We start from the raw sequence: 72,089 nt of genomic DNA on the forward strand, positions 1-72,089 counted from the left end.
AAATCCCTCGGCGGATTCCCAGCAAATAACAAAAATGAATTCCTAAAGAGCATCAGATTGCCGAGAACTCCATTGCAATGTTTGAAGATCATCTCTGATATGATCCCTTTTATCTTTATATAATAGCATCACCAGAACGTCGTCCCCCCAGCAAATCTGGACTCAACTGCTTAAGTTTTTAAGGAATTATAATTTATTCAAAATTCCATAACCAATTATTTATCAAATAATTATTTTGAGTCGATAAGCAAGACACACTAAAAGCTGGCATGATTACTACACATTTAAACACTTCCAAGAGTAACCATTGGGGAAAGATTAGTGTTACAGAGAACGCAGATGCATTAATTTCATGAACTATTAAAAAATCCATAAACATCGGGTGGCAGGTAATATTTTTGTAGCAAGTGTGGCAACTGTTCCGTACATGGCCGATAGGTTCGCTCCCTTCTTCCCCATTCCCCTTCGCTGCAAACGGGAGACAGACACGACTTTTGGCCTCCTGCTGAGCTTAGCGCTGGAAAGAGCGCATTACACCACAAAAATCAACACTCTGCTGATGTTAGTTAGCAGGCAGCACCAAAATACCAGTGCTACCTGCGCTCTCTCGGCGGGCGGCCGTTAGCCTTGGCCGGAGCTGTTCCCAGCAGGTTTCCAGCGTACTTGAATTTTTAGCCCCTTATTCATTATCATTGCCCTTGTTTTCTTTGTTCTCCCTCAGGTGGCTTACTTGCTATTTCCTGGGATCTCGCTACTTCCCCATGACCTGACTTAGAAGTTCGTATAAAACTAGAATATTCTTCCTTTCCCTGGTTAATTTTAAATTGGGAATGGTTACAGGTGGTGCTTTGTTACAATGGGAAAGAAGTAAAAAGCAGATATCCCACTTAACATGTAAATAATAAGAATATTTAAAAAGAAATATGAATGCTATTGTAACCAGATTAAATACCAATCTATAAGAAAGCTAGTACACTTTGACTGCATCTATCTTGTAATGCACCACGGTTTCTGCCAACATTTAGGCCGCGATTTTGTCAATGGATGCAGGTTGGGAGCGGGTCAGGTGGTTCCCGGTTTCCAGTCCCGCTCCCAACTGCATCCGGCCTACGGATGTGATTTTATGTTGATTGACCTTGTTAAGCCCGCCCTATGGGCTTGCCAGCCAATTAAGAGGAAGCCGGTCAGATAACAACATTTGATGACGTGTCATCTGCTGGTTTTCTTAAAGGGACCATGCACAATTTTTTTTGACAGCCCATTTCTCAGTGTTTGACAGCACTGAAGTGCTGCAAACACTGACGATCACTGTACAAAGGTGAGCTCTTGCACCCAGGCTCTCCAGTCACTCCCTCCATAGGCTGGAACAGATGGCAGCTGCAGGTCAGGTTACAGGAGCGATCTGTCACTGGTGAGGGAGGTTCTCCCAATGAGGTGGCACTGGACATGGACTTAAAAACTTGTTACCTCAAGAAATGTGTAAATGCATTAAAAATGATTTTCCCAACATTTTCTTACCTCTGAGACTCACCAGTGCACCGTTAGACCCTTCACACCACTTCTGCAGCTGTCATCAATGCAGTAACATTACAGCAGACTCACAACATACCACACTTACCTGGCATGGTGTCCGGATGTCGGGAAGCCCGAGGTAGAAGCAGCAAATTAAAAAATAGCCTGTCAACTACTCTCAACTACCTGTTAACAGGCAGGTAAGTGGCTTTAATCCTCTTCCCGCCGCTAGGTGTCGGGTCCATGCGCAAATCGGGGACCCGACACTTGGAAAAATTGTTTGGAGATGGGTTCATGGCGGGATCAGACCCCACCGTCAATCAAAATGATTTTAACCTTTGACCCGCCTCCTAGCCCGCCCTCTCAGTGCCGATAAAATCATGGCCATATTGTCTCTGGTGACTGTAATTCTCCTGGAATCTAAATCTGACTGTGACTGCCAGTTACCTTTGCTAATTAGGAACTCACAATAATGACATTTCTGAGTGAGGCCTAATAGCTAGAATAACATTTTGTATATCATACAGACCACAGGGGAAGGTTTTTTCTGTGCAATATGTGGTAAATTTTGTAACCCTTCTTGGTTGCACAGGATCTCGCATACAGTGAGTACAGGTCAGAAAATCTGGAACCTTTGGGACGCTAGATTTTCTAACAGGAATCCCAGGACCTCGCTTTCTGAAACAGACTTCTCAAACAGAGAAGATAAGTTTTTATTTTTGTGGGCTTGCATGCATCCTTTGCTACAATTGAATCCAAGCATTAGTTGGTTTTGGCAGGTAGTACCATGTTTTTGCATTTTTTGATTTTTTTCCCTGCCAGCATTTGTCTTTATTACTCTTGGTTTCTGCTAGCTTTGATGTCACACCATACAAGGCACTGAGGATGGGTATTCTTTTGGGTGTTTTGAAGTTGCTGCATTATTGAGATGAGGAAGACGAGTTTGTGAGGGGCTAATAAATTCAATTGCAGTGACTTCTGAGATAGTTCGGCTGCACCTGTCACTACCCCTGAACATATCAGAGGGGTTCTGTCTTCACTATCTTCGTGAGACAGGCTGTCACAGAGCTGTGCCATCTGCTGCACACTGACCTGCGTGCGGCGCCTGGATCATGGGATGGCTCTTTCCACAGAAGTTAAGATTACCACAGCATGAAGCATCATGCCACTGGCTTTATCTACATTGCCCCAGGAGACAGCAGGCAATCTGCAGTGCATGTATCAAGGATATGACAACCGCTATGTTTGCAAGAGGCAACACCTTTATCACTTTTCCTGTGTAAAGTTGACATCACCTGCACAGGATACACAGCTTGCAACAAATGGCAGGGTTCCCTCGAGAACAAAGAATCACACCAGGCATGTATGTGGGCATCGGACCACTTCATATTAATACCGTGGCTTTCCTGAAGACAGAGTTTGCACTGAATTAATGTTCAGGTGGTAACAAACCACAGAAATATGCTGCATCCAGGAAGCAGCCATGATGCCTTCAATGTGCAGCATTCTGCGATGCCTGCATTATTTGAAGGAGAAGGTACACTGGGTGGGTGGCTTGTTCCCACTGAAAAAACCATAGTGCACCCCGGCCTCGACACGTCAACATATGCTTGCTATTCCTCCGCTATCAGCTCCACCTTCAAGAAAGGTGTTCCGTGCACTTTAGGCATATTGAATAAGTATGTGGAACAGCACAATGGTTGTCCTCAATGTTTGAAGTGGTAATCCCAGAGGATGCAGCTGTTTCCACCTTAAGCTTGCACCATGCTTGATGGGTGTAAAAGTGAGAAGCACACTCACCTTCACCTTGCTCCTGATACCACAATACTTCTTCATTTGCGACAAGGTTTGAGGGAGCTGGGTGACTGTATTGACGTATTTGCCAACCTCTCCTTCTGGCACCTGTGCTTTTACTGGAGGTTGACCGTCAGCTCTAAATAGGCCCATTTAGCCTTGGTGAACCTCCTGCAGCAGGACCTCCAATTGTTCAGTATCAAATGGAACCGTGTTTCTTACATATCTCTGCTGTGTCATTGTAAATCAATTACTCCACTTTTCTGCCACCACCGCAATTTCTCATTTTAAGAGAAGCTGCTGCCCTTTAAGAGCTGCTCCTTCACTGGATCGTGGACTCCTCAGTCAAGTATGCAACAGGCCTAGCTGTTCTGGGAAAGCATTTCCTGGGCCTATAGCCTATTCAAAATGGAAACTGGGTTTTAATTTGCAAGACTTGGTGCAGTGTAGCTGCTCATGCTATGGGTGCAGGTGTGTCTGAGCCATGGGCATGTGTCATCCCAATTTTGTCAGTACCACAACATTGGGTGTTTTGAAGTTGCTGCATTATTGAGATGAGGAAGACGAGTTTGTGAGGGGCTAATAAATTCAATTGCAGTGACTTCTGAGATAGTTCGGCTGCACCTGTCACTACCCCTGAACATATCAGAGGGGTTCTGTCTTCACTATCTTCGTGAGACAGGCTGTCACAGAGCTGTGCCATCTGCTGCACACTGACCTGCGTGCGGCGCCTGGGTCATGGGATGAAGCACAAAATTATAAATCAGTTTATAAAGAGCACATTTAGGATTTTATTACACATAGTGCACAGAGGACCACCCTTCACTCCCACCAATCCATGACTGGATTAACTGCAAATATTGATTATAAGAACTAGAATGGCAGATAGGTAGTAGGAGCGGTCCAGCTGGATCAGCCCATCAATATTTGAGGGAATATACTGTTCTCCTGTTCACTTCCATCCTTCTTAATAACCCCTCAATGCAGGTTGCCCTTGGATGATGTCTGGTGAACTCAACATTGCAGGAGCCCTGTATATTACTTGACACAATACTCCAAAAATGGACAACTGATCTTCCAGAAATTAGACATGATGTAGCTAGAAATAGTACATTATGCTCCCTGATTGGGCCATCTTCGAGAACATCTAGATCCATGCTGACCATTGGTACTACATGACATTATCATGCTACACTTAGGAGGAAGCTAACAAAATAGACCATGCCAGCTGTAAAGAAATTTACAGGAGGATTGGAAGAAAACATTGGAGTGAACTGATAAAGCCACTGTGTGCTTGACTTCTCTCAAGAATTGCCCAGTGCCCATCACCTCTGATTGCTCGTGTTGCTGAGATAAAATGGTTGGCTTCCACTTAGCCACAGCTATGTATCTGACATTGGCAACTTAAATTGTGGAGCTCCAACCACAAAAGCTGAAGTTAATGTCAGAGCAGAGGAGTGGGGAGTAGAGACATTGGATAGGATAAAAATAGATAGAAAGGAGGTGCTAAATATGTTGGCATCACTCAGAGTTAACAAGTCACCCTGTCCTTTTGAGATGCATCCTAGGTTGCTGAGGGAAGCTAGGATGGAGATAGCAGAAACTCTGACCACAATCTTTCAAACCTCCTTGGATATTGGAGTGGTGCTGGAGGATTGTAACTGTTACACCCCTGTTCAAAAAAGAGTAGAGGGATAAACCTGGTAAATACAGATCAATCAGTTTAATATCAGTGGTGAGAAACCTACTAGAAACCATTGTCAAGGACAAAATTAATTCTCACTTGGAGAAGCATGGGTTAATAAGGGACAGCCAGCACAGATTTGTTAAAGGCAAATCTAGTCTGACTAATCTGATTGAGTACTTTGATAAATAATGGAGAGGATTGATGAAGGTATTGCAGTAGATGTTGTATATGTGGAGTTTCAAAAGGCATTTTATAACAGACCTTATAACGGACCTGTTCGGAAAATAGAAGCACATGGTATTAAAGGGATGGTGGGAACTTGGGTAAGTAATTGGCTAAGGGATAGGACGCAGAAAGTAGTGATTAATGGATGTTTTTCTGACTGGAGAGAAGTATGCAGTGGGGTCTCCCAGGGGTCAGTATTAAGACCTTCTCTTCTTAGGCAGTCCCTCTGAACCGAGGATGACTTGCTTCCACATTAAAAGAAGTATGCAGTGGGGTCCCCCAGGGGTCAGTATTAAGACCATTGCTTTTCTTGTTATATATAAATGACCTGGACTTGGGTATAGGAGTACAATTTTGAAGTTTGTGGACAGTACAAAACTTGGCAGCATAGTAAATAGTGAGCATGATAGTAGCAGACTTCAGGAGGACATAGACAAACTGGTGAAATGGGCAGACACATGGCAGATGCAATTTAATGCGGATAAATGTGAAGTGCTGCACCTTGGGAGAAACAACATGAAGAGACAGTATAATCTAAATGGGACTATTTTGATGGGGGTGCAGGATCATAGGGACCTGGGGGTACATATTCACAAATATTTGAAAGTGACAGGGCAAGTCGATAAGGCAGTTAAGCAAGTGTACGGGATACTTGGCTTTGTAAATAGGGGCATTGAATCCAAAAACAAGGAAGTCACGCTAAACCTTTACAAATCTCTGCTTGGGCCTCTGCTAGAGAATTGAGTACAGTTCTGGGCACCACACTTTAGGAACGATGTCAAGGCCCTGGAGAGGATGCAGAGGAGGTTTACCAGGGATGAGGGAGTTCAGTTATGTGGAGAGATTGGAGAAGCTGGGATTTTTCTCCTTAGAGCAGAGACAGTTAAGGGGAGACCTAATAGAGGTATTCAAAATCATGAGGGGTTTTGTTAAAGCAAAGAGGTAGAAACTATTTCCTCTGGCAAGTGGGTCAGTAACCAAAGGTCATAGATTTTAAATAATTGGCAAAAGAACTAGAGTAATTTCTTCACAGAGGGTTGTTAAGGCCTGGAGTGCACTACCTGAAAGGGTGGTTACATCAGATTCCATAAAAACTCTTAAAAGGCAATTGGACATGTACTTGATGATGACTATTGGCAGGGTTATGGGGAAAAAGCTGTGGTGTGGAACTAAATTAGACAGCTGTTTCACAGAGCCGTACAGGCAAATGGCATCCTTCTGTGCAGTGAGGTTCTATGATTCTATGATCCGCCCCTAATGGCGAGACACAGCCAGGGATTTTCAGCTTTATTCAGGCAGGTAGGTGGAGGAGGAAAAATTGGGCGGAGATGGACACCATCGGGCCCTCACCTATTTCCGCGCCCATAGTGATCATCCGGTATTAGTAACACCGGGCACCAGTAAGACAAGAATGATGGAATTATGTCACACATCGTATTTTTAAAAATTCGTTCTTCGGATGTGGGCGTTGCTGGCAAGGCCAGCATTTATTGCCCATCCCTAATTGCCCTTGAGAAGGGGGTGGTGAGCTGCCTTCTTGAACCGCTGCAGTCCGTGTGGTGAAGGTACTCCCACAGTGCTGTTAGGAAGGGAGTTCCAGGATTTGACCCAGCGACGATGAAGAAACGGCGATATACTTCGAAGTCAGGATGGTGTGTGACTTGGAGAGGAACTTGAAGGTGGTGGTGTTCACATGCGCCTGCTGCCCTTGTCCTTCTAGGTGGAAGAGGTCGCGGGTTTGGAAGGTGCTGTCGAAGAAGCCTTGGCGAGTTGCTGCAGTGACTCTTGTGGATGGTAAACACTGCAGCCACGGTGCGTCGGTGGTGGAGGGAGTGAATGTTTAAGGTGGAGGATGGAGTGCCAATCAAGCGGGTTGCTTTGTCTTAGATGGTGTTGAGCTTCTTGAGTGTTGTTGGCGCTGCACTCATCCAGGCAAGTGGAGAGTATTCCATCACACTCCTGACTTGTGCCTTGTAGATGGTGGAAAGGCTTTGGGGAGTCAGGAGGTGAGACACTCGCCATAGAATACCCAGCTACTGAACTGGTCTTGTTGTCACAGTATTTATGTGGCTGGTCCAATTAGGTTTCTGGTCAATGGTGACCCCCAGGATGTTGATGATGGGGGATTGGGCGATGGTAATGCCATTGAATGTCAAGGGACGGTGGTTAGACGCTCACTTGTTGGAGATAGTCATTGCCTGGCACTTGTGTGGCGCAAATGTTACCTGCCATTTATCAACCCAAGCCTGAATGTCGTCCTGGTCTTGCTGCATGCGGGCGTGGATCGCTTCATTATCTGAGGAGTTGTGAATGGCACTGAACACTGTGCAGTCATCATCGAACATCCCCACTTCTGACATTATGATGGAGGGAAGGTCATTGATGAAGCAGCTGAAGATGGTTGGGCCTAGGACATTGCCCTGAGGAACTCCTGCAGTGATGTCCTGGGGCTGCGATGAATGACCTCCAGCCATCACAACCATCTTCCTTTGTGCCAGGTGTTATAAATCTCATCATCATGATGAAATTACTCATGAAATAACACTGGACGGCCAGCTGGTGGCGCAGTCCAAGGAGTATAAATGCTCGGGCGTGGGCCCAGCTTGCCCAGGGACATTTTGTAAGACAGGAACTAGTGAAGTACAACTAGACCTCCATGTTCTGAAACAAATTGATTAAAGCCTTGCTTTATAGTCAAACCAAGTGCATAGTGAGTTTTATTACGTCAATTTAATCAACTTGTTATCGACTCCATGCTCTGGGTGATTTTGGGAACAGTCAGCTCCGACTCAAACTGTAGAAGGGAACTCAGACGAAGTAGTCGATCCATCATGGAGAAACTACTCAGACTCGGCCGTCTCGACCTGGACCCGAATTCACTTACAGCTGCTAAGGTATGGAAACACTGGTATCCTACCTTCAGCAACTTCCTTGAGGATTGTGGTGAGAATGTTCCTAATAAGTTACGAATGCTTGCTAATTATGTATCCCCTCATGTGTTTGACTATATCGAAGACTGTGTAGACTATGACGCCGCTATCCAAATACTACAGCAACTATATGTCAAGTCCCCAAACAACATTTTTGCTCGGCATCTACTGGCCACAACTCGACAACAACCCAGGGAATCACTTGACGAATTCCTTCAGAAACTTCGCAGGCTCAGCAAGGATTGTAATCTTAAAGCTGTCACAGCTGAGCAGTACCAGGAGGAGTTAATTCGTGATTCCTTTATTAATGGAATTGCGTCTCCCTTCATACGTCAGCATCTGTTGGGGAATAAAACCCTCAAGTTACAGGCTGCCTATGACCAGGCATGTTCTCTGGACTTAGCAAAGAGGAATGTAGATACCTATCTTTCACCACATGCACGGGCTGCTGCTATCACTTTTAGTGTCTCCTTCGATAGGCCTCGGGCGGAAGCCCTCACGGATGATGACTCCAACCTGGCTGGTGACAACCCTACCCTAGAAGCCTTCACTGATGACGACCCTGCCCTAGCGGCATCTTGGCAATCTGGAAGGAAGTGTTTCTTCTGTGGAGGTGCGTTCCATTATTGAAAATTTTGTCCTCATAACGCAACCTGCAATCATTGCATCAAGAAAGGTCACTTTTCTAAGGTATGCCAGTCAAGAGCCTCTGTTGGTAAGAAAGGCCACTTTTCTAAGGTATACCATTGAGAGCTCCTGTTAGTTTTGCAGATACTATCTATAAAACTGCTTCTCCCCCAAGAGCCACAACTAAGGTTACAGCTGCTATCTATGAAACTGCTCCTCCCCCAAGAACCACTACTAAGGTTACAGCTGTCAAGGGTAAAACTGCTCCTCCTCCCATCACAGCTGTTTTTCCCCAAAGTCTGTTCCATGCAGCCACAAAGGTTTCGGTAAATGGACACATTGTGAGCGCACTAATCGACTCATGCAGCTCTGACAGCTTCATTAGTGAGCAGGCTGTCAGTAAGTTAAAACTGCGCAATTTACCCCTCAGACAGGGAAATTGTAATGGCTCTGACGACACTGACCACCAATTCTTTCGGCTTTTGTCTTGTCGACCTTATTCTCAATGGCCACACTTATTTCTCCACCCAGCTCGGGGTGCTCAAAAACCTATGCAGTGATCTGCTCCTGGGACAGAATTTCCAGAAACAACAAGACTCACTTTCGAGTTTGAAGGGTCAAAGCCGGAGCTTACTATTTCCAAAGTACCATTCTGTGCGCTTTTGGCGGCTTCGCTCGACGAGCCCTCCTTGTTTGCCAATCTTTCCCCCTGATGTAAGCCCATAGTCGCTAAATTTCAGCCAAGATTATCTATCCTTTATCGAGGCAGAAATCTCTCGCCTTCTAGCTGACGGTATTATTGAGCCATGTTCATCTTCCTGGCGGGCTCAAGCCGTCGTCGTTAAAAATCCTATGAAGCAACACAAGAAATGTCTTTGCATCGATTACTCGCAAACTATTAACGAGTATACCGACCTGGATGCCTACCCACTACCACGCATTGATGACATGGTAAATAACCTTGCCAACTACAAGTTATTTTCAACTTTTGATTTAAAGAGCGCATATCATCAAGTACCGTTAAAGGACTCTGACAAAAAGTTAACAGCCTTTGAGGCCAATGGTCGGCTTTCTCAGTTTTGTCGCCTTCCATTTGGGGTCACCAATGGGGTGGCTGTCTTTCAACGGGTAATGCCTAGTCAAACAGGAAAACATAACAGACACTTTTCCATATCTGGATAATATCACCATTGCTGGTCATGACCAGAAGGAGCATGATGCCAACCTCCAGAAATATTTTGACGTTCTCCGTCGTCGCAACTTAACCTTAAATGAGTCCAAATCTGTGAAATCAGTACCATCAGTCAACATCCTTGGCTACTGGGTAGGCAACGGTATCATCAAACCGGATCCGGAGCGACTTCGTCCACTTCAGGAGCTCCCTCCCCCTATGAATCTCGGCTCTCTTCGTCGGGCACTCGGCATGTTCGCCTATTATGCAAAGTGGATACCCCACTTCTCCGACAAGATCCAGCCCTTGCTTCATGCAAAGTCATTTCCATTGGAGGCAACGGCTATTTCAGCTTTCAACCTCCTCAAGCGACAACTGGAAAAAGCCACGCTTCGTTCTATTGATGAAAATCTCCCTTTTGTGGTCAAGTGCGATGCATCGGAGGTGGCGATCTCTGCTACCTTGAATCAAGGTGGTCGACCCGTTGCATTTCTGTCCAGAACTTTGCAGGGTAGCGAGCTCCATTATCCTCCTGTCGAGAAGGAGGCTACGGCCATCAACGACGCTGTACGTAAATTGAGTCATTTTCTCGCTCGTTGCCATTTCACACTTATAACCAATCAGCGCTCCGTGGCCTTTATGCTGGATAACCGGAAACGCACTAAGATCAAGAATAACAAAATACAGCTCTGGAGGATGGAATTGGCCGCCTTTGGATAAACTATACATTATCAACCCGGCAAAGAGAATGTGGCCCCGGATACCCTCACGCGGACATTCTGCTCTTCTATGTCAACTTCGACTTTTGCGGATCTTCATACTGACTTATGCCATCCTGGCGTTACCCGTATGTTGCACTTTGTGCGATCTAAAAATCTCCCCTTTTCTACGGAAGATGTGAAAAGAACATGCTCCTCCTGTAGAATTTGTGCGGAATTATAATCGCAATTCTTCCGTCCATCGGATGGCTCGCTCATACACGCTATGCAGCCTATGCAATGACTCAGCATTGACTTTAAAGAGCCATTACCTTCCTCAACGCGAAACACCTACTTATTTACTATGGTGGATGAATATTCATGCTTTCCCTTTGCTTTCCCCTGTCCCAATATGCTTACTTCCACAGTGATCAAATGCCTTGATCAAGTCTTTTCCCTTTGCGGTACGGCCAATTTCATCCACTCTGATTGGGGTCCCTCCTTCATGTCAAGTGAACTCAAAAGTTATCTTTCCCAACGGGGAATCGCCACAAGCAAAACGACATCATACCATCCCATCGGTAACGGACAGGTTGAGAGATACAACGCTATAATTTGGAACGCTTGCACTGAGGTCACGCAACCTACCAGACCAGTAGTGGGAAACTATGCTCCCTGACGTGTTGCATTCCATCAGGTCTCTTCTTTCTACATCCACCAATGTCACGCCGCGCGAGCAATTCTTCAGGTGCCAGCGTTGCTCCACTCATGGGACGTCCCTACCGTCATGGTTGGCAGCTCCCGGCTCTGCGCTGCTCCGAAGTATCGTCCGATCTTCTAAAAACGATCCCCTCGTCGACGAGATGGTACTCACGGACGTTAATCCCACGTACGCGCACGTGTGGTACCCTGATGGCCGGGAGTCCACCATTTCACTCCGAGATCTGGCTCCCTGTCCAGCCGGTCCCATGGACCCAACTGATAGAGGGACCCACGGTAATGATGCCAACACTCTGCGCTCCTTTGAAGATGACGCCCTACCTGGGACATCAAGCGATCTGCCGGCTACCCCACCGGATCCACGCAGGGAGCCGAGCGCTCCCCGTGGGATGGCCACCCGAAGCCAGGACGCCGGTCAATCTCCGGCAATCAAACAAGATGAAGCCAGCTCTGCGCCTGTGGGGACCCGCACCCGGAGTCACTATCTCCCCAGTCTCCCTCAGGTCGATTAAGGCGACACGGGCCCTGTCGATCTACCGGTACGGATCAAGCGGCCCAGGAACCAAGACATGATACGGGGAGACGTGCCTTCCAGCCATAAACAAAGATCTAAAAGACTGCGGCTATTCGTGGTCCGCCTAATCCGCTAAGAGAAAGTCATTGGACTTCCAAATCTTTTAGGCAGGATGAATGTTATAAATCTCATGATCATGAAGAAACTACTCATGAAATAACATTGGACGGCCAGCTGGTGGCGCCGTCCAAGGAGTATAAATACTCGGGCGTGGTCCCAGCTTGCCCAGGGACATTTTGTAAGACAGGAACTAGTGAAGTACAACTAGACCTCCATGTTTTGAAACAAGTTGATTAAAGCCTTGCTTTATACTCAAACCAAGTGCGTAGTGAGTTTTATAACGTCACCTGGTATGACTCCAGCCAGTGGAGCATTTTACCCCTTATTCCCATTGACTTCAGTTTTACTAGGGCTGCTTGATGGCACACTTGGTCAAATGCTGCCTTGATGTCAAGGGCAATCACTCTCACCTCACCTCTGGAATTCAGCTCTTTTGTCCATGTTTGGACCAAGGCTGTAATGAGGTCTAGATATGAGTGATCCTGGTGGAACCCAAACTTGGCATCAGTGCGCAGGTTATTGGTGAATAAGTGCTGCTTGATAGCACTGTCAAAAACATCTTCCATCACTTTGCTGATGATTGAGAGTAGACTGATGGGGCTGTAATTGGTCAGATTGGATCTGTCCTGCTTTTTGTGGACAGGACATACCTGGGTAGTTTTCCACATTGTCGGATAGATGCCAGTGTTACAGCTGTACTGGAACAGCTTGGCTAGAAGCGCGGCTCGTTCTGGAGCACAAGTTTTCAGTAGGACAGCCGGGATATTTTTGGGGTCCACAGCCTTTGCAGTATCCAGTGTGCTCAGCCGTTTCTTGATATCATGTGCAGTGAATCGAATTGGCTGAAGACTGGCTTCTGTGGTGGTGGGGACCTCAGGCAGAGGCTGATATGGATCATCCACTCGGCATTTCTGGCTGAAGATGGTTGCAAATGCTTCAGCTTTGTCTTTTGCACTCACGTGTTGGGCTCCATCATCATTGAGGATGGGGATATTCATAGAGCCTCCTCCTTCTTATTTGTTTAATGGTCCACCACCATTCACGACTGGATGTGGCAGGACTGCCTGTTATTATCGCCCTAGCAATGCTGAATGCTCAATTATGCCAGCATTCTACTGTCACCAAGCATTGCTAGGGTTCATGCACGGAATTCAAAAATTAAATAGCCCACCTAGGACAATCAATGTGCTCTCCCCACCAGCAGATTTTACTGGTATGCTCGGAGATGCCACAGTCCTTTCTGTTTGGGTGACAGCTGGCCTTTTTAAGCTGCTGTAGATGCCAGAGTCCCGCAGCAGCAATTTTCTGCTTCCTCCACCCATTGCAGGCTCTCCCGGGAAACATTGCCAAAAAAATTATAGAAGGCTGACCCCAGGAAATTTACCGCAGTCAGCAGCAGTGCAGCCGAACCCCACCCATCCTAGGTCCTTTGTCCCAGCAGTTTCTAAGTTCCATGCCACCATAGTGTAGACTATCAGAACAATAGCTTAGGATAAATTGACACAAAAGTGCATTGGGACATGGAAAACATGAGAGAACAACCCTATCCATAATCACCGTAAGTGGAAACCTTATATTAAGCTCATGAAAAAACATTCGAAAGCAGCAATCTGTTGTTTTTTTTTCAGTAAAAGTGGTAATAATTCCACTATAACATCTAAAACCTTATACAGAAATTGTGCATGTTGAGTTATTTGTAGAAGTGCTATACTTCTTTGTGACTTCATAAAGCAACTTAACTGCCTGCGATAATTAGGCAACTTTGGTCACAATTCTAATCATAAGTAATTCTATACGAACATACGAATTAGGAGCAGGAGTAGGCCACTCAGCTCCTCGAGCCTGCTCCGCCATTCAATAAGATCATGGCTGATCTGATTACTCCACATTCCCGCCTACCCCCAATAAACTTTCACCCCCTTGCTTATCAAGAATCTATCTACCTCTGCCTTAAAAAATATTCAAATACTCTGCTTCTACCGCCCTCTTAGGAAGAGAGTTCCAAAGACTCACGATACTCTGTGAGAAAAAATTACTCCTCATCTCTGTCTTAAATGGACAACCCCTTATTTTTAAACAGTGACCCCCAAGTTCTAGATTCTCCCACAAAAGGAAACATCCTCTCCACATCCACTCTGTCCAGACCCCTCAGGATCTTATATGTTTCAATCAAGTCACCTCTTACTCTTCTAAACTCCAGCGGATACAAGCCTAGCCTGTCCAACCTTTCCTCATAAGACAACCCGCCCATTCCAGGTATTAGTCTAGTAAACCTACTCTGAACTGCTTCCAATGCATTTACATCCTTCCTTAAATAAGGAGATCAATACTGTACACAATACTCTGGATGTGGTCTCCCCAATGCCCTGTAGAACCGAAGCATAACCTCCCTACTTTTGTATTCAATTCCCCTTGCAATAAACAATAGCATTCTATTAGCTTTTCTAATTACTTGCTGTACCTGCATACTAACCTTTTGTGATTCATGCACTAGAACACCCAGATCCCTCTGCATCGCAGAGCTCTGCAATCTCTAACCATTTAGGTATTATGCTTTTTTATTCTTCCTGCAAAAATGGACAATTTCACATTTTCCCACATTATACTCCATTTGCCAGATCTTTGCCTACTCACTTAACCTACCTATATCCCTTTGTAGCCTCCTTAAGTCCTCTTCACAATTTACTTTCCTACCTATCTTTGTGTCATCAGCAAATTTAGCAACCATACCTTTTGGTCCCTTCATCCAAGTCATTTATATAAATTGTAAAAAAGTTGAGGCCCCAGCACTGATCACTGTGGCACACTACTCGTTACATCTTGCCAACCAGAAAATGACCCATTTGTGCCTACTCTCTGTTTCCTGTTAGCTAGCCAATCTTCTATCCATGCCAATATGTTACCCCCTACACCATGAGCTTTTATTTTCTGCAATAACCTTTGATGTGGCACCTTATCAAATGCCTTCTGGAAATCTAAGTACAGTACATCCACCAGTTCCCCTTTATCCACAGCACATGTTACTTCCTCAAAGGACTCCAATAAATTAGTTAAACATGATTTCCCTTTCACAAAACCATGTTGACTCTGCCTGATTACCTTGAACTTTTCTAAGTGCCCTGCTATAACGTCTTTAATAATAGCTTCTAACATCTTCCCTATGACAGATGTTAAGCTAACTGGCCTGTAGTTTCCTGCTTTCTGTCTCCCTCCCTTTTTGAATAAAGGAGTTACATTCACTATTTTCTAATCTAATGGAACCTTCCCTGAATCAATGGAATTTTGGAAAATTAAAACCAACGCATCAACTATCTCACTAGCCACTTCTTTTAAGACCCTAGGATGAAGTCCACCAGGACCCGGGGACTTGTCAGCCCGCAGCTCCAACAATTTGCTCAGTACCACTTCCCTGGTGATTGTAATTTTCTTGAGTTCCTCCCTCCCATCCATTTCCTGATTTACAGCTATTTCTGGGATGTTACTTGTATCCTCTATAGTGAAGACCGATGCAAAATACCTGTTTAATTCAGCTGCATCTCCTTATTTTCCATTACTAATTCCCCAGACTCACTTTCTATAGAACCAACGCTCACTTTGTTAACTCTTTTTTCTTTTTTAAATATCTATAGAAACTCTTACTATCTGTTTTTATATTTCTAGCTAGCTTTCTCTCGCACTCTAATTTTTCTCTCCTTATTAATCTTTTAGTCATTCTTTGCTGTTTTTTATATTCTGTCTAATCTTCTGACCTGCCACCCATCTTTGTGCAATTATATGCTTTTTCTTTAAGTTTGATACTATCTTTATAACTTTTTTAGTTAACCACGGATGTTGGGTCCTCCCCTTGGAATTTTTCTTTCTCATTGGAATGTATGTATTCTGTGTATTCTGAAATAACCCCTTAAATGTCTGCCACTGCAACTCTATTGGCCTATCCCTTAAGCTAATTTGCCAGTTCACTTTAGCTTTCTCTCTGCTTTCATGCCCTCATAATTGCCCTTATTTAAGTTTAAAATACTAGCCTTGGACCCACTCTTCTCTCCCTCAAACTGAATGTAAAATTCAATCATATTATGATCGCTGCAACCTAGGGGCGCCTTCACTATGAGGTCATTAATTAATCCTATCTCGTTGCAAAATACCAGGTCTAGTATAGCCTGCTCTCTGGTTGGCTCCAGAGCGTGCTGTTCTAAGAAACTATCCCGAAAAAATTCTATGAACTCCTTGATGTAATAAAACTCACTACGCACTTGGTTTGAGCATAAAGCAAGGCTTTAATCAACTTGTTTCAGAACATGGAGTTCTAGTTGTACTTCACTAGTACCTTGTCTTACAAAATGTCCCTGGCTAGCTGGGGCCGATGCCCGAGTATTTATACTCCTTGGATGGCGCCACCAGCTGGCCATCCAGCATTATTTCACGAGTAGTTTCTTGATGAATAATGAGATTTATAACATTCTTCCTGCCTAAAAGATTTGGAAGTCCGACGACTTCCTCTTAGCAGATCAGGCGGACCACGAATAGCCGCAGCCTTTTAGATTTTTGTTTATGGCTAGAAGGCACGTCTCCCCAGACCGTGTCTTGGTCCCTGGGCTGCTTGATCCGTACCGGTGGATCAACAGGGCCCGTGTTGCTCTGATCGACCCGAGGGAGGCTAGGGAGATTGTGACTCCGGGTGCGTGTCCCCACAAGCGCAGAACTAGCTTCATCCTGTTGGATAGCCAGGGATTGACCGGCGTCCTGGCTTCGGATGGCCATCCCACGGGGAGCGCTCGGCTCCCCGAGTGGATCCGGTGGGGCAGCTAGCAGATCTCTCGATGCCCCAGGTAGGGCGTCATCTTCGGGGGAGCACAGACTGTCGGCATCATCCCCGTGGGTCCCTCTATCGGTTGGGTCCGTGGAACCAGCCAGACAGGGAGCCAGGTCCCGGAGTGAAACGGTGGAATCCCGGCCATCCGGCTACCATACGTACGCGTACGTGGGGTTTACGTCCGTGAGTTCTACCTCGTCGATGAGAGGATCGGTTTTAGATGATCGGACGAATCTTCGGAGTAGCACGGGGCCGGGAGCTGCCAACCATGACGGTAGAGACGTCCCATGGGTGGAGCGACGCTGGAAGCTGAAGAATCGCTCGTGAGGTGTGACATTGGTAGACATAGAAAGGAGAGACCTGATGGAATGCAACACGTCAGGGAGCATAGTTTCCCACTGCTGGTCTGGTAGGTTGCGTGACCTCAGCGCAAGATGAACAGCGTTCCAAATGATAGCGTTGTATCTCTCAACCTGTCCGTTACCGATGGGATGGTACAGTGTTGTTTTACTTGTGGCGATTCCCCGTTGGGAGAGAGAACTTTTGAGTTCGCTTGACATGAAGGAGGGACCCCGATCAGAGTGGCTGAAATTGGCCGTACCGCAAAGGGAAAAGACTTGATCAAGGCATTTGATCACTGTGGAAGTAAGCATATTGGGACAGGGGAAAGCAAAGGGAAAGCATGAATATTCGTCCACCATAGTCAGTAAGTAGGTGTTTCGCGTTGAGGAGGGAAATGGCCCTTTAAAGTCAATGCTGAGTCACTGCATAGCGTGTATGAGCGAGCCATCCGATGGATGGAAGAATTGCGGTTATAATTCCGCACAAATCCTACAGGAGGAGCACGTTCTTTTCACATCTTCCATAGAAAATGGGAGATTTTTAGATCACACAAAGTGCAACATACAGGTAACACCAGGATGGCATAAGTCAGTATGAAGATCCGCCAGAGTCTAAGTTGACATAGAAGAGCAGAATGCCCGCATGAGGGTATCCGGGGCCACATTCTCTTTGCCGGGTCGATAATGTATAGTGTATCCAAAGGCGGCCAATTCCATCCTCCAGAGTTGTATTTTGTTATTCTTGATCTTAGTGCGTTTCCGGTTATCCAGCATAAAGGCCACGGAGCGCTGATCGGTTATAAGTTTGAAATGGCGACGAGCGAGAAAATGACCCTATTTATGTACCGCTTTGATGATAGCCGTAGCCTCCTTCTCGACAGGAGGATAATGGAGCTCGCTACCCTGCAAAGTTCTGGACAGAAATGCAACGGGTCGACCACCTTGATTCAAGGTAGCAGAGATCGCCACATCCGATGCATTGCACTCGACCACGAAAGGAAGATTTTCATCAATGGAACGAAGCGTGGCTTTTTCCAGTTGTTGCTTCAGGAGGTTGAAAGCTGAAACAGCCGTTGCCTCTAATGGAAATGACTTTACGTGAAGCAGGGGCTGGATCTTGTCGGAGAAGTGGGGTATCCATTTCGCATAATAGGCGAACATGCCGAGTGCTCGACGAAGAGAGCCGAGATTCGTAGGGGGAGGGAACTCCTGAAGTGGACGAAGTCGCTCCGGATCCGGTTTGATGACACCGTTGCCCACCCAGTAGCCAAGGATGTTGACTGATGGTACTGATTTCACAGATTTGGACTCATTTAAGGTTAAGTTGCGATGACGGAGAACATCAAAAAATTTCTGGAGGTTGGCATCATGCTCTTTCTGGTCATGACCAGCAATGGTGATATTATCCAGATATGGAAAAGTGTCCGTTATGTTTTCCTGTTTGACTAGGCTATCCATTGCCCGTTGAAAGACGGCCACCCCATTGGTGACCTCAAATGGAAGGCGACAAAACTGGTAAAGCCGACCATTGGCCTCAAAGGCTGTATACTTCGTGTCAGAGTCGTTTAACAGCACTTGATGATATGCGCTCTTTAAATCAAAAGTTGAAAATACTTTGTAGTTGGCAAGGTTATTGACCATGTCTTCGATGCGTGGTGGCAAGGTTATTGACCATGTCATCGATGCGTGGTAGTGGGTAGGCATCCAGGTCAGTATACTGGTTAATAGTTTGCGAGTAATCGATGCAAAGCTCTTTCTTGTGTTGCTTCAGAGGATTTTTAACAACGACGACTTGAGCCCGCCAGGAAGATGAACATGGCTCAATGATACCGTCAACTAGAAGGTGGGATATTTCTGTCTCGATAAAGAATCGACCATCTTGGCTGAAATGTTGTGATTTAGTGACTATGGGCTTACATCAGGGGGAAAGATTGGCAAACAAGGAGGGCTCGTCGAGCGAAGCTGCCGAAAGCGCACAAAACGGTACTTTGGAAATAGTAAGCTCCGACTTTGACCCTCCAAACTCGAAATTGAGTCTTTTGTGTTGTTTCTGGAAATCCTGTCCCAGGAGCACATCACTGCATAGGTTCTTGATTACCCCGAGCCAGGTGGAGAAATAAGTGCGGCCATTGAGAATAAGGTCGACAAGACAAAAGCCGGAAGAATTGGTGGTCAGTGTCGTCAGAGCCATTGCAATTTCCCTGTCCGAGGGGTAAATACGCAGTTTTAACTTACTGACAGCCCGCTCACTAATGAAGCTGTCAGAGCTGCATGAGTCGATTAGTGCACTCAAAATGTGTCCATTTACCGAAACCTTTGTGGCTGCATGGAACAGACTTTGGGGAAAAACAGCTGTGATGGGAGGAGGGGCAGTTTTACCCATGACAGCTGTAACCTTAGTAGTGGTTCTTGGGGGAGGAGCAGTTTTATAGATTGCAGCTGTAACCTTAGTAGTGGCTCTTGGGGGAGGAGCAGTTTTATAGATAGTAGCTGCAAAACTAACAGGAACTCTCGACCGGTATACCTTAGAAAAGTGGCCTTTCTTACCAACAGCGGCTCTTGACTGGCATACCTTAGAAAAGTGACCTTTCTTGCTGCAATGATTGCAGGTCGCGTTACGAGCAGGACAAAATTTCCTATAATTAGAACGCACCTCCACAGAAGAAACACTTCCTTCCAGATGCCAAGATGCTGCTAGGGCAGGGTCATCATCAGTGTAGGTTTCTAGGGTAGGGTTGTCATCAGCCAGGTTGGAGTCATCATCCGTGAGGGCTTCCGCCCGAGGCCTATCAAAAGAGTCAATAAAAGTGATAGCAGCAGCCTGTGCACGTGGTGAAAGATAGGTGTCTGCATTCCTCTTTGCTAAGTCCAGAGAACATACCTGGTCATAGGCGGCCTGTAACTTGAGGGTTTTATTCTCCAACAGATGCTGACGTATGAAGGGAGACGCAATCCCATTAATAAAGGAATCACGAATTAACTCCTCCGGGTACTGCTCAGCTGTAACAGCTTTAAGATTACAATCCTTGCTGACCCTGCGAAGTTTCTGAAGGAATTCGTCAAGTGATTCCCTGGGGTGTTGTCGAGTTGTGGCCAGTAGATGCCGAGCAAAAATTTCATTTGGGGACTTGACATATAGCTGCTGTATTATTTGGATAGCGGCGTCATAGTCTACACAGTCTTCGATATAATCAAACACATGAGGGGATACATAATTAGCAAGTATCTCTAATTTATCAGGAACATTTTCACCACACACCCTGAGGAAGTTGCTGAATGTGCGATACCAGTGTTTCCATACCTGAGCAGCTGTAAGTGAATTCGGGTCCAGGTTGAGACAGGCGGGTCTGAGTATTTTCTCTATGATGGATCGATTACTTGTCTGAGTTCCCTTCTACGGTTCGAGTCGTAGCTGGCTGTTCCCGAAATCACCCAAGGCGTGGAGTCGATATCAAGTTGATTAAATTGTCGTAATAAAACTCACTACTCGCTTGGTTTGAGCATAAAGCAAGGCTTTAATCAACTTGTTTCAGAACATGGAGGTCTAGTTGTATTTCACCCGTTCCTTGTCTTACAAAATGTCCCTGGAAAGCTGGGGCCGATGCCCGAGTATTTATACTCCTTGGACGGCGCCACCAGCTGGCCATCCAGCATTATTTCAGGAGTAGTTTCTTGATGAATGATGAGATTTATAACACTCCTCATCCAGGCTACCTTTGCCCAACTGATTTTTTCAGTCTATATGTAGATTAAAATTCCCCCATGATTATTGCCGTACCTTTCTGACAAGCTCCCATTATTTCTTCCCTTATACTGCATCCTACCATGTGGTTACTGTTAGGGGGCCTGTACACCACTCCCACAAGTGACTTCTTGCCTTTATCATTTCTCATCTCTATCCAAATTGTTTCTACATCATGGTTTCCTGAACTTAGGTCATCCCTCTCTATTGTGCTAACACTGTCATTAATTAACAGAGCCACCCCTCTGTAATGTATGTACCTTTAAGGGGGAGAACTACTTTTTACAGCTCCTGTATCCTGTAGTACCGGCAGTGAACACACCTGTATATAAACCCTGAGTAGTGATCTGTACAATCAGTTGCAGTTTGAACCCTCATTCAGTAAACACCTGTTGATCGTTCGCTGCAGTCTGTTGTCTGATTATTGAAGGACACAACATTAAGATACACGGATATAACATTGGCGACGACGCAGATTCGAACCTACCTGCAACTCTGCATCACCTCCCAGGGATTCACTCCTGGAGAACAGTGGAAGGAGGTCGAGTCCAGAAGCACGGGCGTCGACCACGGGCAACCGCCCAGTCATCCAGTGGAGATTTGAGCATCGCAGGGGAGGCTGTCGAGAGCCAGGCTTGGCTTTCCAGTCACGGTGGTCCAGCGAAACGGGCTGGCAACAGGTACTGCGCAGACCCTTCCCGGACAGCAGCGGCTAGAGCCGACTGAGCGGCACAGAAAAAGGCCGAGCAGCGTCGACGGGGGAGAGAGAGAGGGTAGAGCGCACAGGGCGCAGCCGGTGTTCAGGACCAAGCGGCGTCAACGGGGAGAGAGACGAGAGAGAGCAGAGCGCAGCCGGTGTTCAAGGGCCGAGCAGCATCAATGGGGGAGAGAGGCGCGCAGGAAAACGCAAGGCGCTGCCATTGCCACGAGGACTGCAGAGAGCGGCATTGGCAGTAGCACAGGAGCAGCGCATGAAACCCACAGGACGTCGCCATTTGCCACGAGGACCGCCGAGAGCGGCGTTGGCAGCAGCGTGGGAGACGCCATTTTAAGCCGCAGCGGGGAAGAAAGGAAAGTGCGGGAGACGCCATTTTAAGCCGCAGCGGGGAAGAAAGGAAAGCGCGGGAGACGCCATTTTAAGCCAGTCTAACCACACCCAAAAATGCCGAAGAGTGGCAGTATCACAGCGTTCGACAATGAAGTCGAAGATTGGACGACATATGTCGAACGCATAGAAGTATACTGCAAGGCGAATGAAGTGCCAGATGACAAGAAAGCGCTGGTATTGTTGAATTCAATGGGTGCAAAAACGTATGGCTTATTCGAAACCTAGTAACCCCAGAGAAGCCAGTAGAAAAGGATTTTGAAAACATAGTGTCAATCCTACAGGAACACTTAGGCCTAGAAATTCAGTATAGCCACTTTTGGGGCGGTAAAGTTGGGCGGGCGCTAAAGTTAGCGCCCGCCCAGAGTGGAGGCCACTTCGCCGATATTCAGTAGCTTTGGCCAAGGAGTTTGCTCGAGCGCTAAAACTGGCGTTGCACCCCTATCTTTAGGCGATAAGCCGGCGGTGCAGACTGATACCGCCGAGGCCGGGCGCAGCGCAGGTGCGGTCATGTTTTGATTGACAGCAGACATCCTGGCGCCGGCCAGCTCTTAAAGGGGGAAGGGTCGACTTGGTCTGCTGCCACGCCCTGGATACTGCAGCCCTCCAGCTAGGCCTAAACACTGCTGCTGGAGAGAAATTGCGCCAGCAAGGATGCAGAGGGCCCGTGAGTGAGCGCAGCGCTTCTCTGCCCATGATTTAAAGGTGCTGGTTAGGGCTTTGTAGAGGAGAAGAGATATCTTGTTCCCGGACAGTGGCAAGAAGGCTCCCAAGAGGCTGTACAGGAGAGCCTGGAGGGAAATCGGCCAGAGGGTCACAGCCAACAGCGATGTCCCCAGGACTGGTGACCAATGCCGGAAAAAGTTTAACGACCTCACTCGGTTGGTCAGGGTGAGTACCCTTTCCAGTGTCCTCCTCATCCTTGCATGTGCACCTCACATTATGGGCAAAGGGACCTCAAAGGCCTAATGGCCAGCCCTCCTCCAGCAGCTATGGCACTGGCATGAACATCAATAGCACTTTCTACACTTTACACACTGGCCAAGCTATTCGACCATGGGAGGCAGTGCACACAACAACAGGGCACCACACTGGCCAAGCTATTCCACCATGGGAGGCAGTGCACACAACAACAGGGCACCACACTGTACTTAGAAGCCGTCCTTTCTCTTGCAGGCCAAGCTGGCCGAGAATCTGAAGAGCCGGGCTGTCACCGGGGGAGGCCGTGCCCAGTTCCTGGAGCTCAGTGACCTGGAGGAGCGCGTGGGTCGACTCATGGGTGCCCGGGTGATTGGCCCCGTTGCAATTGGAGATGCCGACCCTGTGCTGGGCCCCAATGGTAAGGACATGACCGTTTGGACCTCTCTCGTTCCCCTTGCGCTTCAGATCTACATCCTTTGCCACTGTCCGACCAATGCGCATAATGCCACCACTCATGCCTCCCTCGCTGACGCCCTGTCCTCACTCTAAAGCTACTTTTGTGCCTTCCTGCTTTCAGCTGGTGAGGAGGAGGTCCCTGAAGCTGCGAGTGTCAGTCCCTCGGAAGAGGAGGACGACGAGGACCAAGAGGAAGGCGGCACATCGGGGGAACCCTCATCCGCGCCAGGGGATGGCAATGGAGGGGACACGTCTTGCCTGGAGGAGAGCCAGGGGGAAGTGTTGCAGGGGGGTGTAACTCCTGTGCCCAGTGGCGTCCAGCCACGCGGGAAGGGTCGGCCAGCACGGCTGCCTTCTCCCCAGAGGGGGGAAGTGTTGCAGGGGAGTGCAGTTGCTGGGCCCAGTGGCGTCCAGCCACGCGGGAAGGGTCGGCCAGCTCGGCGGCCTTCTCCCCAGAGGGAGAGTCCGGCCTCCAGTCCGGAGACGGTCCTCGCCCAGGAGGTGCGCCTCCTTGATCAAATGTCCGCGGACTCAGATCGTCGCCACACCGAGTTCATGGGGGTTGTGGCACGGTTGCCTGAGGCCATTGAGTCCCTGGCTCATAGTGTGGCCGATTTCGGGGCCTCACAGGCCAGGGGTTTTGAGCAACTCGCGGCAGCACAGGCCAGGGGTCTCGAACAATTCGGGGCATCACAGGACGCGAGTCGGGCAGAATTCAGGGCATCACAGGACGCGAGTCGGTCCGAATTCAGGGCAGCACAGGCAGCGAGTGGAGAGTTGACGAGTGGTGCCGTGCAGTCACTGGCTGGTCTGATGCGGGCACAGACCAGGGCAGTACGGGCACTCACTGCTGCCACACTCGCTGTGTCACGCACGCATCGCCAGGGCACCCGCCGCGCTGCTGCAGCACAGCGGTCTGGCCTTCACCAGATTGCTGCGCTTGCTGCAGTGCCAGCCCGGCCGACTGCCAGTGTCCCTGGCGACCAGCGAGCGCCTGGCATCAGCCAGCTTGCCCCCATTGCTGCAGCCGCCACTGCCACTCCCCCAGCAAAGCTGCGACGAGCTGCTGGAGAGACTGATGCTGCCCAGCCACAGCTGCAGCAGTCAGCAGCCGGCCCCTCCAGGGCCGGAGCTCGTCTAGGCCGACCCCCAAGGGCATCTGCCGTCACGCATTGTGCCCCTCAGGAGCCTTCCCCCAGCCTTGCAACACCCACAGGGCCCAGGTTGAGGCGGAGCAGCAGATCGGGCAGGGGCCGGAAAAGCCTGGACAAGGACTCGCCCTCTCGGCACACAAAGTAGAGTGTGTTGCCAAATGTTTTTTTATATGGGGGTGTTTGTGTTCTGTATGGGGGGGGTTTATTTTGGTAAGGCCGAAGATGAAGGCAAATGTTTTTTTATATGGGGGTGTTTGTGTTCTGTATGGGGGGGTTTGTCTTGGTAAGGCCGAGGATGAAGGCCATTTGGATGGACAAGTTTTGTTATTCCTCCCCAGGTTGTGGGAGTGAGATATGTTTTTGACTGTTTTTTGGGGGTCTTGTCTGTTTTTGGGTTTCATGTGGGAAGGGCCCTGAGTTTGTTCAATAAAGCTTTTTATTTATTCAGCTTGTCCATGTGTGATGTTTCAAGTGGTTGTTGCGTTAACCGGCTGAGGGCTTGCGGAGCGGCTGCATTCATGTGCCTTCATTGCCACAAGCCATTCCCTGACAGGGGGCCTAGAAGTGTCGTTCAATAAGCCGCCGACGGACGGCCCTTGGACCTTGTGGCTCCCTCCTGGGCTGGTACTCCTCCTCCTCCTCCTCCTCCTCATGGTCCTCCTGCTCGTCCTCCTGAGGTGGTGGTCCAACCTGAGGTGGCAGTGCCTGAGTCCTGCGGATAGCCAGGTTGTGCAGCATGCAGCAAACGACGACGAACTGGGAGACTCTATCCGGCGAATACTGTAGAGATCCACCGGAATGATCCAGGCAGCGGAACCGTTGCTTGAGGATGCCAATCGTTTGCTCTATGATGTTCCTTGTGGCTTGATGGCTTTCGTTGTATGCCTCCTCAGCAGGGGTCCTGGGCGCGCGGAGCGGGGTCATGAGCCATGTACACAAAGGATAGCCTTTGTCCCCGATAAGCCATCCTCTTGGGGGAGGCTGTGCCTGGAACATGTCAGCCACAGTAGTCTGGCGCAGGATAAATGCATCGTGGCTGCTGCCTGGAAAGCGGGCATTGACAGCTAGGATGCGCTGCCTGTGGTCACACACCAGCTGTACCTTGAGGGAATGGTAGCCCTTCCGGTTGCGGGAATCCTCGGCATTGTCGATAGGTGCCCGCATAGCCACATGCGTGCAGTCAATGGCGCCCTGCACCATGGGGAAGTCGGCGATCCTGGCAAATCTGACTGCACGCTGCTCCTGCCTCTCTAGGGTCATGGGGAAGGAGATGAATTGGTGTCTCCTTGCAAAAAGGGCATCGGTGACCTGCCGGATGCAGCGATGCGCGGCGAATTGGGAGATGTTCGCTATGTCCCCAGCAGCGGCTTGGAAGGAGCCGCTTGCATAAAAGTTCAGAGCCACCGTGACCTTCACTTCCACCGACAGAGATGTCCTGCACATCAGCTGTGGACGCAGATCTCTGTGAAGCAGCTGGCAGATCTCTGCAACCACCTCCCTTCTGAAGCGCAGCCTCTTAACACAATGCGCGGCAGTCATGGTGAGATAGGACACCTGCTGGCGGTATTCCCTGAGTGGGTAAGGCCTACGTTGCCGACGCCTGATGGCCCCTCTGCATCTAGGCCTGGCTGCCCCTCTCACACAGCGTCTGCGAGCCCTCCGCACATAATGCTGGAACTGAGGGTTGGAACCCCACGCAGCCCCCATATTATACTTGCAAACAGTGAAATCACAATGAGTCAAATTTCCAAGCTCTGGCCAGAAGCCAAAAATACCTCTCCTATGTTGGCCCAAATCAGTAAGGTCTCTTCCTTGGTCTCTGTCCAGAAATCCGTAGCACTAAATTCATTGCAGCAAAATGGCTGGCCTTTATAGTTCAGTGTAAGTGCCCTTTAATTAGCGCTCCCCGAGGCCCGCAGGGCCTCTGCTGCGTTCCACTTCACAGTTCTTAACAGCGCCATGCCCACATTGGGCGGGCGCCACTGAAGTTCCGGTTTGGGGCTCACAAACGGTGTTGCACGACGAAATGACGTCATAAGCTGCGCGCGCAGCTGAGCGCACGCAAACACTTTGCGCCGGCGCTAAATGTCAACTGAAGTTGGGCGTAGGCGCAGATCGGTCTGCGCCCGGGCGCTAAGTGCCTAGCGCTCGAAATCTACTCCTCTTATGGCGCTAACAGCTGGCGAACGCAACTGAATTTCTAGGCCATAAACCCCACACCGCTGCTGATAGCAGAAAGAGTTAAGTTTCACAAAAGGAACCAGCATAAAGATGAAAGTAATGCTGAGTATTTAACGGAACTGCGCAAGCTATCGAAACACTGCCAGTTTGGAACGGGACTAGCAGATACTTTAAGGGACAAGTTTGTGTGTTAGCTTCAAAGTGAAGGAACCCAGAAACGGCTTCTATCAGAAAAGGATCTTACGCTGGACAAGGCTTTCAGCATTGCAGTATCACATGAAGCAGCAGCATGGGGCGCTGCAGAGATACAACGGAGACCGCAAGAATATAGCACAAATGAAATGTCATACGGAACAGTGAAGTGCTATCGCTGCGGCAGAACAACACACGACCATGATGATTGCTGGTTCAAGGACAAAGTGTGCAGACAGTGTGGAAAAGTAGGACACATAGCAAGAGTCTGCAGGTCGGGAAAGAAAACCAGCAGCAAGAAATCTCCACAGGAGAAGTACAAGAAGGTACATAAGGTGACGGAGAGTAGTTCAGATGAACAGAAGAGTGATACAGACTCCGGAAGCAAGGAGCTGGGTTGTCTGAAACTACATAATGTGATCAAAATGGAAGATCACCAAACTATCTGGGTCACGCTCAAGATAGCAGGAGTCCAAGTGAAAATGGAATTGGACACAGGATCAGCCCTAACAGTCATAAACCGAAGGGACTACAAGTGGCTATTCTCACATATACCCTTGAGAGATACAAAGATTGTCTTGAAGATGTACACGGGGCAAAAAGTCTACCCCAAAGGGAAAATAAGGGTGAACGTTATATATAACGGCAAGGAAACACCAAAAATGGACCTATATGTATTGCCAGATGGAGGACCACCACTATTAGGACGTGAATGGATCCGGAAGATACAGCTAGATTGGCATTCCATACAAGCACTGACTGTAGATGCCAAAAAGGATGACGACGTCACACCTGGACAACTGTCAAAAATGCTAACTGACGCACAAGAAGTGTTCCAGGAGGGACTCGGAACACTAAAAGGCATAACAGCGACGATCAAAATAGAGGAAAATGCAAGCCCAAAGTTTTTTAAGGCCAGACCGGTACCTTATGTGATCCGCCCAGCTGTCGAAGCAGAGCTGGAAGGTTTGGAACGTTCAGGAGTACTGTCCAAAGTGGACTGGAGCGAGTGGGCTACACCCATCGTTCCTGTAATGAAGAGGTCGTTGAGTAATACGCCTGGGGAACCAAAGAAGGTTCGCATCTGTGGGGACTTTAAGGTGACAGTGAACCCAGTCCCTCACACTGTACAATATCCGCTTCTGTGGATTGAAGATATTTTCGCCTCGCTATCTGGAGGGGAATGCTTCACTAAGATTGATCTGGCCCAGGCGTACCTGCAAATGGAGGTAGAAGAAGCCTCGAAACAGTACCTCACGATCAACACTCATAAAGGTCTCTACCAATATAACCGGCTGGTGTTCGGGGTAGCATCAGCTCCGGCTATTTGGCAAAGGGCAATGGAACAAGTCCTGCAAGGGATTCCAGGGACCCAGTGTTATTTGGACGACATCCTGGTCACGGGCGAAAATGACAGTGATCACCTCACCAACCTGGAGCAGGTGCTCACTAGATTAAAGAATTATGGGCTCCGAGCTAATCGCCACAAATGCGAGTTTTTTCAGAAGCAGATCTCGTATTGTGGCCACGTTATTGATAAAGAGGGGTTACATAAGTCCCCTGAAAAGATTGAGGCAGTAGTCAAGGCTCCAGCACCGGAAAATGTGTCACAACTGAGGTCATTCCTCGGGCTGGTGAACTACTACCATAAGTTCTTGCTGAATTTGTCTACCGTACTACACCCACTGAACACCCTACTGCAAATGGGGGTACCATGGAAGTGGAGTGACGAATGTAAACGAGCTTTCCAGAAGAGCAAAGCATTGATCACATCAAAAGAGGTGTTGGCTCATTTCAACCCAACACTACCAATTCGGTTGGCATGTGATGCATCACCCTATGGCATTGGAGCGGTGCTGTCGCACAAATTCCCGGACGGCTCGGAGAGGCCAGTAGCCTTTGCGTCTCGGTCACTAACCTCAGCCGAGCGTAACTACGCCCAGATTGACAGAGAGGCCCTTAGCCTAGTGTGGGGAGTGAAAAAGTTCAATCACTATCTGCACGGGCAGAAGTTCACCTTGCTGACTGACCACCAACCACTTGTCTCCATCTTTAATCCAAAGAAGGGCGTTCCGGTGATGACTGCGCAACGGCTACAAAGATGGTCCCTTTTTCTAGGGGCGCACCAATAGGAAATTGAGTATAAGGGCACGAAACAGCATGGAAACGCTGATGGGCTATCACGCCTGCCACTGCCTACTGCGGAGGAAGCACCAGCAGTGGATCCTGTCGAAATATTTCACTTGACTATAATTGAATGCTTGCCAGTAACTAACGCTGGTATAGAGAAGGAGACCCAAAATGACCCGACACTGTCTCGGGTATATGATTTGACGGTGAAGGGATGGCCAGCACATGGCGACTCACTGTTGCCAGCATCTCATCCAGAAGAGAACAGCTGTCAGTATGCCAGGGGACCTTGATGTGTGGATCCCGAGTGGTAATTCCACCCAAGTTAAGGGAGAGAGTGCTCAATGAGCTTCACGAAGGTCATCTGGGAGGGGTGAAAATGAAAAGCCTTGCTAGGGCTTATGTGTGGTGGCCGGGGATCGATCAGCAAATCGAGGACCTGATAAAGAGCTGCTCAGGATGCCAGAAGGTCCAAAATGCACCACCACATGCCCCTCTACACCCATGGGAGTGGCCCTCATCTCCATGGCAACGGGTGCATATTGATTTTGCTGGTCCATTCATGGACTCAATGTTTTTAATAGCTGTGGATGCGCACTCGAAATGGCCTGAGGTGATCAAAATGTCCTCCACCACCACCACGGAGAAAACTATTGCAGTCCTATGGACCATTTTTGCCAGGAACGGCTTGCCAGAGCAGATTTGCTCTGATAACGGACCACAGTTTGTGTCCGAAGAGTTTCGAAGATTTATGAAAAGGAATGGGGTAAGGCATTACACATCCGCCCCGTATCATCCAGCCACAAATGGATTGGCTGAGAGGTTCGTACAAACCTTTAAAAAAGCAGTAAAGGCCATGTGCGATGACGACATTCCAACGCAGCATAAGGTGGACAATTTCCTGTTAGCCTACAGAAATGCGACACATGCAGTCACCAACCAGGCCCCGGCCATGATGTTCTTTAACCGAAGGTTGAGATCTCGTCTGGATTTGCTCAGACCAAATGTACGAAGAGATGTTGAGAGTAAGCAATTCCAGCACATCAATGAGAAGCCGACAAGGAGCTTCAATGTAGGGAACCAGTCTTGGCCCGCGACTACCGAACAGAGAAATGGCAACCAGGAACGATATGCACACGGCAGGGGCCACTAATGTACACAGTGGATGTTGGGGAGAACATTGTGAGACGCCATGCTGACCAGATCCTAGAGTCATAGGAACGAGTCAACCCCATGTCTCGGCCATACGTACCTGGTGAGGAACCCGACGTACAGGTCTCATCTACCTCAGAAACAATAGCATTGGAAGCTGATGAATCAACTGACGACAGGGTGTTAGAATCGCCTCCGCACCAAGAGCGAGACACTCGGGAAAGGCGTTATCCAGAAAGAATCAGGAAGCCTCCCCAAAGACTGAATTTATAAATAGACTATTTTCAGTTAATGTTGCATGTTAAAAGTGTTAATTGTAATTAGTTTGATATTTAATTGTTAAATGAGTGTTATGGTACTGTTAATCTAAAAGGGGAGGAATTGTAATGTATGTACCTTTAAGGGGGAGAACTACTTTTTACAGCTCCTGTATCCTGTAGTACCGGCAGTGACCACACCTGTATATAAACCCTGAGTAGTGATCTGTACAGTCAGTTGCAGTTTGAACCCTCATTCAGTAAACACCTGTTGATCGTTCCCTGCAGTCTGTTGTCTGATTATTGAAGGACACAACATTAAGATACACGGATATAACACCCTCCACCTTTTCCCCTAGCTTCCTGTCCTTCCTAAATGTCATGTACCCTTAATATTCAAGTCCCAATCTATGTCATCCTGCAGCCATGTTTCTGTAATGGCTATCAGATCGTACTTATTTATTTATATTTGCGCAGTTCACCTGTTTTGTTTTGAATGCTACGTGCATTCAGATGCAGAGCCTTTAGTTTTGTCCTTTTTATTATTTTTGTAACCTCTAGCCTTATCTGTTGATTTACTCTTAGATTTGTACTCTCTGTCCCTTCCTGTCACAGTCTGTTTATCATTTCCCATATTAATACCTTTCTCTCTTGCCTTGCCTCTACTCTTGATTTACCACATCTTTCCAAATTTGATCCCTTGCCCCCACTATTTAGTTTAAAACCCTCTCTACCGCCCTAGTTATATGACTCACTAGAACACTGGTCCCAGCACAGTTCAGGTGAAGACCATCCCAACGATACAGATTTTATGTATTTTATGTATTTTAACATCTATCCATAGGAAACTGGCAGTCATTTTAAATTTTACATAGGATTACATAGGATGTATGGTACAGAAACAGGCCATTTGGCCCAACCAGTCCATGCCGGTGTTTATGCTCCACTCGAGCCTCCTCCCATCTTTCCTAATCTAACTCTATCAGCATAACCCTCTATTCCCTTCTCCCTCATATGCGTGTCTAGCCTCCCCTGAAATACATCTATACTATTCGCTTCAACCACTCCCTGTGGTAGCGAGTTCCACATTCTCACCACTCTCTGGGTAAAGAAGTTTCTTCTGAATTCCCTATTTGATTTCTTATATTGATGGCCTCTAATTTTGCTCTTCCCCACTCTCTCTGTGTCTACTCTTATCAAAGCCTTACACAATTTTAAAAACCTTTAATAGGTCACCCCTCAGCCTTCTCTTTTCAAGAGAAAAGATACCCAGCCTGTTCATTCTTTCCTGATAGGTATACCCTCACATTTCTGGTATCATCCTTATAAATCTTTTTTGCACCCTCTCCAGTGCCTCTATATCCTTTTCATAATATGGCGACCAGAATTGTACACCAAATTTTAGTTACTGATGTAGCCAGTATTCTGCTCAAAATGCGTAAGTCACTGCAGATGAGATTCATGGCTTCCATATTCAGTTGAATGGACAGGACGTTCTTCCCATACAAATATGTTTTGCTTGCAGAACTCATTAAGCGTAGATGCAGTTGAATTAAGAACAATTTCATACAATGGTTTGCTTTGTTTTTCAAATGAGCCATTAAGTTAAGCCATTGTAGCTAAATGACAAATGAATTTGAGTCTGACACCCTGTTTGGTGGACACTGTTGTAATCCCTGGAATTGTAGACGATATGTTTGTCTCTTTAATTATGTGTATGATTGGCAGCTTTATCTATTTTTGAAAGAGACATTTTTGATTTCCTTTGTTCCTGCCTGAACATCAAAGGGTACCAGGGCTGTATCTCAAGGAGCATGCTATCAATTCACCAGCTCCTCTGAGGACATCAAGGCAAGTTTGGGGATTAAATAAAGAACCCCACATCCAGTTATTGTTTAAGGGACTCTATTGCAGGACCAGTATTAATAAGAATATTAACAAAAGGTCACTCTTGTTTATTATTTTCTGTATTTGAGGAGGAATAGATATGTTCTGTATTATAATCTGCTGCATTGTCTTTGCTGCTGCTTATCTGTTGCTATTAATAAATCTGTCTTGCAGTTTATACCCTAAGCCATGCTCGGATAGAACTTTTATTCTACCTGTTTTTGAAGTCTCAGAGATCACAAGAGGGCTTGTGACATAGCCATTGAGCTAAATGCAGGGACAAGAGTTTCTGTTTGACCCCTGAGCTCGCTACATTGCCAGATACCAGGCACATAAAGGAATTCTAGTTTGGAGGGAGTGAAGGCTTGCTTATGGGAATGGTCCTTGGTGTTGAACGTAAGAGAAGTAGCTGAGGAAAGCTAAAAATGTAACACTGCCGTCAATGCTTATTATCCATTTAACACATCTAAAGTTTACAATTGGAGAACTGTCAAATTGTTTGTGTCACTATGTTTAAATACTACAAACAGAATACACATAAATAGAATATGTATTTTATAAAAAATCGGCCGGAATTTTCTGGGGTCCAATCGGAGGCGGGTCGGGTGAGAAATTTGAAAAAAGTCAGAATGGGTTGGGAACCCGCCGTCATCCCGCCCCCATGTGCCTTTTCCTCGGGTGCGTTTGCCAGTGTGGCAGCACGGTGGCATAGTGGTTAGCACTGTTGCCTCACAGCGCCAGGGACCCGGGTTCAAATCCGGCCTCGGGTGACTGTCTGTGTGGAGTTTGCACATTCTCCCCGTGTTTGCGTGGGTTTCCTCCAGGTGCTCTGGTTTCCTCCCACAGTCCAAAGATGTGCGGGTTAGGTTGATTGGCCATGATAAAAAAAATTGGCCCTTAGTGTTAGGGGGGATTAAATACGTGGGGTTACGGGGTTACGGGGATAGGGCTTGGGTGGGATGGCTGTCGGTGTAGGGACTGGGTGCTAGGGTTTAGATGATCAGCCATGATCTCGTTGAATGGCGGAGCAGGCTCGAAGGGCCGAATGGCCTACTCCTGCTCCTAGTTTCTATGTTTCTATGACCCGACCAGCAGAGACGGGCAACCTAATTGAAATCATTATCAGCTTGTTGTCAGACACTTAAGCGCCTTTTTCCCCCTACCTTTCAAATTTCCCTGCATGCCCACGGGATTCACGCAGCTTGGGAACCACGTCCATCAGCTTGAGGCAGGAGTTGAGTGGCCATTGATCCAGCTGATTACTTGACAGCATCAACTGTACTATAAAAGCTCCCATCTCACAGCTGATCACTTTCCTCAGGCAGAGGCTGTTGCTAACTGTATTGCCAGCACAGGTTTAACTTTCTGCAGGCTGCAAGTGTTTCCAGCAAAGTCTCGATGCAGCCTCACCTCATTGGAAGAACCTCTCTCACCATTGACAGATTGCTCTGTCAACTCTACTTGAACTGCCATCTATTCCAGTCAGCATTGGTGCCGTTTATAGTGTCTCACCTTGGTCCTCAGACTCTGACCACAATGAGCCGCAACACCAGCAGCACCAGGCACACCAGCAGCACCAACAACAACACTACCAACCTTCTCCGCAATCACCTGATGCTGCACAGGAGGGGGCATCAGCACCTGACCACATTGCTGCCCGGGAGGTCAGGATGGCCTCATCATGGCCAGATTTGCTACACTTTACGCTGTACACCATATGGCTGCCACATGATGCGTCAGGTTGGCACCACCCCACACCAACACCATAAAGCATCCCTACAATGATCAAGTCATTCCTTTCACATTGATTGCCATTGGTAGAGGTACTGTTATGTCTCACCATTCATTGCAACTCACTAAGCCACTTCCAAAGGTGCACACAAATTTCTCCAGGACCAAAAAGTGGTGAAAATAATGGGGGACAAACTCGGTTGGTTAGCGCCTCCCGTTAGCACCTGGCAGGGGTGCTAATGGGGTGCTAATGAGGTAGCACCAGGGCAAGGTGAATCCAGCGTCGCATGCCAAATCCAGTCGTCCCTTTGTGCTGCCGCTAACGGTTAGCATCAGGGGCTTTAGCGCCGGGCAGATCATGATGTCAGTGAGCGTGCAATACTCACTGAACGCCCGATTTGTCAAATTGATTATTGCCCCCTGCCTTAGCGCCTCACCCCGACAGCGACAGGAAGAGGGGGCATGAAGCAGGCGGATGACGGTTCCAGGTGCGATATTTAAAGGGATCAATCACAGCTGTCAGGTTAGTGCTGTTTCATTGCTTCCTTGTCAATTTGCGATTGTGCAAGTGTTTAATTCAATCATTTAAAGGCTCTTTAGTATCAGGAGTATTGTGGCTACTAAAAATTTGTAATATTTATTCTGACAAAATTTTAAAGTGCTACAATTTGTTACATTAATTGGGGCTGTACTGGCAGTCAAACTCACCCTCCAGGATCTACGGTGGAGGGAGCGAGAAAGATTGCAAGGTGTGGCCAAAGGGAGGAGGAGGGCCATCAGGGCTCTCAACAGGAGACCTTACCCTCCGAGGGTATGCTGAGACGATTTCTCCTACCTCCAATTAAGTGAGGAGCAGTGCCTTAGAAGGCTCCGCTTCAGCAAGGTTGTGGTCACAGAGCTCTGCCACCTCCTGCAACCAGACCTCAAGCCTCAGATCAGGTCAACCATGGCTCTCCCAGTGGCAGTCAATGTCACAGTCACCCTCAATTTCTTTGCCAGTGGTTCCTTCCAGTCTGTAACAGGAGATATAGCAAACATCTCGCAGTTCGCCATCCATTGCTGTATCCAGGAGGTCACAGAGGCTCTCTACAGTAGGAGAAGGGACTACATTTTTCCCCATCACCAGAGAGAAGCAGGACAAATGTGGATGTGGCTTTGCCAGGATAGCGGGCTTCCCCATGGTGCAGGGTGCCATTGACTTCACCCGCGTGGCTTTGCGAGCACCGCAAAACAATCCTGAGGTCTTCCGTAACCGCAAAGGCTACCACTCACTTAATGTGCAGTTGGTGAGCGACAACAGACAGCGAATCCTCAATGTGAATGCTCGTTATCCTGGCAACAGCCACGATGCCTTCATCCTGTGCCAGCACTCTTCCAGCCACCATGTCACGCGGCTGGCTGGTCGGAGACAAGGGTTATCCGCTCTCCACCTGGCTCATGACTCCCCTACGCAACCCCAGTACTCCGGCTCAGCAATCCTATAATGAGAGCCATGCTGCCACCAGGAACGTTGCGGTGCTCAAGCAACAGTTCCGCTGCCTTGACCACTTGGGAGGAGCCCTCCAGTACTCACCAGAGCGGGTGTCCCATTTTGTCGTGGTCTGCTGCATGCTCCACAACTTGGCCATCATGAGGGCCCAGCCCTTGCCACCAGGGATTGCGTGACCACTTCAGGAGGATGAGGAGGAAGAGGAAGAGGAGGAGGAGGAGGAACAGGAGCAAGGGAGGAAGTAGACACACAGTCCATGACTGCCTCATCAGACTACGGTTCCAATAAATTAAACCCCAGATCCCCATTGCTCACCACATTCCCATCATTCCATCCCTGTCGCAGGCCATATCACAGCGCAAGGCTGAAATGAGAGACACCACAAAATCATCCAAAGCCAATTGATAAATTTATCAATAATCAGTGAACACATATTTACAACAATATTAGCTATTCACCCTTGTGCAATCCCTTAGTGCCCCTCGTTACAGCGCCTTTGCCGACTCTAGTTCTCCTATGAGGTGTTGGCCCAGTGGCTGCAGCACGGCTGGTGGAAGGCTGCTGAATGTCCATGCAGGAGACTTCAGATGGCCTTGCAGGAAGCCCTTGATCAGCTCTGGGTCTGGAAGGCCCGGCTGTAGACTGTACCAGCTCAGCATGGGCGGCAGCAGTTTGGGTTGGCTGGATGACAGGCAGCGACAAGGGCAATGGCCGAGTGTCTGGTGGGAGCAGAAATGCTGTCATCCTGAGAAAGGACAGCAGCTTCCTGCTCCACTGACCCACTGGCACTCCCCCGGGGCAGCATCTCAGCATCACTGGAGCACAAGTTGCTGGCCCGCTGCGACATCGTGAAAGCCCCAGTGGACGGTGGTTAACCCAGCCACGATGGCAGCAGTCAGAGCTTGCATGGCATCAAGCTGAGACTGCATGAGAGCAGTCTGAGATTGGATGGCACCAAGCATCGACTGCATTACAGCACTAAGACGTTGCGTGGCTTTCGCCTGTGCTGCAATGGAACCTGCAAAATCGCCCATCACACGCGGCATTAGGTCTGGGTTGCCACGTTCTCTCTGGGACTCCACCATCCTTTGCAGACTGCAAATGATGGACTCCATGGTGTGCACATAGCTCTGTGCAATGTTGGAGGCGGACTCCTCCAAGCTCCTTACCATTGCCGAGAGTCTCTCAGGCACCCTTGTTATTGCACCTATCATCTCCGTGTGCATGGCCATCACCCTTCTTCTAAAGGCCTCCCCATCGAGTTCCTCATCTGAGTCCTGTGCATCAGAACTCACTCGTTAACTCGTCCTCCGGAGAGCTGGCTCCCAAGCTACCCTTTCCCCCTGGCCTTGCTGCAGCCCACTCGTCCCCGGTGCATCACCCTGTGCAGATCCCGCTATTATACTAGCCTCTAAAGAACGCGTAGTGCCAGTATATGAGCTAATGCCTGCGGGTGAGACATGCAGTGACGCGGTGTGTTCTTCATCCTTCTCTTCTCCTGCCTCGCTCTCTACGGTGCCCTCCGGGACAAGCTGCTCAGGTGCTTGCTGATTATCTGAAAGCATAAATGCACAAGAGTCGGGTTAAGGTGAGGGTAGGGGGGCAGGAAGGGAGAAAGGCATGCATACAAGCATGATTAGCTGTAAAGTGGAAAAGGCTTGTGGGCTGAGGGAGAAGTGGGATGTGAGAAGAAGGAGTAGGGATGAACATATCGTTGTTGTCCCCAAGGGGGTCAATGACGGCAGTGGCCATGGCGCCCACCACCTGGCGCCCAATGATTTGCAGCACTCTTTCCTCCAATTCAGAAAGTCGTTGGGTTTCAGGTTGCCCCCTCCTGTACGCTCCTGCTCCCTGCTGTTGTGAGTGACCTTGGCCTACATCAGAGAGGAAAGTGTGTGAGTGAGTGTGGAGCAATGTGTTTGGGAGATGTGCCTGCCTGGTGGGTGAGTGCTGGGGGTGTGGTGCTTTGGGCAGTCTGTGCAGACTGAGGTTCAGATAGTGGTACAGGGGGTATGTAGCATTTCTTGAAGCATTGACTCACCCTGACCACCCGAGTGAGGTCATTAAATTTCTTCCTGCACTATGTGTGGGTCCTGGGGACCACAGTGCTGCCCGAGACCTGCTGGGTTACCTCCCTGCACATGGCGCAGAAGACTTGCGGCGAGGGCCTCCTGCCACTTGCCGGGTTCAGCACCACCCTCTACCTTTCCACAGCGAAGACCAACGCCTCCAGTGCTTGGTTACAGAATCTGCTAGCTCTCTCCCTGGGTCGTTGATCTGCCATAATGAGACCTCCATCAGTGGTCCGGTTCCTTCTCCTTGACCTTCTGCTGCTTGCTGAGACAGCTGCAGAACCAGCAATGCTGAGAATGAGGTTCTGCAGCATGATTGAATCTCCCATTTAAGATTTGGAAAGAACCTGTGAGAATAATGACTAGCAATTAGACTGCACCTGAAATTGCCTAGCGCTTTGAGTCTACCTCCACTGAGCTAGGTCTTTAGCGCTTGATTTAGCGCTCTCATCCTTTCTTTGAGCGATGACACTGAACTTTGCATGCAGCGAGATTCATTAGCGCCTGGCGCTAAATCTCAAACTTTTCAGAAGTTAGCGCCCATTCCTGTGCTATAATGAATTTCGCCCCCAAAGATTTTTATGGTTGAGATCACATTAATTGAAACTTGACATTAACATTGAAGAAAACACCCAAGTGGCTACCCTTGTGAATCTACTTGTGTGTCATCTTTCTCTTATGTTTGCTTCAATGAGGTGCTGCCCCTGTGAATTCAGCAGAGGTAGAGGCAGCCTGCTCACTTCCCTGCTGCGACTGCTTAGCCACTCTTGGCGGACGTCCTCTGGGTTTTGGAGCCTCTGATGGCCCCGCCAAAGTCTGCTCCTCCTGCAACTGTGCAGCGGCAGAGTCAGCCATCGCTATCTGAGGAGGCATCTGGGGCTCTGACTGAGGGGGTGGCAATGGGGGAGAAGTGGGAGCTTTGAGAGGAGCCCCCACTTCCACGTCCCCTCTCCCCATCATCCCTCTCATGGGCCACCCGCACTTCCCTGCTAGCAAGGAGCTGGAGAGCACCTTGCTGCACATCAGTAGGGCCATGAGGACCCACGTCTACTTTGACATCCCTCCTAGAGAGGAGATCTATGAGCTTCTACCATCTATTCTACATTGTTAGCATGTGCTCATGTGAGTGGCACATCAGCTGCTCCATGAAGGTAGCCAACCTATCCATAGAGGAGCCTACAGTCACCATCGCCTGCGACACGATGGTGCTCATGTTGGAGATGGACTCCTCCGTTCTCTGAACATTTGCGGACATCGCGGTCGCAAAACCTGTCAGAGCCCCCTGCACTTCTCCCTGCACCTCCAGGATCACCCTCTTTCTCAATGGCCCCCGAGGCTCAGCGTCTGCATGCAGCTGAGCAGAGCTTGGAGCATCCTGTGCCCTCTGGTGAGGGGCAGCCACTGCTGTCCCTGTCTCCACCATCTGCTCTTGCTCATTTGTGAGTTGTGAGACACTAAGTGACAACATTACTCTATCTCGTGTGGGACCCACCCAGGTGTGCGTATCTATGCTGGTGCTGGGTGCGCTTATGTCTGGTGATGCTGCACCCTCAGAGGCTGGAGGTTCCTCTGAGGAGTTGTCTTCCTCCTGAACAGTGGGAGGGGGGTTGCACTTGATGGACCTGTGGGAGAGTAAAGAGATGAGTTAGATATGTCATATGAATAATAGCTGCAGATACCATTATGCACATGATGACCATATGAGTGACTGATTTACGCCATGTAGCTGTTTGATATGTAATTCTGTCACCAGGTTGCAGAGATGTCCCCCTCTCTCCGTCTCCCACCTCAAGCTGCTCGGCGACTCCTGCTGTTGTGAGGATGGCAAATTATGGCAATCCGCCTCCCGTTCTCTTTTCCTGCAAGGAGGGAAAGAAGAGAAGATTGAGTGAGATGAGTGTAAGGACTGGATGGGTTACATCTATAGAGGGAGACTATGATGGAGTGGGGTGGCAATGTTGTTAGTTGGTATGATTGCATTAGGATGAGGGCGAGTGTGAGGGGTGGCTAGTAAGATGGGGATGTGATAATGTAGATAGAGAGGGATGGGTGGATGTGCAAGGTATGTTGGTGTGAGTAATGATGTGCAGGAGTAGGATAGGGAAGGCAGAGTGATGGGGACGTGATGAGAGGCACAACAGGATGAAGTTGAGTGTGACTTTGTACTCAACTTTCCTGATCTAATGACATAATTGAAATGTTTCCGGCACTGCACCCAGGTGCGCCTGAACACGTCCCTTTTGTTAACCTCCTTTGCAATTTGGAGTTAGGATCTTTCTGTCTCCTGGGAAGGTCTCTTCCACCCATTCAAAGGGAAGAGGACCTCCCTGCGTACTCTGACTCCCTCCACAAGCACATGGAGGGAGTCATCGGAGAACCCTGGGTGCAGCCCTCTGCCTCTGTGCAGTCATGTTTCCAAGTGTTTGGAACATTCAAAAGCTCCAGTGCAGTGACTGCACACTCCTAGATGAACCTCCAAATGCAATGTGACCATGGCTCCTTTAAACCTACTGACTGAAAACGCGTCATAAATGATGCCATCAGACCCGCACCGTTTAATTGGGCCGGGTAACACACTGGGCGGGCTTAATAGGCCTCATTAGTGCAAAGTCGATTTCTGGAGTGGGATGGAAGCAGCAACGTGGTCACGACCTGCCACACCGACCGCCCACACCCAACCCGCCCAGCTACAGAAAATTACGGCCATAGTGGTGAACATTGGAATACAGCATATGTCCAGTTTATGAATTACATCTACAAATCTAACACATGACTTTTTTATTTGTAGTTTATAAGGCCATCCTCACTCATGGAATAAGCAATGAATCCCATACTTTCCCATTGTGTATCTTCTATAAAATATATTATTGGCAAACAAAATCTACTCTTGGCTCTCTCTGGCAAATGAAGAAAGACATAAGACTGGGGTGAAACATTAACAAAGACCACTGGGAGTGTGCACTGTAAAAGCAGCAGAAAAACCTGATAGAAAAGATGTAATTGGAAGGAGACATACATCATCAAACAGACAGTAAAAGCAGCAGTGTATATTTTATTATGTAGTAGTACTTCCTAAAACTGAAACATTGCTACAATTTATATTGCCTATAAAAATGTGTAATTTTCCTATTAACACTTAATTAGTGATTTCAACAGTTCAGCTCTAGCTCTAAATTAGATTTATTTAGCTTGCTTCAGATTGAGCCATACCTCTTTTTTTGTTTTGTGTCTAACTATTAAAAGAAAGTGCTGTCTATTGTAATGCGCTGACAGAATATGATTTCTACACATTTCATTATTGTTTTTCTCTCATCCTCCACATACTGTAGGCAAGTCAGTTAAATCAACAGGATAAATCATAAGGGATGTCAGTCACTATAAAAATTTCATACTGCACTCGATCACTTTCCCATGGGTACTTCACTGCCATCATCTTTAGTTCTTTATTTCCCTATTACTTGCATCAGTCTGCTTCTCCCAGAAGTGACAAGTATAGAGTAGTACCATTTCTTTATTCAGCATGAGGCCACATCAATTATTTTAAGCTAACAAGTTTTGCATCCTGATTCAATATTACAAGTTCTACCTACAAATTTTGTTTCGAATGCAGCCCAGACGTAGCCAGGATTTTTCTGTAAGCAATAATAGCTGATGCCTTCCATGGGACATGACATTACTGACACAGGACAAATATTGTCAAAAGGTTCCAGGGAAGGTATAACAATGTCAGTGAAATCATAATCCAGTAGAAGGCAGCTTGCAAAATGTTTGAATTTAGGTATATATAATATATTTTTTGGTAAATATTCAATAGGAACTCAAAAGTTACAACGAACCAATCCTCACATTTCATGACCTGGATCAATCCTCCAGAATAGGGCCTCTGCTCTCTCTTGTCTTCCTTGGAAGAGCTCCAAATGGACATCCTTTTGTTATTGGAGGCAAGAAGGATGAGTGATTGGGCACCACTGGCAGCAAGATACGACTTACTCAACAATTCTGCACTTCACCTCAAATTATGGATATGAACTATGCTGGACAGGATAGGTTTGAGGATTCAAAAGCAAATTACTGCAACATTTCAGGTAGTTTGCGCATAATGAAAACATTCTTTCTGACCATTCATCAGCGCCATCCCCATTACGGGAGTTTGTCAAAGCAGCTCGCTGAATTTTTAATAAATATCTAGGATATCCCTCCTGGTTACACTGAGATGACTGTATCCATGCACTCAGAGTTTTGTTTGGAGGAGGAGTTGAGGAATTAGGTTACCCACAATTCAAAAAGATAAAGAGTAAAGCATCATCTCAGCCAGTGAATTAGTGTCAGCAGATCTGATCTATGAGTACATTCCTATGATGCAAAGGTTTACTCCAATCTCAAAGTTACTGACATTTTATCTTGAAGATGCCTTATAGGTCAACAGAGCTATATATCAGATATACTGGGTAAAATCTACAAAAGAAATTCTTCATCTAAGAAATTTAATGACAGCTGTCCAAGCTTCAGATTCAGATAAAGCACTATTACCAATTGGGAATGTCATATGAACTCTGAACTGCAGTTATAAAATACCTAACATACTCAAGATGCAAGCATGAGATTTATTGATGAAGCAAAAAGAAATCTTGGCTGAGAATAACGTAGCACAACATTCAATCTATGATTACAGAGATAAAACTTGATGAAGAAGCTCTTTAGGGACTAAATAGAGGGAGTCTTTGAAAATTACAAACAGACACAATCTATTAGGAATATGTTCCAGAGCTCACTCCTCAAAACAGATACGTAAATTATCACAGGTATATGGTAAAAGAGATTTAGCATGAGAAATATTCTAAGGCAAGATGCTGAATATTTGTAACTGGAGCGAATTTGTAACTTTTATAAAGGTGGGTGTGCAACACCATGGACATTTTTTCTGAATAGATTTATTGGGAGTGATTTTCAACTTTGGCGGGGCAGAATACTAGCATAATCGGATTGGTCTCCCATTCGATACCCTGCCTGATTCTCCTTTCCACTGAAGTGTGTGTTATACAGATGGCCAATCTGAACCCATCAGTTTCTGGGTGGGCAGGTTAGGTTTCAATTAACACCACAGAGAGAGAGGGGCGATGGCGAGAATGACGTTGAATTTTGAAGCCAGCTAATTGCCAGTTAAAAAAAGTTAATACTAACGACTTACACTTGTAAGACAGAGAGTATAGTTTCACTGAGACAGAGGCAGCGGGAAAGGCACAAATAAAAGCAACTAGGCAGTTTCTTTCCTCATTCTAATATTCTAAAAAATTCTTGAAAGCAAACAAAATCTCTTTGAGGAAACAGAAAAGTAGAGTGGGCGGGAAAGAGTGAAACTGATTGAGGGTGAGGGGCCCGCTGGTCTTCTGGCATCTGCATTGGGGTTTTGGGATTGGGGGGAATGGATGGAAACCTAAGGGTGATGTGAGTTACAGCGGAACCGGGGGGAGGGAAAGATAAATGGATTGAGTGGGTAGTTCAAAGGGGAAGAGGTAGGGATCATGATGGTAGTGAGGGTGCGGTAGGAAGAGGAATGGATAGTGGAAAGGTGAAGGGGTAAGGGACATGATCGGAGCAAGGGGTGAGGGGAAGCATGAGTGATTGAGGGAGGAGATAGGCAGGGAGCCACTGAGGTTTACATTTTCCTTGCAACTTCCACTCCAAAAGCAACCTGCAGCAATTGGAGGTGTCTTTCCCCACCTTTGCCTTACCATCTACCATCTCCGACTGAAACAATGAAAAAGAATGGGAAAAACAAAAGGAGGAGTTAAGGGGAAAGAAGCAGAAGAGAAGAGAAAGAGGGAGCGAGACAGACAGGAAAACAGCAATATGAAGACAGCAGAGAAAGGTAAGAAGGGGACCATGGTGCAAGATCATGGGAGATTGACTGGTATATATTAAATCTTTGAGTTGGTGATATTATCAAGCCTGCTTTACATTGAAATGAAGGAGTAATGCTGTAATTGCAATTGTAATGGGAATAGTAATGCCTTCTGAGGAGAGATTGAGTAGAATGGGTCTGTACTCTCTGCCGTTTAGATGAACGAGAGGTGATCTCATTGAAACAAATAAAATTCTTAGAGGGTTTGACAGGGTAGATGCTGAGAGGCTGTTTCCCCTGGTTGCAGAGCCTAGAACTAGGGATCATCATCTTAGGCAGTCCCTCGGAACCGAGGATGACTTGCTTCCACGTTAAAAATGAGTTCGCAGGTGACTGATTAGTCCAATGCGGGACCTACAGTCTCTGTCACAGGTGGGGCAGACGGTGGTTGAAGGTATGGGTGGGTGAGGTGTTTCGGTTGACGTACGCTCCTTGCGCTGCCTGTGCTTGGCTTCCGCTTGCTCCCGGCGAAGAGACTCGAGGTGTTCGACGCCTTCCCGGATGCTTCTCCTCCACTTTGTGCGGTCTTGGGCCAGGGATTCCCAGGTGTCGGTGGGGATGTTACACTTTTTCAAGGAGGCTTTGAGGGTGTCCTTGAAGCGTTTCCTCTGCCCACCTGGGGCTCTCTTGCCGTGCCGGAGCTCCGAGTAGTGCGCTTGTTTTGGGAGTCTTGTATCAGGCATGCGGACAATGTGACCCGTCCATCGGAGCTGATTGAGCGTGGTCAAAGCTTCGATGCTGGGGATGTTGGCCTGAGCAAGAACACTGACGTTGGTGCGCCCATCCTGCCAATGGATTTGCAGGATCTTGCGGAGGCAGCGTTGGTGGTACCTCTCCAGTGCTTTCAGGTGCCTGCTGTACATGGTCCATGTCTCTGAGGCATACAGCAGGGTGGGTATCACTGCTGCCCTGTAGACCATGATCTTAGTGCCGGGTTTGATGTCCTGGTCTTCAAACACTCTCTTCCTCAGGTAACCGAAGGCTGCACTGGCACACTGAAGCCGGTGTTGGACTTCGTCGTCGACGTCTGTCCTTGTTGACAGTAGGCTCCCGAGGTATGGAAAGTGGTCCACGTTGTCCAAGGCCTTGTCATGGATTTTGATAATCAGGGGGCAGTACTGTGTGGTGGGGGCAGGTTGGTAGAGGACCTTTGTCTTATGGATGTTTAGTGTAAGGCCCATGCTCTCGTACGCTTCGGTGAAGGTGTTGACGATGGTTTGGAGTTCGACCGCCAAGTGAGCGCAGACGCAAGTATCGTCTGCATACTGTAATTTGACGACAGAAGATGGGACGACCTTGGATCTGGACTGGAGGTGACGGAGGTTGAACAGTTTCCCGTTTGTTCTGTAAATTAGCTCCACTCCAGTGGGGAGCTTACTGAGGGTGAGATGGAGCATTGCAGCAAGGAAGATCGAGAAGAGCGTTGGTGCGATGACATAGCTTTGCTTGACCCCAGTTCGTACGTGAATTGGGTCTGTGGTGGAATCGTTGGTCAGGATCACGGCTTGCATGTCGTCGTGAAGCAGGCGGAGGATAGTGACAAACTTTTGAGGTCAGCCGAATTTGAGGAGGACACTCCATAATCCCTCACGGTTGACATTGTCGAAGGCCTTTGTGAGATCAAAGAAGGCCATGTACAATGGTTGATGCTGTTCCCTGCATTTCTCTTGTAATTGATGTGCGGTAAAGATCCTGTCCATTGTGCCCTTTAGTGGGCGGAATCCGCATTGCGACTCTGGGAGGAGCTCTTCGGCCACTGGGAGAACGTGATTGAGGAGGATTCTTGCGATGACTTTCCCTGTGGCAGATAGCAGGGAAACTCCTCTGTAATTACCACAATCGGACTTGTCACCTTTCTTGAAGATGGTCACAATTACGGTGTCTCTAAGATCCCCTGGCATGCTCTCCTCCTTCCAGATAAGAGAAATGAGTTAATGAATTTGCACCAGTAGTGCTTCTCCGCCATGCTTTAGTGCCTCGGCGGGGATTCCATCTGCTCCTGAGGCCTTGTTGTTCTTCAGTTGTCGGATGGCCTTTTCAACCTCATGCCGGGCTGGGATTGTGCTGAGATGGTGGTGGGTAGCATGCTGTGGGATGGAATTGAGGACACTGTTATCGAAGACAGAGTCGTGGTTAAGGAGATCTTCGAAGTGCTCCTTCCAGCGGGCACTGACTGCTTCCCTGTCCTTGATGAGTACCTCTCCGTTCTTGGCCCGCAGTGGGGAAGGGCCTTGGGTGCTTGGGCCGTAGATGTTCTTGACTGTGCTAAGGAATCCACGCACGTCGTGGTTGTTGGCTAGCTGTTGGATCTCCTGTGCTTTCTCCACCCACTATCTGTTCTTTAGGTCGTGAGTTTTTTGTTGGACCTCGGACTTCAGGCTTCTGTAGAGCTGCTTTCTTGTTCTCGAGTTCTGTTGCTGTTTCCAGATCAGAAATGCCTTGCACTTGCGGCTTATTAGCTCCTGGATCTCCTGGTCATTCTCGTCAAACCAGTCTTGGTGTTTCCTGGTCGAGTGACCGAGCGTCTCTTCACAGGTGCTGATTATGGAGGCCTTGAGTGCAGACCAAATGCAATGGGCACTCTGTGTCTCTGCATCACTGGGAGTCATCAGGTTGTTTGTGAGGCGCAGGCTGAATAGGGCTTTCTTAGCGGGGTCTTTGAGTGCTCCAGTGTTAATTTTTCTGCGGCATTGTTTCTGTTGCCGCCGCTGTTTTGGGGCTACATTGATGGAGATGACAGAGCGGATTAGGTGGTGGTCTGTCCAGCAGTCATCAGCTCCTGTCATGGCGCGGGTGGTGCGGACGTCCTTGCGGTCCCTCACTCGGAAGATGACATAGTCCAGCAGATGCCAGTGCTTGGAACGAGGGTGCTGCCATGAAGCCTTGTACTTGTCTCTCTGACGGAACAAGGTATTGGTTATGACGAGGCCATGTTCTAAGCATTTCGACAGGAGGAGGGTACCATTGGAGTTGGCTTTCCCTACCCCCTCTCTGCCAATCACACCTCTCCAGAGGTCTGTGTCCTTTCCAACTCTGGCGTTGAGTCGCCAAGGAGGATCAGCTTGTCGCCCGTTGGGACTCAGGACAGGGATTGTTCGAGGCTGGAGTAGAATTCCTCTTTGGTCTCGTCTGTGGCTTCCAGTGTTGGGGCGTACGCACTGATGACTGTAGCGCACTGGTTCTGGGCTAGGGTGAGTCGAAGAGTCATGAGGCGCTCGTTTATACTGCTAGGAGAGTCTCTGAGACGCCCGACCAGTTCATTTTTTATGGCGAAGCCTACTCCATGGAGGCGGCATTCTTCTTCGGGTTTACCTTTCCAGAAGAAGGTGTAACCACCGCCTTGCTCCTTGAGCTGGCCTTCCCCTGCCCGCCGGGTCTCACTTAGGGCGGCGGTGTCAATGTCGAAGCGTCTGAGCTCCCGGGCAATGATAGCAGTACGGCGTTCCGGTCTGTCACTGTTGGGGTTGTCCATGAGGGTCTTGACATTCCAGCTCCTGAACTTCATTTTAAAGGGTGGAAGATGCCTGTGCGTGAATTCTTTTAACGTGGGGTGGCCGTTGCACACCAGCTACCGCACGGGCTTAACAGAGCAAGGTCTTGGTTTCAAGATGGCTCCTGTGCTGGCAGCTCCCGAGGGAGCTCCTTTGCCATCCTTGAAAGTCCATTGCCATCCTTTGCTCTCTTTCCCCCCAGTCTCCTCTCTTCTGCTGTTTAAGTTCCCCTGGCTCTAATAGTGGGTGCATTTTTATCCCTAACTGCAAGTTCAGGCTGCAAGGTTAAAGTTATCTGAGCCAACTCCCCATCCCCCGACCATGCCTGTTCTTTGTTCTCAGTGAGCACTGACTCTTCACTTAAACTTAGCTCCCAAATTCCCAGACCTTTCCGCCGTCAAGACCATGCTTCTCCACTAGACTAGTGATCTAGTGACTAGTGGATCGCGAGTGGAGCTCGGGACCAGGGATCGCGAGAATATCAGTGCTAATTTGATCCTGTGAGAGACAAATCGTTCATGTCCGAGGCCGGGACCCAGGAACGAGGACGAGCCCAGCAGCGAGGTCAAGGCCCAGGAGTGGCGCAGCATGGACCAGCAGTGGGGTCGGGGCCCAGGGAAGGTGCGGCACGGGCCAACAGAGGTCGGGAGGACCACAGTGCATCCTATGAAACCCAAGCAGAGAGGACCTGCGGGAAGGAGGGAGGAGGACAGTAGCAGTATGTTTGTGTGTGTGTGCTAGGCCGATCTAGCAGAGCCTGGTCTCCAATTGTCTTGGATCCCCTTGCCATAGGGGTCATAGTCTTAGGATAAGTGGTTGGCCATTTAGGACTGAGATGAGGAGAAATTTCTTCACTCAGAGGGTTGTGAATTTTTGGAATTCTTTACCCTGGAGGGTTATGGATTCTCAGTCGTTGAGTATATTCAAGATGGAGATTGATAGATTTTGGGCACTAAGAGAATCAGGAGATATGGAGATAGTGTGGGAAAGTGGAGTTGATGTAAAAGTTCAGCCATGATATCATTGAATGGCGGAGCAAGCTCGAGGGGCTGTATGACCTATTCCTGCTCCTATGTTCTTATGTTGTACTCCTACTTGACCCAGAGGTGGCACTGTAACTTTAAGAAAACAATATTGCAGGAATGCCTGGTATTCTTGTTTGCCCCAGAGATGGCATTGTAACTTCTCTCAGCCTGCTACAACAAACAGCTAAACAAAATATTGTGTGGTAGAGCGGTAGGAAATGAAGGGCGATGATGCAGGGTAGCTCAGCACCGACCGGATTGTTAGCCCTGCCAGCACCAATGAAAATTTTTCTCCCTTCCCCAGCAGAAAACTTGGTTGTTGGTTGATTCAGGTTGGACACACATTTTACAGTTGTCCGATTTTACTCTCCACTGAAGTTAAAGAGTAAAATTGGGCGGGTGGTAAAAAGAGTGTCCGACCCAAATCCACTCCTTTCCCATTGGGTGGGTTAGGTTAAAGGTGGGGCTACTCTTTCTGATTGTTCATTTGACCAGAAAACAATCATGTGGCAAAAAGCAAAATACTGCAAATACTGGAAATCTTTTTTTTATTCGTTCATGGGATGTGGGCATCACTGGCAAGGCCAGCATTTATTGCCCATCCATAATTGCCCTTGAGAAGGTGGCGGTGAGCTGCCTTCTTGAATCGCTGCAGTCCGTGTGATGAAGGTACTGTTAGGGAGGGAGTTCCAGGATTTTGACCCAGCGATGATGAAGGATCAGCAATATACTTCTAAGTCAGGATGGTGTGTGACTTGGAGGGGAGCTTGTAGGCGGTGGTGTTCCCATGTGCCTGCTGCCCTTGTCCTTCTAGGTAGAAGAGGCTATGGGTTTGGGAGGTGCTGCCGAAGAAGCCTTAGCGAGTTGCTGCAGTGCATCTTGTAGATGGTACATACTGCAGCCACGGTGCGTCGGTGGTGGAGGGAGTGAATGTTTAAGGTAGTGGATGGGGTGCCAATCAAGTGGGCTGCTGTGTCCTGGATGGTGTCGAGCTTCTTGAGTGTTGTTGGAGCTGCACTCACCGAGGCAAGTGGAGAGTATTCCATCACACTCCTGACTTGTGCCTTGTAGATGGTGGAAAGGCTTTGGGGAGTCAGGAGGTGAGACACTCACCACAGAATATCTAGCCTCTGACCTGCTCTTGTTTCCACAGTATTTATGTGGCTGTCCAGTTAAGTTTCTGGTCAATGCTAACCCCCAGGATGTTGATGGTGGGGGATTCGGCGATGGTAATGCCGTTGAATGTCAAGGAGCAGTGGTTAGACTCTCGCTTGTTGGACATAGTCACTGCCTGGCACTTCTGTGGCGCGAATGTTACCTGCCACTTATCAGCCCAAGCTTGAACGTCATCCAGGTCTAGTTGCATGCGGGTATGGACTGCTTCATTATCTGAGGAGTTGTGAATGGCACTGAACACTGTGCAGTCATCAGCGATCATCCCCATTTCTGACCTTATGTTGGAGGGAAGGTCATTGATGAAGCAGCTGAAGATGGTTGGGCCTAGGACACTGCCCTGAGGAACTCCTGCAGCGATGTCCTGGGGCTGTGATGATTGACCTTCAACCACCTGATGTAAGCCCCCAAAGTGCGGACCAAGTGATATACAAGGTCGACATCACCGGCTTGTTCTAAGAAAGACAGACCAACTAATTGAAGTCACAACGGTTTATTCAGGCCTGGGGAGAACCTTTCAGATCGCTGTCTGAATCCGACTCTACTGATTCCCTAGCAACAATCACAGTTATACAAAAATCAAACCGCTGCCCTAGGGGCGGGGGTAACGCTTATCAGCATATACAGAGTTATAGCTAAATGGCAATTATAAACCGTGACATTTCCTCTTCCTGCCGCCCACAAATCCCACATTTCAGTTATCAGTTGGTCCCATCACCTCCTGTGACTGTGGGCCTCATCTTAATTGCTTTACAACCATCCAGTTGCCCGTAGCCAGGTGGTTTTGCTTGTTACATGTTTCCTTAAGATAACAGTCCTCGTTAAGGCGTGCAAAGCACAGACTTTTGGCCTCGTCTTGGGTTACCCCTGCAAAGCAAGCACATTCTGATTAGTCCCACCATACTTTGAAGAATGGAACCCTGTTGTGATTTACAACAATTGAATTCTTCGATATGTTATCCTGTATATGTGCTGCCTCACCTGGCCGAACAGACATCCTCCCTAATCTTCCCATGAGTTGCTCTGCAGTTTAATTTCTCAGCATTTGAAGTCACTTAATCATGTTTTTAAAACCTAGCTGGGTAAATGCAATATACAGACCTTATATCATTTAACTCAGGGTAGGGATTAACCCATTATCTCCACCTTGTACATTGGTGCTGCAATTGAATCCTGGTTGGCTTGCCCTGTTATGCCCAATTTTTAATATCTTCACACCACAACCATCTTCCTTTGTGCTAGGTATGACTCCAGCCAGTGGAGCGTTTTCCCCCCAATTCCCATTAACTTCAGTTTTACTAGAGCTCCTTGATGCCACACTCTGTCAAATGCTGCCTTGATGTCTAGGGCAGTTACTCGCACCTCACCTCTGGAATTCAGCTACTTTGTCCATGTTTGGACCAAGGCTGTAATGAGGTCGGGAGCCGAGTGGTCTTGGCGGAACCCAAACTGGGCATCAGTGAGCAGGTTATTGGTGAATAAGTGCTGCTTGATAGCACTGTTGATGACACCTTCCATCACTTTGCTGATGATTGAGAGTAGACTGATGGGGTGGTAATTGGCTGGGTTGGATTTGTCCTGCTTTTCGTGGACAGGACATACCTGGGCAGTTCTCCACATTGTCGGATAGACGCCGGTGTTGTAGCTGTACTGTAACAGCTTAGCTAGAGGTGCAGCTAGTTCTGGAGCACAAGTCTTCAGCACAATAGCCGGGATGTTGCCAGGGCCCATGGCCTTTGCTGTATCCAATGCGCTCAGCCATTTCTTGATATCATGTGGAGTGAATCGAATTGGCTGAAGACTAGCTTCTGTGATGGTGGGGACCTCAGGAGTAGGCCAATACTCAGCACTTCTGGCTGAAGATAGTTGCAAACGCTTAAGCTTTGTATTTTGTACTCACGTGTTGGGCGCCACCATCATTGAGGATGGGGATATTCATGGAGCCTCCTCCTCCCGTTACTTGTTTAATGGTCCACCACCATTCACGACTGGATGTGGCAGGGTTGGGGGAGCAGGGGTGGCAGGTGGCAGGGATGTGGTCTTGATGTCTTCGCAATGCTAAACGTGATGAAGTTTTAGGAAAACACGGAGAAGAATATTAGCGAGAGATTCATTTGTAGTGCTGCTCGGAAATATCTTTAATGATCTGGTTAGGTTTGACAAAATTAAGAAAAGTCAGCGTTCAGCCAATACAAATGTGTTAAGTGGTAATTTAGTAGATTTACTCAGCAGCTGCAGCACATGTGTCTGGAGTATTTAACTTCAACAGTGATTGAAAATTGTCACTGCTAATGGTGTCTACCAGTGACTGCTCATATTCTCAGCTGAACTGTGCAACCTCAAGATACTATTCAGCATTTCAGGGAATAAGTGCCTCTGCTTGATTGTTGCTCCTGCGGGAGCTGGAAGAGGAGAAATAATAGATGGAAGGCCCTATTACTGAAGGGTTCCAGGTCAGGAAGGAGATACTGTCCCAACATGTTTACCAGGTCAGCCACTTGAGCTTAGCAATGAACTAGTATATAATTCAGCTGAGATTGAGTAGGCAGGATGTGATTGATCTCTGACACTTCATTGCCGAAGACTTGCAGAGATATTGTACAGTAAGTGCTGCTTCACTTATGGTAGTAAAGGTGACAATAGCATTAAGTCTGCATGACAGGTTCCCAATGCTGTGTGTACTACTTGTAAGAGCTGGAAACAGAGCAGAAGAAGTTGGCAGACCTCAGGAAAGTTGCCAAGTCAAGCCTACTCAATGGTACTATTTACCAGGTACATGACTTACATATATATACCACAAAGGCATGCAAGGCAACCTGCTGCATATCTACCATTGGCCAATACCGGATCCTCACACAGCCTTACAGCTGACCATTACAACTGTAATTCACAATTGAAAGCCTTGACAAACTAACAAAAGCTTTGTAGGAATTGATGAATTCCTAACTAATAACTGAGGTTGACTCAGGAGATCAATCAAACAGGTCTTTAATGTGAGACTAAACGAGTTCAAACAGTTTGATGAGATCGATACAGGAGAACCACGATAACAGGTCTTAACAAGATGGAGATTCCACGAGGACTGCCTGGGCAGTCACGTGGTTTGCGACATGACGTCATCGTGTTTGCCCGCGTTTTCCTGCACTCTTAAAGGGGCCACGCCCCGTGCATACAAACACTATATGCAAAACAAAGTAATGTCTAACACAATGGTACCAGCTTAGGCTGGTGTTAGAACATTGTCAAAGGGAATTATGTACAGTTGCCCAGAGTCATTCAGTGGCTCCGCCACAGCTTCATATATAACACAGTAACATATATAGCTGCATAATGCATAGTTTCTTCATGACATCCAAGATTGGCTGCAGATTCGGGAGATGTCTATTACTGTGCTCCTTCAGCTTACAATATGTCAAACCTACTTCCCTGCTTGGGTGACAAAATGGCGTTTGATTCAATGGAACAGGAGGCCTGAACAAGAGGAGATTTCAGAAATTGCAGGCCTTTGACTTCTTTGGGGCCCTGAGGGAAAAAGTCAGCTCTCTTCATGCCTTGTCCCCCTTCCCACTCTCACCCACACAGGTGTACACATAAACAACATTAATATTTTGTAATGTGAACTCTGTTGGAAAGTATCTCCTGTTGACAGCATTGTAGCATTGGCCACTGTTCATCAATGTCGGCCTGGAATATGCCTTTCAACAATGCCATTGGGCCAAGATAAACAGCAAAATATATCCACCTCACCAACATTTGCAAAGTCCAGCACAGCTACACACGGGATAGAGAATACAGTTAGTGAGCATAATGAGGTATCACCTGGTAAGTCTAAGGGCACAGGTGAAGAGGTGTAAGTGGTGATGCCATAGGTGAATCAAGAACTTGTCGGTCACCATCAAAGACTTCTTATAATTTGACAAACACTGCAGGGTGGTGATGTTGGACACCCATATCACACAACTATTACTATTTAGTGGAAAATGAGATAGAAGTACTACCTATAATAAATGATGCATCAGTCAGCTGTGCAATGTTCCTTTAAGCTGCGCTTTGTTCTGCGCGGCCTGTTTCTTTTAATGTGTGGTCCCTTTAAATTTCTGCAAATACACGGTATTTACACGGTAAAAGCCAGTGAGCGGCCTGCGCAGGACCATTCAGATTACTTAGCGGGAACATTGCAGCTGTGTCATTCATGTGTGGGCAGGACATTGGCTGATACTGCAAGTGATCCCTATGTTAGCCTGGAAGGAGGCAGAGGCAGCAGTAGCTCAGGTTGGCTGCATGTCCTTACAGCAGACAACACAGTTTTGTTACTGGCTCTCTGCTCATCCACAGCCTGTGGAGCCAGTTTTCCATGATTATTGCCAGGTAGGTGTGCCAAGGCCTGTAAATATGGTTAGTGACTTCATGGTGTGTGCAGACAATTTGGTTCTGGTACCTGTTTATCTCCATGTCATGACTTTTTCATCTTGTACTACTTGAAGCACAAGATATTGTAACTGGGATGTTTTCAAAGCCCTTTATCAAAGGGCATGAATTTGGTGCAGCTTTCATTTAGATGCCATGGTGCACTTTTAGGTGGTTTGATTGTTGGATGTTATGGGAGACAATTTGAAGATGTCTTTTTTTGCTCACTTTGTACAAAAATAATAAATTGCAGGACAACGGAGTATTACAGTTTAACTCTTTTATGAAGCATCAGGTCTGTGAATTCAATCATGCAGCACAGTGGGGACAAGATGGAGTTAGGACCCCAGCCTGGGTCTTCCAAAACAATAGAAGTCCTTACAGATGCCTGCAGGCCAATGATAACTCAGCATGTGATCACATGTGAATATAATAGGTATTCCTTACAGATGCCTGCGGGCCAATGATAATTCAATATGCAAATGTTACATCCCCTTTCTTTTAAAAGAAAAATGTTATGCATTACTTTTAAACCTTCTACGTAATGTTCTCGGTAGCATAAACATATAAGTAAACTCAGCATTTAACTAGCACTGAAAACATCTCAACATTTCAATAACGTACAGTTTTTTTTAGGGCAGCAATCCACCTACACCCTTTGACAGTTCACAAGTCAAGGGTAACTCTAGGCTTGACCTCTCGTCCCGACCTTGTGTGGTATGAAACTGAGCATGCTCCTGAATCGGTCAACAATTCAGGTTCAGGTTTAGGTTCAGGTAAGTATGATGTGTTTTGTGTATTGCTCTGTTCATCACACTCTGTTGAACTGATCCTCTCGTCGGAATGACGGTGTTGTTCCTTGGTGTTCAGGAGGTGCCTGCGATTGCGGAGGTACACCTGTCCTTCTGGGGTGCGGACGTGATACGATCACACAGTGTCAGCTGGCTGGATGACGACTGCTGGCTTCCAGTAGTCATGCTCCTGGATTCTGACGGATTCTCCTTTGTGCAGCGGCGGCAGTAGTCTAGCTGACCTGTCATAGTATCTCTTTTGGTGTTGCTGTCTCTGTACACGTTTTGCATGCACTTGCTTGCAGCTGACGACCTCTGGCTGCAGCTGCTGGTTGGTGCTTGGAAGGATTGAGCGAAGTCTGCGGCTCATCAACAGCTGTGCTGGTGACTTGAACATAAGAACATAAGAAATAGGAGCAGGAGTAGGCCAATCGGCCCCTCGAGCCTGCTCCGCCATTCAATAAGATCATGGCTGATCTGATCCTAACCGCCAATCTACTATCACAGAACCATCTCCTGAATCTAACAGAATTAGACACACGAAATAGGAGCAGGATCAGGCTACACGGCCCCTGGGCCCGCTCCGCTACCCACAGGGCCATGTCCGATCCGAACCTAGACTCATGTCCAAATTCCTGCCCGCTCCCCGTAACCCTTAATTCCCTTTACTTCTAGGAAACTGTCTATTTCTGTTTTAAATTTATGTAATGATGTAGCTTCTACAGCTTTTTGGGGCAGCATATTCCATGGACCTACCACCCTCTGAGTGAAGTAGTTCCTCCTCATCTCAGTTTTGAAAGAGCAGCCCCTTATTCTAAGACTATGCCCCCTAGTTCTAGTTTCACCCATCATCGGGAACATCCTCCCCGCATCCACCCGATCCAACCCCTTCCTAGTCCTATCTACGTCGTTTGTAACAACATGGACCACGACAATTGGATCCACCCCCTCCCACTGCAAGTTTCTTTCCAGCCCAGAGGAGATGTCCTTAACCCTGGCAACACAGCCTTCGGGGCTCTCGCTCTCGGCTGCAGAGAACTCTATCTATCCCCCTAATAATACTATCTCCTACCACTACAACATTTCTATTTACTCCCCCCTCTTGAATGGCCCCCCGTTCCACGGTGCTGTGGCCAGGTTGCTCATCCTCCCTGCAGTCCCTGCTCCTGTCCCCACAGGGAGTAAGAACCTCGAACCTGTTGGACAAGAGCAAGGGCTTCGGCTCCTCCAGCTCTACCTCCTGGATCCCCGTACCTGCTTCACTCGTCGTCACACCGTCCTGTCCCTGACCATGGGCTACATCTGAATTAATTAACTTCATAGGTGTGACCACCTCCTGACACACAGAGCCCAGGTACTTCTCCCCCTCCCTGATGTGTCGCAGTGTCTGAAGCTCAGACTCCAGCTCATCAACACGGAGCTGGAGTTCCTGTAGCAGCAGCCACTTGTCACAGACGTAATCACCGTGAGCCTCAATGGGGTTCACCGGCTCCCACATCTCGCAACAGTAACACATCACCAGCTCCATTCTATGTAATTAATTTAATTTGTTATTGTTAGTTATGGACACCCTCTGCCCGATTTTAGATGCTAGTATCCCCTTTAATTAATTGGATTTAAATTAAATCAATCCCTCTAGTTACACCAGTTAAATGGTTTACCAACAGTCACTCTGCACCAGAAAGGCCTTATTAACTACAACCCACAGAGTTAAAGTTTGAAAAGAGCACCTAACACCCCACTTACCCTAACTCACAGCACTCTTTGATGACTCGCACTCAGTGCTTGCTCGCACTAGGACTGGTCTTTTTATACTGTTTGTTTGTTTACAGCCAAATGAGTCACCCCTGCTGATTGGTTAGAAAACTGGTTTCCACTGCCTGCTGTGCCAATTTACTCTTACTGCAGTGTAACCTTGTTTTACTCTTCTTAAACCAACAGAATCCCAAATATTTAACTTTTCCCCTTTACTTAAACTGCTTAAGTAATCTTATCAAGAATGATGTAAAGAGAAATAACAATTGAAGTTGTCAACCGGAGTGTTACGGTACTCAAGGAGACTGATATACGGGTCTTTTTTGTCCGCTTTGGCTTTGTCCATGAGTGTTTTTGCAATCTGGACAGTTTTTTCAGCAAGGCCATTACTTTGAGGGTAATGTGGGCTTGATGTGACATGTGTGAAATCCCATGCCTTGGCAAATGGCTCAAAATCTTTTGATTTGTATTGGGGGCCATTGTCTGAGACTAAGCTCTCTACAATGCCATGCCTGGCAAAGGCTGCCTTTAGCTTGTGGATCACAGCTGCAGATGTGGTGCTGTGAAGCTTGTCCAATTCAAAAAATCTGCTGTAGTAATCAACAGTCACTATGTAGTCCTCGTCGGTCCATGTGAACAGATCCGTTGCCGCAACCTGCCAGGGCCTGTCTGGGATACGGTGAGGTATCAAGGGCTCTTTGACGTTTGATGGGCGGCGTTCTAGACAAATGGAACATTTTCCGACAATGTCCTCAATGTGTTTGCACATTCCGGGCCAAAGCATAATGGCCCAGAAATTCGGGTCGGGGGCTTCCCGCGGGTGTAAGCCCCCTACCTGCACTTACCTTGCGCGCCGGCAGTTGAGCTGTAGGGCCCCGTGGAATTCCGCTCCAGGGCCTGGCCCAGCTGCCGGCGCGTTGTGCTTGCATGTCCCAGGGGCGTAGTTAGTGTGATGCATCCCCTGGGATCACGTGAGCCATGGGCAGCCAATCGGAGGAGGGAAAAGCCCATTCATAAGATAGACAGGTAGACCTGTCAAAACATATAAATACTACGGGCCCAAAATAGCAGTAAACCTTCAAATAATTTTTTTTTTTAAATCACACTTTTTAAATAAACTATAAATTACATTAAATAACTATTTTAAACAATTTAAATTTTTGAAAAAAATAATTTTATATTATAACGGGGCTAAAAATAAACTTACCTTGCTTTAAAGTATGTATAAAAATAATAAACCTGTGGAAAAAATGTTTTAATTTTAATTAATTGACCACTTACCTTGCAAAAAACAGGCCTTACGCCTGCTTTTTAAATGTGTAAATCCTGCAGGCTTACCCTCCCGGGAAAACCTGTAAAAACCTAAGTTCAAAAGCGCACACGCAGCCTCCCCTGCACGCGCGCTCGACCTCTGAACCTCTTCGTTCAGAGGAATGGAAGTGCCGGTTTCCCGCGCATGCGCAGTGCATGCAGGAAACCGGCAATTCCATTCGGCCTACGGGTGAGTACGCAGTGCGTACTCACCCGGGGAGAGCCGAATTTCTGGGCCATTGCATTTTTCCATGCCCATATGTCCAGCATGAATTTTTGTCAACATCTCTTCTCTGAGACTGGTAGGAATGGTGATTTTCTCCCCTTTGAAGACGATTCTGTTGATTTGTGACAGTTCGTCTCTGTGGTTCCAGAACTCAGATATGCTCTGAATGCATTTCCACCTTTCCTCAGGCCATCCTTCATGTATGACTTTGCTCAGCAGTGTGAGTTGTGCATCTTTCTCTGTTCCTGCTCAGATCTCCTTCATTTTTGAGTCACTCACAGGTAAGCTGTTGTACACCATGTGCACCTGCACATCCATGCCTTCACTGAGGCTGCTGTCCTGGTAGCTAAGAGACTTTCTGGAGAGCGTGTCTGCGACAGGAATGTCTTTGCTTGGACGGTGAATGATTGTGAAGTCGTACTTCTGTAGCTGAGGGATCATTCTCTGTAGCCTTGGTAGGGCTGTAGCTAGTGGTTTCCTCATGATTGACTCGAGGGGCTTGTGGTCGGATTCCACAATGACTTGTCAGCCATAGACGTACTGGTGGAAACGCTTACATCCAAACAGAATTGCACATAGCTCTTTCTCGATTTGAGCATAGTTGATTTCACTGTCTGTGAGAGATCTGGAAGCGTAGCCAATGGGCTTTCCTTCTTGCAGTAATACTGCGCCTAGTCCGTACTTTGACGCGTCCACTTGTAGTCTGAGCTCTTTGTTGGGGTTGAAGTAGGCAAGAACTGGTCCTGCTTCTCTGGTGATTAGGTCTTTCATTTTCTGAAATGCTGTGTCATGTTGTTTGTCCCACAGGAACTCATTAGATTGTTTGAGCAACTGACGCATGGGTGCATTGATTTCGGAGCGGCTCGGGGCAAACTTGGCTAAGTAGTTAACCATGCCTAGTACTGTCTCTAGCTCTGCGCGGTTCTTCGGCGGCTCCATCTTCTTGATGGCGGAGATTTTCTCTGGATCCGGCTTAATGCCATCAGCTGAGAGGCGATGCCCGTAATAATTGATCTCGGTGGATCCGATTATGCTTTTCTCGGGGTTGAGCTGGATACCTTTCTCCCGTGATCTTTCTAGCATCGCACGGAGGTTCCCGTCATGTTCCTCTCTATTCCTGCCAGAGATGAGGATGTCATCTATGATTGCGACTACTCCATCGAGGCCTTCATAGGTTTCATCGATCTTCCGCTGGAATTCATCCTGAGCTGAGATAAGACCAAATGGTAAATGCAGAAATCGGTAGCGTCCAAATGGTGTATTGAATGTTGTTAGCTTAGATGGCTCTTCCGTGAGCTTGATAGTCCAGTATCCTGATCGTGCGTCCATTACACTGAAGTAACGTGCTCCCACTACCTTGGGTGTGATGTCATCTAGCATTGGTAGAGGGTAGTGAGGGCGTTTGATAGCCTTGTTCAAATCTCTGGGGTCGAGACAGACTCTGAGCTTGCCTGTACGTGGTTTCTCAACCACTACTAATGCGTTGACCCACTCTGTCGGTTCTGTTTCCCGGACGATGATTTCTGTATTCTCCATGCTCTGCAGCTCCTCCTTCAGGCAACTACATAGAGCAAGGGGTATCGTTCTCGGTGGGCAAACCACAGGGGTTGCTGCTGGGTGCATTGACCTGGGAATAGTCCGATTCCTTTGAAAACGTCAGCAAACTCCTCCATGATTGTCTGCTTCTCAACTGGTGCTGTCAATGAAAGCACTAGCTTGACGAGGTCAATGTCTAAACATGCCTTTAGACCTACCACTGGAGGTGCTCAAGTGTCAACAATGTAAAAGTCCAACATCATGTCGCTTTCTTTGTACTTGCATTTCATTGCGCATGTGCCTTTTACAATGAGCTGCTCACTCCCATAGCCGGTCAGTTTGCGTGAGGTGGGCTGTAGCTCACACTCATCCTTCAAGCTGTGATACTCAGAGGAATTACATTAACCTGAGATCCAGTGTCTAGTTTAAACTTAAGCTCTTTGCCCTGTTTTCCTATCTCAATATCGGCAAAAGCTTGCTCAGTCTCTGAAATCTGTTTTTTCTGTGACACAGAATCAATAAACAGTTCCTCTGCATTTGGCTCTCTATCTGGCATTTGGCTGTCACTCACTGTGTGTACTGCTGCTCCGAAAACAGTCCTGCAAACTTTAGCAAAGTGGTTCCGTTTACCACATTTAGCACATTGCCTTCCTTTGGCAGGGCATTGCACTTTTTCTCCATGCATCTTGTTTCCACAATATCCATAGTTTTTGAAGCGTTTTATGTCTGTGTCGCCCATTTTTAGAACTCTCTCTGTTCTTTCTGTTCTGAAACACACTCTCTGGGCGGTGTTCTTTGGTGTGTGTCTATTAACTGCGTGCACTGTCTGTTCACGTGAACTGCTCGTGGTGCCGGTTATGGTTTTCAACTTTGCTTGGGCTATCTCGTGCGATCTAACTATGTCCACAGCTTTGTCCAGCGTTAGCCCGGACCCAACATTCAAAAGTTTCTCTCTCACTTTAGCTGAATGTATTCCAAACACGATGTGGTCTCTGACCATCTCATCTTTATCTGCATATTCACAGACTTTTACCAGCAGTTTTAACTCAGTCACAAACTGTTCAAATGATTCACTAGCTCTTTGTACTTTCTCCTGAAACTTGTACCTAGCGAATATCGTATTTGTCTTGGGCATCACATATGATTCAAAACGGTCAAAATAACTTTTCAGTACCTTTGCTTCATCCGCGGTGAGAGACCATGTGTTAAAAATGTCTCTCCCTTTTTCCCCGATCCACAGGAATAGGTAGCTGCATCTTTCTTCCTCCCCTTTGCTTTTCAACGGACCCGAGAATATCAACTGCATGTGTTGCTTGAACTTGCGCCATTCTCTATGTAAGTTCAAAGATTCCCAACTCATTCGAGGTAAGGGAGGTCCAATGATGTCCATTTCAAATCCCTGTTCTGACACCATGTCTTGTGTAAAGTCTGTGGGTTGTTTAGTTAATTAATACACAGACTCCAAGAGTAACTTAAAACAGGACTTTACTATTCGAAGGTCAGGGCGAATCTGCTCAATACTTCCTGACACAGCACTTATATACCAGTGTGGTCACCGTCGGTATTACAGTATACAGAAGCCAACAAAGTAGTGCAACACCTAAAGTAGTTCTCTTAAAGGTGGACGGTTACATACAATAGTTCTCTTAAAGGTAGACGGGTACATACACTACAATCCTCCCTTTTTAGCTTACAACATACTGATTCCCCATTAAACATACATTATAACATATATACAACTTTATGCAAGACAGTTCACAGATTCAGTCTCTCTGGAGGTTTCGGGACTCTGTCCGGATAACGCCTCGGTGGTGTCGTAACTTCCGGCGGGGTAGTAGGTGTTTCTGGCAAGGTCGATTCGGCTTGAAGGACAGTGTCAGGTTCATCTGATTCCAGTATTACCAGATCGGAGGTAGGTGTTCTGGGTATCTCTGTCTCAACATTAACCATGTAAGGTGGTGGAGTAGGTTGGCCATTTGTGGCTGACCCTACGATCTGGTCAACATGGCGCCTTATTATACTGTCCCCAATGTCCACCGTATACATCAACGGCCCTAGCCTTTTTCCGATAGTTCCAGGCTGCCATTTCTCGGTACGGTAGTCCCGGGCCAAAACTTGTTGACCTATCTGAAAAGATCTAGTTGGCCTTTCATTCATGCCCTGGAATTGCCGGTTCTCTACATCCCTTCTGACATTTGGCTTAAGCAAATCCAGCCGGCATCTTAGTCGTCTATTAAAAAACATCATGGCGGGAGTTTGATTTGTGACCGCATGTGTTGCATTCCTGTACGCCAACAAGAAGCTATCCACCTTATGTTGTAAGTTAATGGCTTCATTACCCATGGCCTTTATGGCCTTCTTGAAGGTCTGGACAAACCTTTCAGCCAATCCATTGGAGGCGGGATGGTATGGGGCTGACGTGTAGTGCTTAACCCCATTGCTCTTTAAGAATTTCTTGAATTCTTCGGACACAAATTGCGGTCCATTATCAGAACAGATCTGTTCTGGCAGCCCATTCCTAGCAAACATGGTCCTTAACACTGTGATGGTTTTTTCCGTGGTGGTGGTGGACATCTTTATTACCTCGGGCCACTTGGAGTGTGCATCCACCGCTATTAGAAACATTGAGTCCATAAATGGACCAGCAAAGTCGATATGCACCCTTTGCCAAGGAGATGAGGGCCACTCCCATGGATGCAGAGGAGCCTGTGGTGGCGTGTTTTGGGCCTTCTGGCATCCTAGACAGCTCTTAGTGATTTCTTCGATGTCCCCATCAATGCCTGGCCACCACACAAACGCTCTTGCTAGGTTCTTCATTTTCACTCCACCCAGATGTCCCTCGTGCAGCTCCTTTAACACCTTCTGTTGAAGTTTGGGTGGAATCACCACTCTAGATCCACACATCAGGGTTCCTCGACACACTGACAGCTGTTCTTTTCTCTGCGAAAAGGCTGGCAGCGTTGGTTCGCCCTGTGCTGGCCATCCCTCCACCGTTAAATCATAGACTCGTGAGAGAGTCGGGTCATTTCTTGTTTCGTTTTCGATCATCGAATTTGTTACTGGTAGACATTCCACTATGGATGAGTGGAACATCTCTACCGGGTCCACTGTAGTCGCTTCTTCTACTATCGGCAATGGCAAGCGCGATAACCCATCAGCATTTCCATGCTGTTTGGACCTTTTGTATTCGATGTCATATTGGTGTGCCCCAAGTAACACGGACCACCTCTGTAACCTTTGTGCTGTCATGGTGGAAACGGCCTTGTTAGGGTTGAATATGGACACCAACGGCTGGTGGTCTGTCAGTAATGTGAACTTCTTGCCCTGCAGATAATGATTGAATTTCCTTACGCCCCACACAAGGCTGAGGGCCTCCCTATCTATTTGAGCATAATTTCGCTCCGCGGAGGTCAATGATTGGGACGCGAATGCCACTGGCCTTTCCGAGCCATTTGGTAACTTGTGTGAAAGTACTGCTCCAATTCCATAGGGGGAAGCATCACAAGCTAGACGAAGAGGTAACGTTGGGTTGAAATGAGCCAACACTTCTTCAGAGGTAATCAACGCCTTGCTTCTGCGAAAGGCCTTTTTACATTCCTCACTCCACTTCCATGGTACTTCTTTCCGCAACAGAGCATTCAGCGGATGCAGCACCGTGGATAGATTCGGCAGAAACTTGTGATAATAATTAATCAACCCCAAGAATGATCTTAACTGTGATACGTTTTCCGGAGCGGGGGCCTTCACGACAGCTTCTATCTTGTCAGGTGACTTGTGCAGCCCCTCTCGGTCAATGACATGACCGCAGTACGAGATCCGTTTTTGGAAGAACTCACATTTCTTGCGATTAACTCGAAGGCCATATTCCTTCAACCTAGTGAGCACCAGTTTCAAATTTGTGAGGTGTTCTTCCTCGTCTTCTCCCGTAATCAGGATATCGTCTAAGTAACACTGCGTGCTTGGAATTCCTTGTAATACCTGCTCCATGGCCCTCTGCCAAATTGCTGGAGCCGAAGCTACCCCAAAAACCAGTCTATTATAACGATACAAGCCTCTGTGTGTGTTGATGGTGAGGTACTGATGCGACTCTTCCTCGACTTCCATTTGTAAGTATGCCTGTGCCAGGTCTATCTTGGTGAAGTGTTTCCCTCCAGCCAACGAAGCAAAGATATCTTCAATCCGCGGAAGCGAGTATTGTACCGTGTGAAGCATCGGATTCACTGTGATCTTGAAGTCTCCGCAGATGCGGACCTTCCCCGGTCCCCCTGGCTTGTTACTTGGTGAAGACTTCATGACGGGTGTAGTGTATGTACCCGTCTACCTTTAAGGGAACGATTGAGTGTAACCGTTCACCTTTAAGAGAACTACTTTAGGTGTGGCACTATTTGATTGGCTTCTGTATACGGTAATACCGACAGTGACCACGCCAGTATATAAGTGATGTTACAGGATAACTAGGGCAGATTCGCCCTGACCTCTGAATAGTAAAGACCTGTTTGTTTGTACTTCAAAAGTCTGTGTATTTATTTACTGCACAACCCACAGACTTTACAGTGGCGACGAGTCCGATCGTACCCTGCGGCAAGAATAGCAAAGTAACGAAGAGCGTCGAAGAGAGGCAACCGCCCTCGTCGTGCTACCAAAAGAAAACACGAGGCTACAACAACAGAAAGTGTGGTACTTTACAGAAGCTGGAAGACTAGCAACAAAAGCTTCATCAGCAACAGGCACTGATTACCCTGCTACCACGGTGTGGAGTGAGCCGACCAGCAAGAAACAAGGCGGCCGAAGAGACTGTGAGTAGGGGAAGGGGTAGAAGTATCCGGAGGAGAAGGGCAGAGCACTCGACCTCGGTCGAGGGGGAGCTGTACCGGCCAAAAGTCGGGTCCAACGGCGTCGGGTGACAGCCGGACCGCGATCGGCGGGAAAAATCCGGGCAGCGACCGCAGCCACGAAGCGCTGAACCTGCGAGTAGGCGCGGGAGGAGAAACCCAGCCGCAGCCGGGGAGGGAAACACCGGTCTGCGAGAGGGCTGGGGAGGCGAACGGGAACCGTGCGGGTGAGAGCCGGGTGCGGAGTGAGAGACTGCGAGGAGCCAGTCCAGCGGCTGAGCTGTTGTCCACCAACGGGGTACTCAGAGCCGGCAAAACCGAACGTGCGGTAGTGGGAGAGCGAACAGGAGCCGAGAACGGGGAGAGAGACTGCGCGAGAGCCAGTCCAGCGGCTGAACTGTTCTCCACCTACGGAGTACCCAGAGCCGGTAGAACCGAACGTGCGGGAGAGGGAGAGACAGAGCCGAGCACGGGGAGAGAGAGACTGCGCGAGAGCCAGTCCAGCGGCTGAACTGTCCTCCGTTAACGGGGTGTACCCAGCGCCGGTAGAGCCGTGCGGGCGGGAGGAAAAGACAGAGCCGAGTAAGGGGAGCTGTGCGAGAGCCAGCCCAGCGGCTGAACCTGTCCAGTGTGGGGAAAGCGTACCCCTTACACCAGGGAGAAATGCGGAAAGCCGCCATTAGGCAGAGAAGACGACAGAGGCGGGAAACCACCATTGAAGTGGGCGGGGAGAGAAAGGAAGAGCGGGAAACCGCCATTTTCGCGGGAAAAGAACCGCCATCTTAACTGCCATTGAAGTGGGCAGAGAGAGAGAGAGAGAGAGAGAAGGGAAGAGCGGGAAACCGCCATTTTCGCAGGAAAACCGCCATTTTAGAAAAAAAAAGATAATAAGTAGTACTTAAAGAAATATTGGTGCTGCTCCCAAGGGAAGAAAAATGCCTAAGCGAGGGAATATTAACAACTTTAATTCTGAAATAGAAGACTGGGCCACGTACGTGGAACGCATCGAGATCTATTGTGAAGCCAACAAAATAGAGGAAGACGACAAGGCGATAACATTGTTAAACTCGATGGGCGCAAAGACATACGGGCTCTTGAAGGATTTACTAGCACCAGCTAAACCGGCGGATCAGTCTTTCGAAGAGATTGTGGTTGTTCTGAAGGACCACTTGAACCCCACACCGTTGATGTTGGCTGAACGATTCAAATTCTGTGCAAGAACGCAACGGAAAGACGAAAACAACGCAGAATACTTGGTCGAACTGCGTAGGCTAGCAAAATACTGCCAGTTCGGAGGGAATCTGACAGAGGCACTGCGAGACAAGTTCGTAGGCGGATTGTCCAAGGAAGGGACGCAAAAGCGCCTACTAGAAGAGAACGACCTTACACTTGACAGGGCTGTCCTTATAGCCGCATCACACGAAGCCGCAGCGAAAGGAACGGCGGAAATGCAACTAAAGGCGGTGGCGCTCGGGGTGGACCAAATTACCTTGAGTACAACAAAATGCTATCGTTGTGGGAAGACAACACACGACCAGAATCAGTGCTGGTTTAAGAACCAAGAATGTAGGAAATGTGGCAAACTGGGTCACATCGCTAAGGTATGCCGGTCAGGGAAGAAGACCAACAACCAAAGGAAGCCATCACAAGAAAAGTACAACAAGGTATACAAGGGGGCTGAGAAGAGTTCAGACGAACAGAATCCAGACTCAGATCCAAACGGCCAGGAGCTGGGTAGTCTGAGTATCCACCATGTGAGTAAGGAAGCTGACCTACAAACTATCTGGGTCATGCTAAAAATAGCTGGAGTCCAAGTGAAAATGGAGTTGGACACTGGATCAGCTGTATCAGTCATAAATCGAGGGGATTACCACCGGCTATTCTCACACATACCCTTAAGAGATACCAAGTTCGTATTGCAGACATACACGGGGCATAAAGTATACCCCATGGGAAAAATAAGAGTCAAGGTGAGAGATAGGGGTAAAGAACACCCAAGAATGAACTTGTATGTACTACATGAGGGAGGACCACCACTTCTAGGACGGGAGTGGATCAAGAAAATAGACATGGAATGGCACTACCAACAAGCAATGACGAGTGAGGACTCGGTGCAGACAAGCAGCTCAGACTCTGAGCCGGAAGACGATAAGTCCAGCCCACGTATGAAAAACAAGGTTAACATGAACTCACTGACTAAGGTTGGAAAGACGATGGCGTGCATAAAGACAGAGAATTCTGAGTCTGTTCAAGTCACAGACATATGCATTACGGAGGAACACCGAGCTCGAACTCAACGTTATTTCAAAGTACGACAACAATTCGAACAATTAAGTTACCGTCTCATACAGGAGATGAAAACAATGAAAAAGTTCTATGACACCGAATGGGAGAGTCTGGAAAGACAACAGAACCTGCTGGCTCAAGCAGAGAGCGACCATAGAGCCATCGTGACCAATTATCGATCACACCTCCCTTATGATGTTCAGGAGTTAGAATATTTGCATGATCTAGAGATACAGCATAAAGGCAAACCACGCTACACTGAGGATTCTGTTCTGCAATTGGAGACGGAGCTAGGGCAGGCAAGGTTAAGAGAAGCTGAATCGCAGTGTGCACTTAAAGAGATGCAGAAAAAAATCTTGGACATGGAAAAGAGAAACGCTTCTTTACCTGATGTGAATAATGTGGCCATGTTGCAAGAGGAGCTTATCACTCAGTTAAATGAAAATAAAGGGAAAATGACTGAGATAGACTGCAAGAATAAAGAAGATTTGATGGCAGTGAGACTTCAAGAGGCAGATAGCATAGCAGCCTTGGCTGAACTCCAACAGGAAATTGCGAAAGAAGCAAATGAAGAGGAATCTTCAGGAAGCCGGGATTTTATTCCAGTTCTTCTCTACGACTCCTTACAAGCAGAGTGTGAGAAGTGGAAAGAACAGTATGAACAGGCACAGGCTACAATTCTGGAGGGGATTAACTCGGCAACCTCCGAAAAGCTAGTTTTAGTGAAAGCATATGAACAACTAAAGTTTGAACATGAGCGAGAATTACAAAGGCTGCAGGAAATGTTTGACGAGCTCCAGGCCAAGACAGACTCATCGGTAGAGATTCCATCCGTAGATGGAAAATTAGAGGTGGAAGACATAGCAGAACGTGAAATTCAAGATGTCCAAGAACTCGTTAAATTATTGAAGGAAACCCAAGACAAATATGAGGCGGCAATGGCAGAGGTCCAACAACTTGAAGAACATATTCAACTAGGAATCCGGGCAGTGGAAGGAAAGGCCAATGGAAGGAACACAGAGGCCTAGAAATTGGGTTTTGGCGCAGCGACGGCTTTAGCGCTGGAAGTTAGTGCCGGAGCTAAGTCGCGCTGGGCGGGCCAAAAATTCACTAGTTCTGCGCCCAAACGGCTGCCGGCGCTGCTGAAAGCTGTTTGCGCCTGAAAACTGGCGCTATGCGCTGAATTGCGGCGCTATTCCGGCGCTGCGGCGCCCGCTGCGGTGCGGCAGGTTCGGGAAGTGCAGGCCTCCTCCTTCCCTTAAGGAGGAGCTGCCTGCACCCGGCCACGGCCCGCGAAAATCATTGTAAAAATGAGCCCGGCACCTCGGACAAGTGCCGGGCTTGCATCTGTCCCGGGGGGTGGGGGGGAGAAGTCCGGGGAGGGAGCTGCGGCCAGGCGGCCGGCGGGAAAGCGGCCGGCCGCCGCGGGGCCTTTAATGCGCCGGCGCAAAGTCCAGTAAGGCACCTCTGCCAGAACGTTGCTTGCGGCTGCCACGGGCGAGGCGGCCGCAAGTCAATTTCGGAGTTCGGGCGGGTTACCATGGCAACCGGGACGCTGCGCACACCGATGACGTCATCGGTGCTGGCGCAGCGCTAACGGCCTAACGCCAATTTAGGGACCCACTCAATTTCCAAACTGGCCATAACTCCGGCGCTAGGCCCTCTAGCGCCTCAAAAGCGGCGCTAAGCCTACCGAATTTCTAGGCCAGAGACTGTAGGAATGGCCCCTGATCAGGAGTTAGAGAACACCAAGGCGCAATTTCTTCGAGCGCTTAAAACCAAAGGACCGGAGGAAAGGAAGGTGAAAACATTGGAGGGAAAGGTGGATGAAATGGAGAAGGCGCTAATCCACAGTGTCCCCGTAGAAGAGTTAACGGCCAGCCAACTCTTATACACGCTGAGGGACAAGACTCCAAAATGGGAACACGAGTTTCAGGTTTCAAAGGGAAAGAATTCGGAGCTTCCAAAAGTCACGGAGAGAGCTGAGGGGGCAACACAGCTTGCACATGGATGTCAAAAGTATGCTGAATTACGTCAAGGGGAACAGAAGAATGCGGAAACAGCTACTTCAGTAGAAGGATTAAATAGCCTGATAACGGAATCCCCAATGGAAGGGAAGGTATTGAACTCACAAATGAGGCCAGGCGTGAAGGAATGGCAGACATCCCAGGAAGAGCGGGATGAATATGAATGCTTGAAGAAGTCTTTTCAAGAAAGATGGTCAGAGAAGGAACCACCGTCGGCTAACGTCCAGTTGGATAAGAAGGAAGTAGAAGGGCCCCTCACTGGCCTAACTCAGGACGACCCCGAATACTATCATGACCTATTGAGTGACACTGAATATTACGAGGATCTGGTCTGCCCAGTTTGTGATGAAAACTCCCAAAGTACAGAAATCCGCATGAAGCACTTAAGGTCTATTGAACATAGAGAGTTGGTGGCGCTACAGATGGCCGCAGAGAAAGGAGCTCCGAGAGTTTCAAAAAGGCAGAAAAGAAAAAGAAGAAGCAGGAGATAATAACTGTCTAAAATACTATCATCTCAGGCGGGACACCATGAAAGGAGCTAAATTAGTTGAAAACCCGAAAATTATCAAGACAGCCAGTTGGTTGTAAAAGTCCGCACTGCTGGTTCAACAGGACGGAAGGTCAAGCTGTTACGTTAAGAAAAAGGCTATGGAGGAGTCACGCTAGCCATGTGAACCGGCTACACCAAAGAGATGCTGTTCAGAATGAGTCAAGATCAGAGACTGAATCTATGAACTGTTTCCGCAGAGACTGAACCTGTGAACTGTTCCCACCGAAAGTATATCTGTAAACTGTTTTATATGACGTTGACTCCACCGGAATTATCTCTGTAAATTGTTTGTTCTCCACCGAGAGTATATCTGTAAATTGTTATGTGAAGTTGAAGATATGTATGTTTAACGGGGACCCTGTAAGTAATAAGCTAAAAAGGGAGGATTGTAGTGTATGTACCCGTCTACCTTTAAGGGAACGATTGAGTGTAACCGTTCACCTTTAAGAGAACTACTTTAGGTGTGGCACTATTTGATTGGCTTCTGTATACGGTAATACCGACAGTGACCACACCAGTATATAAGTGATGTTACAGGATAACTAGGGCAAATTCGCCCTGACCTCTGAATAGTAAAGACCTGTTTGTTTGTACTTCAAAAGTCTGTGTATTTATTTACTGCACAACCCACAGACTTTACAACGGGAACAATGGGCGTGGCCCACTCACTCCAGTCCACTTTTGAAAGTACCCCTGATCGTTCAAGTTCTTCCAGTTCTGCCTCCACAGCAGGTCGTATCGCGTAAGGTACCAATCTGGCTTTGAAAAATTTTGGGCTTGCATGTTCTGCAATCTTAACCTTTGCTTTAATTCCTCGCAGTGTTCCCAGTCCTTGCTGGAATACCTCTTTAGCTTCGTCTAATATTCTGGACAACCGTTCAGGTTTGACATCTTCCTTTCCGGAATCTACCGTCATGGTGTTTAGTGAATGCCAGTCTATCTTTATTTTCCTGATCCACTCCCATCCCAGAAGTGGTGGACCTCCCTCAGGCAACACATACAGGTCCATCCTTTGGTGCTCTTTGTCCTTGTATCTCACCTTGACTTCTATCTTTCCGATGGGGTATACTTTGTGCCCCGTGTATGTCTTCAATACTAGTTCCGTATCCCGTAGGGGAATATGCTTGAATAACTTTTTATAATCATGCTTATTCATGACCGTCAACGCCGATCCGGTGTCCACTTCCATTTTCACTTGGACTTTTGCAATCTGTAGTGTGATCCAGATAGCTTGTCGGTCAGCTTCATTACTCACATTGTGAATTCTCAGCCTATCCAGTTCCTTGCAGTTGGAGTGTGAGTCCGAATTCTGTTCTTCCGGACTCTTCCTAGTCACCTCATGTACCTTCCTGTACCTCTTTTGTGGTGACTCATTATTGTTGGTCTTCTTCCCTGACCGGCATACCTTAGCTATGTGACCGAGCTTGCCACATTTCCTACATTCCTGGTTTTTAAACCAGCATTGGTTCTGGTCGTGTGTTGTCTTCCCACAACGATAGCATTTCGTTGTACCCGAAGTAATTTGCTGCACCCTGAGTGCCGCTGCCTTTAGCTGCATTTCCGCCGTTCCTTTCGCTGCAGCTTCGTTCGATGCAGCAATAAGGACAGCCTTCTCAAGTGTAAGATCGTTCTCTTCGAGCAGTCATTTTTGTGTTTCTTCCTTCGACATTCCGCACACGAATTTGTCTCGCAACGCCTCTGTCAGATTCCCTCCAAACTGGCAGTGTTTCGCTAGTCTACGCAGTTCGACCAAGTATTCTGCGTTGCTTTCGTCTTTCCTTTGCGTTCTCGCATAGAATTTGAATCGTTCCGCCAACATCAACGGTGTGGGGTTCAAGTGATCCTTCAGAACAGTCGCAATCTCATCGAAAGTCTGATCCGCCGGTTTAGCTGGTGCTAGTAGATGCTTCAAGAGCTCGTATGTCTTCGCGCCCATCGAGTTTAGCAAGGTTATAGCTTTGTCATCTTCTTCTATTTTATTGGCCTCACAATAGATCTCAATGCGTTCCACATACGTGGCCCAGTCTTCTACCTCGGAATTAAAATCGTTGATGTTACCCCGCTTAGGCATCTTCCTCTCTTCCTGATAACACCACGAATTATTTCTTTAAATTTTTTTTTTTTTTTCCAAGATGGCGGTTCCCGCGAAAATGGCGGTTTCCCGCGCTTATCTTCTCTCCCCGCCCACTTCAATGGCGGTTCCCCGCTTCTGTCTTCTTCTCCGCCTAATGGCGGCTTCCCGCGTTTCTTCCCCTGGCGGGAGGGGTACACTTTCCCCACGGGCGACGGCCGCTGGCTTTCAGGTTCACAGCCTGCGCGTCGGCTTCAGTGCTTTCCCTTTTCTCGGCAGGGCAACCGGCGCTGGGTACACCCCGTTGACGGCGAACAGTTTCAGCCGCTGGGCTGGCTCTCGCTCAGTTCCCCTTGCTCGGGCTCTGTCTCTCTCCCGCTCGCTCGGCTCTACCGGCGCTGGGTACACCCCGTTGACGGCGAATAGTTTCAGCCGCTGGACTGGCTCTCGCTCAGTCTCCCTTGGTCAGCTCTGCCTCTCCCACTCACTCGGCTCCCAATCGCGCCTCCCAGCCCTCTCGCAGTCCGGTGCTTCCCTCCCCGGCTGCGGCTGAGTTTTTATATCTTCCCGCGCCTACGCTCCCGGTCGCAGCGCTTCGTGGCTTCGGTCGCTGCCCGGCCTTTTTCGCCGGTCGCGGTCTAGCTGTCTCACGACGCCGTTACGTCCCCAGCCTGTCTGTACCGCGGCTTCCTTGCTCCACGCTGCCCCAGTCTCAGCGCCTCTGGGCCAGACTTCTGTCCGGCTCCTTTCCCCCTCGACCGTGGTCGAGTGCACCGCCCTTATCCTCCGGTTATTCTTTTTACTTTTCCCTTACTCACAGTCACCGTGGCCGCCTTGCTTCTCGTGCTGATCGGCTCACTCCTCACCGTGGCAGAAGGGACAGTCAGTGCCTATTGCTGATGGAAGTCTTTGTCTCTGAATTCTTCCTCCTTTCTAGCTCTGCAGACTCGAGTTTTCTCCCAGCAGAATGACGAGGGCGGTTGCCTCTTCTCGACGCTCGTTAACTGCTTCGGAATTATTGTTGCCGCAGGGTACGATTGGACTCGTCGCCACTGTAAAGTCTGTGGGTTGTTTAGTTAATTAATACA

This window comes from Somniosus microcephalus, chromosome 6, assembly GCF_052327205.1.
Source record: "Somniosus microcephalus isolate GS21.2 chromosome 6, FLI_Smic_1.0, whole genome shotgun sequence".
Taxonomy (NCBI): domain Eukaryota; kingdom Metazoa; phylum Chordata; class Chondrichthyes; order Squaliformes; family Somniosidae; genus Somniosus; species Somniosus microcephalus.